The following is a 72,089-nucleotide window of genomic DNA, read 5'->3' on the forward strand; positions in this document are numbered from 1 at the left end:
TCAATATGACAGAATTAAAATCACAAATAAATTAAAAGAAATGTATAAATTAATACCCAATCAAGCCATATCTTTATTATTAAAAGTATATGATATAGCCAATAAAGATTTGAATATACCACCCTCTTGGAAATATTCATTGATATCCCCAATTATCAAACCAGATAAAGATGAAAAACAGTGTTCCTCATATAGGCCAATATCATTACTCAATATAGACTACAAGATGTTTATGATCAAACACTTTCTTCCTTTCTTAATTCACAAAGATCAAACAGGTTTTTTAAAAGGAAGAAATACTTCAGATAATATTAAAGAATACTAACATTAATAGATTATAGCAAACATAAAGTCCTAAATTTAAATGTAATCTCATTAGATATTAATAAAGCTTTTGATTTGGTTAACTGGAACTTTCTTTCACTAGTTTTAAAAGAATATAACTTTCCTTCTAATTTTAATAATCTTATCCAAATACTATATGAAAAATCTACTGCATATGTTAAACTGGGATCATATAGATCAGGCCCTATAACAATAAAAAGGGAACTAAACAAGGTTGCCCTTTATCACCATGCATTACTCATAGAACCCTTTGCAAATCAAATCAGATCAAACAATAACATAAAGGGCATTTGTATTAATAAAATGTTAAACCTTAAAATCCAACTCTTTGCTGATGACATACTATTAACTCTCTCAGATGCAAATGAGTCTTTGAATGCTCTATTTAACTCCATGAATAAATTTCAAAATATTTCAGGCTTAAAATTTAATGAAAACAAAACTAAAATTATGCCCTGTAATTGTAAATAAATAATATAAACAAAAGATTTTCCAAATATATAGTAACAGAAAGTAAATTATTATATCTGGGAATAAATCTACTCAATGAATTAACAGATTCTCTAATATTTAACTATAATAAAATACTAGACAAAATAGAACAAACAATTGGTTACTGGAATAAATATATCTTTTCAACAGCAGGCAGATTATATCTTATTAAAATAAACATATTTCCCAAAATATTATACTTAATACAAAATTTTTCATTGCCACCTCCCAAATATATTATTCAAAGATACAATAAACTAATTTTAAATTTTCTATGGTTTCCAAATAAACCTTAAATAAACATTTGCCAGATTGGGAAGATGGTGGAATTAATTTACGGATATTGATTTATATATTACCTCATCTGTTATTAAAAACATAACACTATGGTTAAATAATTATGAGCAGATTTACATAGAAATCAATTATAATCACATACAAGACAACTTAACAGTAATACCATCACCTTATATGGATGTTAAAAGATTATTTTTAGGAAAAGAAATAATATTAATAAATTGCCATCAAACTATGTAAGCTCTACACTTTCAGTGTTCAGAACATATATAAACAAAATACCAAATATTAATTCTTGGATTTTTCTTTTTTTCCCTATAGCTTTTACACCAAATATTCTAGATACATTCCAAATATCTAAAATAAATATACTTAAAGAAGAAACATTACTCTTTTGGCATCAACTTATAGAGAAAGGAAAAATTCTAACAAAGGAACAGATAATTTATAATTATAATATAAATAAAGACAATTGGCTGTTTTTACAAAATCTAAGGCATTTTCTTATAAATAAAATAGAACAAATGCAACCTTCAGTTAGACATGAAGCTCCAAAACTCATTGAATACCTTATTCTTATCACAAAACAGCCTTATCAGGGTACAGGTTATTTGTCTAATATCATGAAAAATCATACTGGGATTATTATACTTTAATAAACAACCATCCTCCAGTTGAAGAAGAAAAAAGTAATATTCTAAAATCTTCCAAATTTTCTACATTATCAAAATACTGGCAATTATTCACTTGGAGATATCTACATAGAAGTTTCTATACACCACATAGGTTAGCCAAAATGTATTCTATTGAAGATCAATGTTGGAGATGCCATACCAAGATAAAAGCAGATTGGCAGCATGTTTTTATGAATGTATATGTCTTAATATGTACTGGAAATCCATTAATTATTTTTCAGACTGTTTATAATGATAATTTTCAATTAACAAAGTCTTTAATTTTATTCAACTCTCCTATTCCAAACTGTGTACCAAAAAGACACTAAAATGCTATGGTCACTATTGGCAATTTCACGTAAAATCATAACTATACACTGGAAAAATGAATTTGAGACTTTAACAACAACAGTTGCTCACATGGAAATATTAACAGTGAAGAACAGAACTAAAAGATCTACTTCTTACTATTACTCTTGGATGAAAGTACTGGAAATACTTGAAAATATCGAAGAAGATATATCATCTTATGTTTCTAACTTTATATAATATAGAATTTCAATGTTATTTGCATAGACACCAATGTAAATAGTTATATAATGGTTTGAAGTTAGTAATGTTTTAGAATTGTAAATATGTTATTTATCTTTATTTCATGTAATGTTTAAGACATCTTATTTGAAATAATAAAAAAAAATATTTAGTGAAAAGGAACATTCAGGGATGCTTCTAAGTGTGTTATTCTGGACTGATGCTGCTGTATAAGTTCCTTGAGATAATCTGTTTGTTTCTGACAATTTTCCTTGAGATTTTGTAAATTTTCCTTAAAATCATCCATTTTTAGTGAGAGTTCTTGTAGAGCAGATGTCACGAGCTGCATTTCTTTTTTTAAAGCCATGTCAGAATGAGAAGTCTTTGAAGTGCTCACCTCCACAAATTATATATTCTCCTTTATAATTTGGCAGGAAAAAACTTTCCCAAGTTCACCAAAGTTACTAATAATATAGTTTATACTTTCATCTATCAATTCTAAGTATTTTTGCTAAAATAAAATAAGTTATTTCCTGTTTTTTATATTAGTTTCATGGAGCTCTGAAAAACTGCTGCTATCAGTTTGCCATCTCGGCTCCGCCCCCTCCTCAAGATGGTTTCTTGAGGGTTCGAATAACCTCTTTCAAGACTGAAGAAAAATTCCAGTTCTCAGTGAAGCAACCAAGATCTGGCAAATCACTGTATCCATAACTTTAAAGCTGGTCAGTACCAGCCTAAAATACATGAGTCCAGTCTGCACAGTGTAGGTCAGACATTGGAGACTGTAATTATGAACTCATCAAAATCAGGAAAATTAATCACCAAACAAGACAAAAGAGAGAAGGATGTATATACTGCTCTACCGTTGGGGTCTGCCAGGGGAAGAATAGAAGACCCAGAGTGGAACACTCACAGAGACAATGAGGCAGGAAATTCCATAGGTATGATGTTTGGTAAGAAAAAAACATAAAAGTCAGAGGTTTTAATACTGATCCAGGGAACTGCCAGCAGCCCCATTGGAGGCTGAACATAAACACAGAGGCAATTTTGTCAGAAAAAAAAATAAGCAGCAGATTTACAATCACTGCTGGACAAAGCTCTATTGGCACTTAAACAGGCTGGGTTACACAGCCTCTCCACCACCTAAAAGAGGGCAGCTAGTTGATTAGCTACTGAGGTAATTTCTCCTGCATAGAAATTCAAAACTTTTACTGGAAATCTCCACTTAATAGCTGGTATTGTGCTAATAAAGCTCAGTCTTGTCACACCATAGACCTGCACAATGTCAGCCATGCTCCAACCTGCACCCAGTTCTATGTCTGGTACAAAGGGAATGGTCAAACTAGGGTTTGCACCTCTTGGTAGAGGTGGGGCAGAGATGACCCAGGCCAAAACATCTAGAGATTGTGAGAAAGTTGTGTTATACTCTTCTACAAGGGCATCAACAGAATCAGCAACACTCAACAAGGAACTGGTGAGAACATTAGAAAACAGGTCAGTACTGACTCAGCTAAGATTACGTATGACCCCTCAGTTCAAGATCATGGAGACTAAAACATGATAAGGCTAGCCAAAAGTGTACATATCTGTGTGCTGCCTATTGGCTATTTACACTAAGCTGCTATACACTTCTTTAGTTATATTTCTACTGCTTGCATAAGCTGCAGTCTTTGCTATTTTGTTAATAACTCTCATATTGAACCATCATAGTGGTGGACACTGCTGGACATTTACTTGCACTTTGCATCAATTTATTACTTAAATGACACCATATTATGGCACTGACATCACATCTTGCAAGTCTTTTCTGCTTCAGAACATTTATGGTTATCACATGTAATGTATTTCACATCCAGAACTCTTGTTTGCATTTGTCTTGGAGGCTCTGTCATGTGGGCATGTTAGTGTATTGCATACATGGATTTCCTGCATTCATAATGTTGCTAGTTGCTAAAAACTAAAGTAAAATTTTACATGCAAAAACATAAACATTAACATGCTCTAAACCACCCTACTCCACCTAAAACAAACCTTGCTCAAATTTACACACAGCTTAACAAAAAAGTAAAATAAAATTAAAAAAAATAAATTAACTTAAAATGAACCACAGTTTCTCTTTACCGCAATGTAAAAAAAAAGTAAATAACTTTCGCAAACTGCTCATACAAACCTCTCATATAAAACAAACTGCCCATGTAAATCAGCCCTCTAATAATGCTATTTCTTTTTAAGAGAATGAAAAAAGTTAAAATAAAAATTAAAAAGCAAAAGAAAACATGGACCACAAGTAGCCAACTGGAAAATGGTATTACCATCAAAATAAAACCAATTCTATCCAAACTAACATAAAATTAACTAAACTATGCCTAAAGTATAAAGCTAACAAATCTTATTTTACAGTTAGTGTTAGGAAGTAAAGATCCAGGTTAGGGCTAGAGACCAGGTGGGAATTTTAGGGTTAGAGTTAGGGCTCTGGTAGGGCCATGCAGTTCAGTAGGCTCAGGTTATTGGAGGGTAATTATGTAGGATCAGGGAAATGGGAATCAGGGCGCTTGTCTTTTACAGCAAATGGCAGTGAGCTAGCATTGCAAGCTAGTGATATGCATGCAGTTGTAGCCCACCCCAGAAATACACAAGGAACTAAGACCTTTATAAACTAAACTGATGTTAAGTTAGCTTACAGAATCAGCTTCTGAATAACCTGAAAATCAGATGAATCCAAATGTATAACAGCACAACTAGGAATTTCAGCATTTGCTGAGTTGCAGTGATGCACAGGTAGTGTGTGTGTGTGTGTGTGTGTGTGTGTGTGTGTGTGTGTGTGTGTGTGTGTGTGTGTGTGTGTGTGTGTGTGTGTGTGTACATAATCTACAGCAGTCTAAAAGTTGTAATATTCTTTGACATTCACAGTCCATAAAAATATATTTATCTTTTTTTTTCTCAATAATTTTTATTTATTCTTTTCATCTATACAAAATAGTAAACACAGTACAACAAGAATAGGTATCATATATTTACAATAATACAGTTGTTATGGATTGAGGTTAATACAAGAAGAGATAAAACAAACTGACAATAATATTTACACTATATACATGGATGCTTTCAGTATTCAGGAAAGAGAAAAAAAAAAGGGTGTTACAATTCAGTAAGTGTTGTTGTGGGTAGAAATCTAAATTAAAGAAGGGAGAGAAGAGAAATGAATACTTAAATGGATCATGGGTATCAATTAAATTAGGACCTTTTGATCGTAGTCAAGTCTGGTTATTTGTGGTAAGTTAAGCAAGAATAATATTAAAGACTTGTTCCCATAACTTCCTAATCATATTGTTTTTATTCTCCTTATCGAGTAACATTTTTTGGGCTAAAAAATATATTTATCTTTTAAACTTCACAGAAGTATAAAAGCTGAAAAGAACTAACAGGAATAAATCAAAGTATGAAGCCAAAAATATAAGAGATGTGGCTAGTAGAAAAAGCCATCCACAGAAAAAATAAAATAAAACAAAAAATGAAAATAAATGAAACACAACAGCAGTATCCAGATATAAGTATAAAACTACTACAGGTCTTTAAAATAACATATCGTAACAGTATCTAAAAATAACTACAAAACTACTACAGTTCTTTTCTGTGAAAATAACATATGTTATTTAACCCAGATATGGCCTTCTATAAATACATTGAATGTAGAAAGTAAGAATCTGCATAAAGTAAGTAAGCAAACTGTATTTATGGAACAGAAAGTATGTCAGGTAGCTGCAGTTCCACTGACAAGAACAGAACAGGAAGAAATATATTTTTAGCTGTAGCAATAAAAAAGAACTACTTATACAAAAAGCTGCAGGTAGCTGGGAAATGCAGGTGAGTGGTGAAAAAGAAGTGTGATCACTGCTTAGTAACAAGAAACGACCATGGAGTCATGTAAGAAAGTGGATTTAAAGCATGCTGCAATGAAGCTACCAGAAATAAGGCAGCTGGCAATACTAAGATAGTTCAGAAAATGGGAAAAAGCACCCAGAGCCTTATGAAATGTATTTTTTCTTTCTTTCTCTCCTTCATGTATACACCCTCTAGTGACAATTTTGCTCCCTCAACAGATGACAGACATGGGTGTCACAGAAAGACTAGTTTTTCTTCTCCCAACATACATTTTATTTTACCCCATCAGTTACAGACACTGGTATGCAAGGGTCGAAATGCACTAATAGATGTACATGCCCCATACTCATCTTGTCCTGCTAGGACAGTCACCCTAATGTCTACTGAAATACCTTGCATGCAGTTTCTTCACTCTCCACTAGGGTGTGATACTGCAGCACCAAATCCCATATCTTTCTAATTACAAAGCCTAGGCTGTGATCTGACTGCCATTGCTTCTTTATTTTATCTTCTGGAAGGCTGCAGAGCATCCAGGTGTTAGTCCAACATCCAGATGTTAGTCCAAGCAGTCTCACTGGCATTGAAGACAGAAGCGTTGACCAACATCAGTGAATCAGAGGTAGTTTGCAATACTTGAAGATTCAGCTGTACAATGGAAAGACTATCTGACAGTCTGCTTTATACTGCAGGAAAGATTAGGTTGCCAGTAACAAAAGATGACATTGTGGATCAAGTAGGCCACAGCAGGTACATGCACAGCAATTATTATAGTTTGTTTGGCAGCAGTTGTGAAACCAGAAGTAAGCTTGTCAGACAATAAAAAAAAGAAAAAAAAATGACAACAACAGCAACTTCAAACCCTTTTCTAGACAAACATCTCCAACATTAGACTTAGGCCTAGCAGCTGTTATAGAGTTTTCACTACATTGTCAGATATTCTCCTGCTTTCCAATGCGGTCCAACAACTATTAATGATTGTCCCATTCCTTCTAACTGTAGTTGTTGTCTTCAGGTACACTAATTTTAAGTTTAAAAAAATGAAATTCTGTTTTCATGAGATGAAATTTGTGAATTAAACCTGTGATTTTTAAATGTAACTTCCAGTTATTATGGTGATTTCATTATAACTTTTAATAAATAATAAATATGAGCAGAAATCCATCTTGTAGTGAATTGGTTCTCAGGCCTACATTGCCAAATTCTGTGAAAATACCATGATTTTTTCAATTCTAAGATAGTAAAAAAAAAAAAGGAATTTAGCAGTATTTTTCCTGTCCATGATTATCTCCATATTCTTTGACAAACTTGGTCTGGAAGCTTGTCCATATGCTGATGACCTGTGTATTTCCTGATTGTTGTACTTAGTCTGCAGTCCTTGATACCTGCCATTGTTAGAAGTAGCTTAGAATCAACATGTCCCAGGCCAAAGCCATGTTGTCTAATACTCCTGCCCATTTTAGTAAAGGTCCTAGCTTATCCGTGGATATTGAGATGATACCCCATTTTAAATAGCTAGCTCTCAAGTTAGACTCTGCATTATCCTTTCCTCACTGCCTGGGTACTATAGAGACTATACAAGTTCATTAGAACAAGCAGGAAGGAATAAAAAAAAAAAACCCTTCTTATTTTCTCAAAGTTCATTTTCACACTATCTTAGACCCCCACCTCATCTCCAGTCCACACCACACACTTTACAAAGTAAGTCAAACTGTTATGCTTCTCTCTTATTGTTCTGTGTGTGATCACACTGAGAGTAGAAATGAATCAAATCATCACGGTAGGAGGGTAGACTTGATTTATCACAGTTGCTTGACCATTATTCTAAATGCATATTTATACAATCAAGGGCAGACTCTTACTGAACTATTCAGAATCTATTGTTATGTTTCACTGTTATCTCTCATTTACGAACTATGTGTTTTCTGCTAAACTGCACATGGATTTCTTACTTGGCTTAGTGGTTCTAAATAGATAGATATATTTATAACAATGTAGTCCAATGTTGGATAATTAGACTCCTTTATGGTGACATGTATGTCCAGTAAAACCATTTTGGAAGTGCTGATCCATAAGTGGTTGACAGTCTTCCAATGTTTGGATGCATTCCACCTTGTCTGCTAACAAATCCACAGCAGAACACGTGCTGATGTAAGAAGAGTTATAAGTGAGTTTCATCTGCATAGCAGTGGTATTGCAGATCCCTCTACCTCTGTCTCTCCCTCTAATGAGCTCACCTAGTGGAGGCATATACACAGAGAACATAATGGGCCTAAGGAAGAACACTGAGAATTGCAGACATGACAGGGTATACAGATGAAGAATGTACGTTCAAAGCAATCTGGTGGGTACGATCTCTAAGGTAGGAGAGAAGCCAGCCTAAGACAGTACCCATGGTTCTGCAGTAGGTTTGAAGGTGATCAAACAAAATGTTATGATCTACCATGTAAACTGGAACAGCTACAACAAGGATTACCAAGATAAAATAATGCCTTTAATCTCTCGCCACAAAGAAATCATTCAAAATTGGAGAAACAGCAGCCACAGTACTGGACACTGGACTGGAAAAGATCAAGGATGTGGTATTCCTGCTGACCCGATTACAGCTGTAAACAGGCATCCTTCTCAATAACCTTATAAATAGTCATTATGTTAGAGATAAGGCAGTAACTGTGCAGGTTATCTGGATCAAGAGAATGTATTTTTTAAAATAGGAGTTACCAAAACCTCCTCCAACAAGTTGGAAAGATTCTGGAAGTCAGAGATGCAGTGAGAACCTGTAAAATCAGCAGTCCAAGCACATCAAGACTAGTAGTGACAAACCTGGTTTATCTTGAATTTAATGTGGTTTTGAACAGGTAACAGCAGCATTTTAGGGTTCCTATCATGTAGTCGAACTTTTACAAGTTGAAACCTCATATGGTCGAGACCATAAGTTCGAATTTGTAAAAGTTTGAGCGTTTCAATGGAAATCTCCATAAGTGGAGGCTTCCATTTTGTTCAATGGGGTGTGATCTCGGAGTTGGTATATTTAACTAGTGGGGGGAGCAGCCCCCCATGTGGGGGGGTGCAGGGTGGTTTGCCCCCCTGCGTAAAACAGTTTATTTTGTTTTCTGTTTTTTTTTTTTTTTTTTATCCATAGTCAAAGTTTTGTAACTTCGAACATAATGGTTCAAACATTACGTGTTCAAAGTTATAAGACTTTGACTATGTGATATAGACCCGCATTTTACCAGTCCTTACAAGGTTCTTTTTACTCGTTTTCTTCATCTTGTCCATTCTTCTTAAACCTGGCATCTTGGTGTACTGGCCTCAGGTCAAACTGAATATGCTGCTGTTGTCTGTGTTACATAGTTGCTGAGTTCTTGGAGCTTCTTAGTACAGTTGCTGTTGACACCAGATATGATTGTGTTTGCTGGAAAACTATTAATTCCTCCATACACTTGCTCATGTTCTGCAGATTTTGTTATTGGCACTTTGTCCTTTTATGTACTTCTGCCATTCTTGCTTGCTTTTTATTGATTTGTTTTAGCATGGGGAACTATCACAACTATGGACAACCTGTTTCCTGTTGTCTAGTGGTACAGGGTTTGATTCCCTCCAATGCCTAAATGTGTGACTCTGAACAAGTCACTTAATTAGACAGTGCTTCTGGGTTGATTCTGAGATCAGTGTTCTACACTATCAAAATACAAATAAAATAAATAATAAAATAATATTGTGTGTTCTTTGCAGACACAATTAGGAAGCATTTTTGTGCTCCTAACCATGTTGGCCATGAATTCTCTTTTGAGTCACTGCTTATTCTTCCAGCTTAGTTCAATGTGACTTGACACAGACTAAAATTTGAAAACACATCTTTTCCATATTGTCAGAAGTACATTTTTTCTTCTTTGGGGGTTGCTTTTAGGGCATATTCTCTTTTTGATTTGCTTGACTTAGGATAGCTTCCACTATTGTTTACAGTGATTCTTTTCTGCATTTCAAGGGAAGCCTATATGGCAATGTGTGAACTATCTTGGGAAGCAATTTCTTATCAACATTAGAGACTGTCTTCAGATAAGAACCGTTTCTGTAATCTTTGATGTTGAGGCTTATTTTTACTGCAAATGTCACCTTATTCCATCTGCTTTCTGGTGGTTTCTACAGTCATACATGGAGGTGTTTGTGACTGTTTTGATCTGTTCTTGATCTTCGTGTTCTACACAGTTACTGCTGAATTGTTGTTTTTCTTACAGTTAAGGAAGTGGTGTTATCTGATACTGCTAGCTATTTTTTCTGACTCTGTGAGTGTACTCTTTGGTAGGGACCTCCATTTTGTCCCACAATCATACACCTCAAAGATTTCTGTCTCAGCATTTGGTAAATGAAGGATGATATTTATACTTTGGAAGTATAGGATGAGAGCCAATGTAAGAGGACCCCCAATGGTGGGCTGTTTTAAGGGGAGAGACAGTCGGTACCTTTTATGAATACACAGTGTTGTCTTGGGGTGAGATCTCACAGGGCCAAGGGTTTGGTTCTCCTTGTTTCAAGATGTGCCCAAGACGTGTGCTGTATTGAAAGCCCATTGATGAGACTTAAACTCTGCTGACCACATAGAGTGCACTATATACAAATGTGAAATCCATTCATAATAAGGCATGTATAATTTCAACCTGTTGCAAAAGAATGTCCTTGGATTTTTTAATGGGCTTCTGATTATATTCCAAAATTAGTTCTGACTTAATGCTTAAGACTTGAGAAAGATAATTTATTGCTTTAGAGCTGAACTATAAGACACTGAAGTTACTACTAGAACAGCTAGGTAATCTGAATTAGTCATTAGTGTACAAACAAACTTCATATTTCTCCTTGTACAACTGCCATCAGATAATGTGAGGAGTTTTCTGCAGTAGTTCAATGACGTATCCAATGACTGTCTGTTGGATCATCTAAATTAAATAATTCTGAGTGATCTCAACAGATGGACAGACAAGTGAATGATTCTACTAAGGACTTTTTTTGCTATTAACAAATGTTTTACACTTGACATTATAATATATCTAGGTGTGGTCACCTCTGATTTGGTGGTGGAACTATTCTCAGGGTTAGACTCCCACTTGAATCACATTGGAGTTGTCCTCTCCTGATCTTGAGTTGTCCAAATATAGAAAATTGAGTTGTATCACTAGTAGCGACCCCATTCTGTAGCTTGTCCAGCTTCTGCAGGACTGCAGTGCTAATTATCCTGAGTCTCTCATGGGGGCTTCTAGTCAGGCTGTTAAAGCTGCATTCGAGCAGATTGCCACTTGATCTCTTTTATGTATGTGCTGTCCCAAATATAATTCAAGAGTTACGGTTTGACCATGAAATGTGAGAATTAAGAAAAGAAGTATGTCAGCTGGAGCATCATTACAGATGGACTCTTCTATAATAAGACAATTTTAGGCATTATAAACATTATTTTGTTTATCAGGTCAAAATCTTCTATGTTATGCAATTCTTGTAAAACAGAATGTATTTGCATTTAATCAGCCCACTAAGCTGTCTCATGTTGATTGACAAGCTGTGCTGACCAGCTGACCAGCTTCTTTAATCAGCTAAAGGTACGTTCAATCTCAGAATTTGAGGCAGCCATTGATGTCATTGCAGCTAGGTCTGAACTCATCAGGAGGAAAACCCATTAAAGTATTTCCACTGGGCACTAAATGGGTTCATCACATTTGTGTCTGTATTTTGTATTGTGTAACTACATTTATTTTTACTCCTATAAGGTAAGGAGCTTTATCTGAAATATGCATTGCCTGACCAATAGTCTTGATCCTGCTTAGGTCCAGTTGGTCACATCCTACCCATTTTTCAAAGCTTTTCTACAGTTTAGAATATCTTCTATGAGTGGAGGCCTTTCCATCAAATTTAAAAGAGATTTTAATTATTACCTTTCTTAAGAATCCATCTTTGAGTATGTTAAGAATTAAGAATTAACACTGTATTTCTAACATTTCCTTTATTGGAAAGGTAACACAGAAAGTGGTCACATTTTGAAGGTTCATAGTTGCATAGATTCTTACTAGGAAGGTCACTTGAGCAACCATATAGATTCTAGTCATGCAACCCAGAGTAAATTTGTGGGTGCTTATACAATCATCAAGTTAGATCTTGAAGAATGCCAATGTATAACACTATTTGATATGCAACGGTAAGTTGTTTCATAGGTAGGGGACTCTTTGGGTGGGGAAATGCCATTTAAAATCCTTGAAGCAATTATTTTAACATTGCCAGTAATTCTGAGATATGGGACATCTAGTAGGACAGAATCTTTCATAGCGTAGAAGGTAAGTCAGATATCATCACAATGTAACTGGAATGAAACAGAGAAAAGCAAGAGGGCCTTTAGTCTCTTTAGCTAGCTAACAGAACTTAGTTCTGTGATTTATTTTAGTTATAACATTGTGGTATTTCTAGCTGGACAAGGTGTTTGGAGTGGTGCATTCCAAAATAGTTCACATATTCTGTGCTTGGCCTGATGAGGGAAGAATAGAGGGGGATTATGACATCCTCTGACATGAAGAACATACCCTTGGTAATTAGTGGTATATGAAGATTGAAGGATATCAACAAAGATACCTAGATCTCTGAGTCACTCTCAAATTGGAAGACATTTATGTTGCAATCAGTATGATAAACTTGTTTCCCAATGTCAGCTACACTGTATTTTTGACATTAAGCTTAAGGCCATGGTAAGTACACAAAGTGTTGGTTCTGGCAAGCTGATGTTGGAGAATATCAATGTATGTGGAGGAGTCAATATCAGCACCTCATTCACAGTCATCAACAATCTTGTTTACCCAATGCCCTTTGACATTTTATTTTGCATCTCAGAAGTATTTACCAAAGAGGGGATCCACAAGAGAGCCCTTAGAGACACCACTAGTGGTGTGTGTTTCAGATGACATCATCAACACTTACTGCATGCAATCAACGATTGAACCAATTTGAAACTCAGTTGGTGGCAAAGCGGTTAATGTTTAGGCTACTGAGTTTATCAGTAATAGAAGCGTGGGGGATCATATCAAAGACTTTAGCAAGGTCCAGATAGGTAGTATGAGCTGAATGACCTTTGTCAATGATATCTGTTACATTTTCTAAGAAATTAACCAATAAGAAGACAGGATCTACCTTTCATGAAGCCAGAATGATTAGGGTCAAGGGTTATGTCCCTAATTTAGTTTTTATGAAGCTGGCAAAGATATGTTCCATGATTTTACAAATGATGTTGCTCAGGCTAACAGGATGACAGTTGCCAGGGTCTGAGATGGACCCACCCTTGAGGAGTGGCACCATAACAGCCATTCTCCATAGGTTAAGTACATAGCCAATGGACTTAAGATGTCTTTTAAAATGCAGATTATATTCATTTACACCTCTGCTTCCTTCATGAATGAATGTCTTCCCTTCTAATAGAAGAAGGAAGTCTAGATGCTATTTTTCCCCTGGACAGGTAGTGGTCATCTTTTACTCACCTCATGCAAGACTGAAGCAATGAGTACTCCTGCTACTGTGAGACCCTTCACAACTCCATATCTTACCTGAATGCCATCTATGGCGGTAATATTCAGGAGTCTGTATCTTGTTTGCCAAATTTGGGCATTGTACTTCATGATCATACATCACTTTGGAACCAGGTGACCATTGTAATTAAAGCTTTTCTATACCATGGATGGAATATTGCATGTCTCAGTCCATTAGAGGATCTTTCTAAGCCCGTGCATCTTCCATTTGAAGTATTGCAATGTACTTGAGCCTTGAAAGTGGTGACCAAGGCTGCTTACAAAGGTATGAAGAATATAATAGCACATCACATAACACTGGACCCATACTGCCTGCACCTAGCAGTTAGTGGCTTATAGATCACACATGAAGGTTTTTCTTCAAAGCTGTCAGTGCCTGGCAAGAATGCATCTGTCCTACATAAAGGAGTTACTAGTGTCATTCCAGCCATCCTGCTATCATTGTTCTTCCCATGGAAAGATCCTCATGCTTCAACATAAATACTTCTGCCTAAACATTTTCACATTCCATGCTGATTACCTGTGGAATTCCCTACCCCCTTGGTTGAGTTCTAAGCCTGACTTAAAGCTCTTCAAAGTGTCTGTTAACATTCACCTAATTCACAGAACGTTATTTCCAGGGCTATTTCTTATATAATTATTTTAAAGACATATTTATATTTGTAGTATTTTTTCTTAAGTACATGTAATTTCATTGCTATAAATTCTGTTTTAGTTGTAACACATCTATGCTCAGACTTGATATGTATAATGAATAACTAATTATTTACTATTTATCTCCAAAATAAATCTTCATCACAGCTACTCACCGAGTCCTTCCCACAACCAGTGGTTTATCCATTTTTATAGTCACTTACTCCACTCCTTTTCACCTTCTCCAAAAATCTTCAAAGAGGCACAAGATCAAAGATTTTCTGAGGTTCAAAAAGACCACATCCACTGGGATACCTAAATTAACCTGAACTGTAACCTAGTGTAATAAATATTGCTCCCCCCTCCTCAGAGCTTTGCACCTGTGCTGATTCATCACTCAGACCATTAGCTGCCAAGACCCCAATTGCACTTTGTTAAGGCCATGTTCCCTTGACTTTCTCCAAACAATATTTTGAGTGGTTGCTTCATAATTATCAAGGTCTCCTTGAACTCATTATAATTGTACCACTCGTCTTCTGTTCCAGTGCATAAGAGTCTTTTCTAAACCAAAAGATATGATGAACATTTACATCAAAGGCTGTGGCAACTCCCTAGCAAGTCTTTAACTAATTTGTAAAAGGAACTTATCAGGAATATGACTCTTATGAGTTCTCATTCCTTCAAATTCTAACCGTGTATTACTCATGGCTTGGCACCCTTTCTTATTTCTCTTTTGTAAACACCCATCTAAAGAAATCATTTAGCAAAACTACTTGCTCATCTGTTTCCTCTTACTTGTTGCCAGCTTTCTACAAGGAGAATGCTGACTCTCCAGTTTGGGTATTTCAAATAATCCATTACTGGATGTTTTTACTAAGTTTGTTTTGCTCTTGTTTGCTGAAAAACACATAGTTGAAGTATTTACTATCATCTTTCTAGTAAGAAGTTTGGAAGCAGAAAAGAAGTTTGACTGTGAGCTGCAAGTTATGATTGATGTCTGGCTCCATTGTTGACATTTGACAACATGTAAGGAAGTTACCAGGTGTCCAGGGAGAAGGAAGTAAGCAACAAAGAAACCTGATGTCTGAGCTGCTGGTTGTGGTCGGTATGTGCTTCTACCTCTGACATTTTGTTAAAGCTAAATACTCACACAGTGTCTGAGCCTGTAAAACAAATTATGATATCACACAAGTTACAGAAGACCTTAGACATCTTGAAATTTGACTCACTGTGACACTGAGTCTGGTGTAATACCTGAAGGACTATTGGCTGTGCATTTAGAGAAAACACTCATTAATGATATTGAGCTCAGATTACTAAAGGACTGTTCTAGTTCTCTGGACCATCAGTGGAGTCATGGATGGGAAGTCTGCTCATGCTATAACATTGGGATACCACTGACAGCAGTACCAGTCCTCCCTTCCCATTAATGAAGACTTGGAACGTCAGCAGAGCTCAATATGTTTGGATAACATTAGCTTTATGTTGTTTTAAAGTGAATAATATCTGAGCAGCGTTTACCTGGCCTACAGAATGTATCATTTATACATAAGCTGCATAAGACATTTAGGATTCTGTTATTGAAAATTTTATAATGTATTTAGTCACCTCCTTTTTCTTTTGGTTAATGTGCCATTAAAGGTCAACTTATGAGATGATAGTATATGGTGCTACGTAATCTGTTGGTTCAACATTACATTACATTCCAACTTTAGTTATTTTTTTGCAACCCTTTCCTGGTTACACCGGACCAGACCCATCAGTACTGGACTGTGTTAACTCCAGAAATACTTTATTTAATATTTTTTATTGCATTAGGGAAAAAAGCTTTGTCATGAAATATAATGCCTTTTTTAACAACACATTTTGATGATATCCTAAAAGCATTGTTAGTAGAAGTTGTTAGTAGAAGCTAGTTTATTTATTTATTTATTTATATTTGTTGACCGGGAGTGTCCGACTGGACGTAGGACCATTTTCAGCGGAGGCTTGGGGAGAAAAGCTCCACAGTTAAAATAAACAGACAGTAGTTACATTGGATTACATAGCGATTAACAATTTACATAGCAATTACTTACAACATATTTACAGATGAAGAACATAGTACATCAGTAGACAACTAGAATCTTTATCTGTGAAGTACATAACAGACATTAACAAATGTTAAAATAAGAAGTTCCTGCTGCATAAGTACTAGGCTTATGAGCATCTGAGCTTGCTATAATCAAGGTAGTTAGTTTACTAAATCAAAAGAGACTGAAACAGCTAATGCTGAAATAAAAATGAAACATTAAATCAAGGCCCCTCTGCCTGAGCTGGTGGCAGCTTGGGTGGATGTAAAAGATCACACGGCACTTATCGAAAAGAGTAGAGAAAGTTCCCCAATGCCCTAGCCAAATTTCCCCCACTAGTATAAATACCACCTTGGGTCTCCCCTGAAAAGGGGCTACTAGCCTAGTGGGACTAACCCAGTCAACAAAGGATAAATAAATAAAAATAAAATAAAAGTAGTTTATTATGATAGGATCATTCATATTGTAGTGATATAGTAAGGAACAAAAAAATGAAATACAAGGAATAACTTAAAATACTCTAATTACCCTGAGTTAGCCTTTGCTAAAACAAATAATACTAATATGCAACATCAACACATCAACAGGGACCATTGCCTAATCTTTTTTTTTTTTTTTTTTGAAAACCTAGTAAGTCGATTTTACTGGAAATAACAGTGGCTAGAAACAGAGGCAACCCACTAGGAAAACACATGCATTGAAATCCCAAACTCTGCTAACATGGCATGTTATATAACAACAGTGAATTATTTGGTTTCAGCAGACAGAACATGGCATTCTTATATATATATATATATATATATATATATATATATATATATATATATATATATATGCACTCACACACACACACACACACACACACACACACACACACACACACACACACACACACACACACACACACACAAACGTAAAAGCATTTTCAAGGTAATAGCATATACAGGTCAAGAAAGGAAGTAATTATTTAAAAAATAGAAAAAGAATCAGATAAAAGAATAATAAGCTGAAGAACTCCTTTACCATTATATTTCTCTTTAATGTTCCCACAGTTTCAGAAAAACAGAGCATGTGCTTAAAAAGACATTGAAGTTCCTGTCTGAATTAGTGCTAAGAGGAAAATCAACTTTAGAGTTAGGCTGGGTGAATTATTACTATTGTACCTATTTAACTAATCTCTGATATTATGAAGAATTAGGAAAAGATGTCAAGGTAAATACTGAGTTATATGGAATCAGAATTTACATGATGTATTGGAACAGACATTGTAGGGGAGTAAGTCTGGACTGACTAATGAAAATATGAAAATTCTTTCATAAAATGTCATTTGGTTTATCAGTCAAATTAGATGATCGTTTTTCTTTTAGTCAGATATTTGATATTAATATCCACTTGACTTAGCTCACTGAATTACATAATGCAACTGTGTAGGAACCAATGGCTTTTAATTACCTAACCAACAGTTAACAGGTGATTTGTCCCAAAGCCGTCTTTAATAGTGATGTATTCTAGTTGTAGAATTTAGACTTGGAACTAACAAATATATATGGTTGATATCTACATTACATTATAGACAGCACTCCCCTAAGAACAGACCCAGTGGTACGTGATCTGGGTACTCAGCTTGATAGCACTCTACCTTTGACCATCACATATCAACAGTAGTAAGAAAATCCTTGTATGTGGCAAATCTTATAAGAAAAGGCGTCACATCTAGATCTGAGGATGTTATAATTCCATTACACTTGCCCCTCATCAGACCAATAATTGAGTACAATGCTCCATTTTGCATGTATCTCACCAGACACTTGCAACAACTGGAGAGACCACAGCGGTTTCTCATCAAGAAATTACAGGGTACACAAAACAAGTCTTACACGGAAAGACTGAAAGCCCTGTCACTGTATTCTGTCACCTACAGGTTGCTTAGGGGTGACCCACCTCTGATGGAAAAGCTACCATTCATAAATCAAACTGCACAAGGGTCACTCACTCCAGGGATCTTAACCTAGCCTCTGACATGAACAGGTCATGCTGGAGAGATAGCTATATCTCCCAAAGACTACCACTTCTCTAGAACAAGCTTCCAGTTAATGTGAAACAAGGCCCCTTCCTGGCTCTCTTCAAATGCAACCTAGATCAATTCAATCCCATGTCCTTCCTGGACAGAGGAAGTCAGTATCAACTACCATAGAATCTCTGCAAATATCACTCACCTAACCACCAACAATTGGGGCAGCTTACGATAAATATGACTAGGCTTGAAAAGGCTCTAGGGCCATTAGCCTAGAAACCTTCTATGACCCTATGAACAGTCCTTCATCAGAAATGAATATTCGTTAGTTAAGAAATATGAAGAACGAGAAAAAATCTAGAAACTGATGGAAGGATGACTGACCTTCTTAGTTATATTATATGTGAGGCTTAAATGTGAGAAGATGTAACAATTATAAGAGTTTAAGAACAGACTTATCAAGTGTAACTGTCAATATTCATCAGATAATAAAATGAAAGCAATGTGGAAGAAGCTAATTAAGATGGTAAAAAATTAAGTTCTGACTATCTTAAAGGGGAATACCAGTGAACCCAAAATTAATTTAAATATATTTTTGAACATGAAAGAAGAATCACTGACAGATTATTTGTAGTTAGCAGACTGACATCATGAAGTGAAGGCGGCCATTTCCCTGTAATATTAACTTTACAGGTAAACATATAGAGAGGAATCTAAAGAGAAATATCAGAATGGCTTAAACCGAGGAAATGTAATAAGAAGATTAACAATACAGGAACTCTTAAACCACAAGGTGGTATAAAAGCAAGGTTGCAGAGTTTCTTATAATGTGTAAATATGTTATTAAATCAGGTCTCTATAAACATTTCTTTCAGAGACTGGCAGATAATATGTACAAACACATTTAAAAAGAAGCAATGATGGAAAAAGGCAAGATAAAGAAAACACACCACTTTGATAGTAAATGTTAAAAGCTAAATAAAAGCACAGAGCATATATTAGGAAATGGTTAACAACCAAAGTGGAGTCAAATTATAAATAAGTATGTGCTATTTGAAGAATGTATGGAACTGTGGTGTCAAACTGCAGGCCCACAGCCAGAAGTGGCCTTCAGACACATCTTATGTAGCTACTTACAAGGCCCCATGGATGCAACCTCCAAGATGGTGGGTAGGCACCTCACCTTGAGTGACTGCTCCAATTTGGAGATCATTCCAATTTCCACCTTGTAATCCCTTCAGCTTCAGTGCAACAGTGAACCATGGAGAGATCAACTTCCTTGTAAGTGTCATCAGTCAACAGTCTAGTCACTGGCAACATAGGAGTACATGACTGCATGCCCATAATTTAGAACTTGAAATAAGAAAAGGATGTGGCTAGTCGCTTATTCATGCCTACATTAAAATCAACTTTTGCACCTTCAGATTAGGTAAAATAAATATTTTCCTGGTAATTTACCTGGGACCAGAAGAATGCCTCAGTAGTACTTAGAAAATGGGGACCGAATGATATTCATTGGTTGAAGAAAGCCTGTGACCACTGAGGGGTCATCTAATCCATTGCTGCATACATTGACAGATATTTACATACCCAGATGGACAATAAGACATCTACAGTATTTATAGTAGCTACTCTTTGGGTAAGATGGAGAGAGTCCCCAGATTCCTGCTACAGTTTCCATTTAAAAGTTATATATGTAAATTTATTAGAGTAGAGAAAATACAGTAGATGTTTAAGTGATCATTGCTGCAGTAGCTTAGCTATATGGATTATATTCTGCTAAAGATATAACAGCCAGGAAGTCTCCAAAGCTTCAGGGCACCTTCCACATGCACAAACCATTAGACAGCTCAAGCTGGGCTGACTTAAAGTCAGGTTTGTGCACCAAGCCCGTCATAGCATTTATGCCAATGGAGAAAGAGGGAGGCTTAAGCCATGAGAAGGACAAAACTAAGAAAATAAAAATAAATATCCACACCTTTGCATAAAAAAAACATAAAATAAGGGGGTGGAGGGAGGGAGCAGCTACTGCAGCAGTAATCCTTTGAACATGTTATGGAAAGTTTATTTACACAGCTATACTATGTTCTTCTTCTTAAGTGTCACTGCGGCAGTAGCCTAAGTTATATGGGTTGACTTACATAGCTTATATAGATGGAGAGGAAGAAGGATGGGGGTCCAGAAGCTCCTGGAGAATGGTCCTAGCAAAATCTATCTTAGACCTGGGGAAGGGATCTAGTTTACAGTGCTTTGTAAAAGTATGCACAGAGGACCAAGTTGTGGCTTCTAGAATATATCTGTAGTCCAACCCATTCCAAAAAGCCATTTCAAAATGCCACAGATGAAGCCAAGACCCTGGCAAAATGAGCCTTGGCTCTGCCTGGAATAGTTTTGTTATGGTGGGTATAACAAAAAGTTATAGCATGAGGCAACCATTTGGAAACAGTCTGTTTTGGCACAGGTCATCCTTTATTATTATCTTCACAAGAAATAAACAACTGATAAGAAGTTCTGAAATTATTTGTCCTGTCAAGATAGTACTTGAGTCATCTGTGAACATGTAAGATACAGAATATCTTTTCTGCTATATGTTTAGGTTGTGGAAAGCAGACAGGGAGATAAATAGCTTGGCTTATGGTAAATTTGGATACCACTTTATGCATAAATAGGTTCATAGATTCATAGGTGTGTACTAGGCTAATGGTCCTGGGGCCTTTACAAGCCTAGCCATAGGATTACCCTGGCATAGTGCCACCCAACCTTAGTTCCCAGTGCCTCTGTTGAGTAGAGCCACTAGAGTTATCCCCGGGGTGAATTTTCTGTTTCCTATCCACTCATCAAGATTTCTCTTGAAGAGGGTCAGCGAGGTACTCTGTCTGACATGTATGGGAAGTCTGTTCCATTGCAAGAGCAGTCTCTGGGTTATGAACCTGTCCATCCAGCATGTTCTGTTAATTGTGGTAATGAAGTTGAAGTCTCTGGAGCATGTGGTGTGGAGGGATTGGGATTTCTTTAGATGTAGTATTTCTAACAGAGCTGGGTCAGACATGGCTTTGTAAGTCAAGCAGAGATCACCTCTAAGTAGGCGATATGATGCAGAAAATAGTTGGAGTGTTTTGAGTCTGTCCATATAGGACAAGTGTTTAAGGTCTAGGATCCTCTTTGTGAGGTACTTTTGTGGCCTCTCCAGTTGTTGCAGTGTCTAGTGAGGTAAATGCCAAATGGGGCATTGTACTCAATAATTGACCTAATGAGGGAAGAGTACAGGGAGACAATGACCTATTTCTTCCTGGATGCAAAACCCTTAGTAATGAAATGTACCACATAGAAGGACTTTCTGACCACATTGGCAATGTGGTGATCAAAAGAGAGGTTGCTGTCAACCTGTGTTCCCAGATCTCTTATAACGCTTCTGTGTTCAGTGGACTACCATCAATATGGTAATTTGTGGGAACCAGGTTTTTCCCAAAGGGTATGACAACACATTTTTTGGCATTGAGCTTAAGGCCATGGTTCTGACACCAATCGTTGGTTTCAGCTAGGCCATTCTGTAAGACGTCAACATCACTTGGGGAGTTAATAATAGTTCCCAACTTGGCAATCATCTGCAAACTTTGTCAGCCAGAGTCCCTTCGTGTTGGCCTGGACTTCAGAGAAGTAGATACCAAACAGGAGAAGACCCATAACCGAACCCTGTGGGACTCCACTCATGACTAGTCGGCAGTCTGACTTGGAATCAGTTACTTTCACACTGTGGGTTCTATCTGTGAGCCAGTTTGCAACCCACCTAGTGATACAGGGGTTGATGCCAAGCTTAGTGAGTTTTTCCATGATTCCTGAGTGGGAAATGGTATCAAAAGCCTTGGCCAGATCAAGGTAGGCTGTATGAACCACCTTGCCTTCATCCACAGCTCTGGTGACTGACTCAAAGAAGTCGACCAGCTTGAGCAGGCATGATATGCCCTTCACAAAACCAAACTGTGTGGGATCCAGAGTTTGGAGATTCCCTATATCCTTGTTTATTAGGTCCATGATGATGCGTGCCATAGCTTTGCATATCAAACTCATCAGGCTAATGGGGCGATAGTTCCCAGGGTCTGTAGCCACTTCTCCTTTGTGGAGAGGGATGACTGTAGCAGTGCACCATTCAGTATGGACAAAGCCTGAGGTGAGGCTGTGATTGAAGAGGGCACACAGGTGAGGTGTCAGTTCACTCTGTAGTTCATATAGAACACAACCAGGGATATTGTCAGGGCCCATAGAAGCTGTATTCTTGGCCTTGGACAGTGCTGTTTTAACCTCTGCAGCAGTAATACTGGGTGCCTGGCAATCTGCTGGTATTGTGATTGGTCCTTTGGGGGGGCAGAGGGGTAAAGTTGGCACTGAATCTGTCGGCCAGTATACTGGCAATATATGTTGGCTTGGTATAAGAGGTACCATTGTGCAGTAGCTCAGAGCAAATCTGGGTATTGCCGTGAAGATTCTTTACATAACTATAGAAAGCCTTGTTGTCTTCACTATCTGCTGCAATTATGAAGAATTAGTTCTTAAAGAAACCATATCTTTGTGGAAAATGAGATAAGAACTTGTAACTGATACTCTACTTGTAGAAGTCATGGCAGTTAGTAAGGCTGTTTTCCAGTAACCATTAGAAATGTCAGTGAAACATTGAGACTAAAGAACCCAAAGAATGGACTTAAATATACTAAGTTTGAGATGGCCATTTCTTGGGATATTTCCTTTTCTATGAGGTATATATAAGTTCAGGGGATGGAAAAGAAATGTTAAGGAGAAGAGCAATCTTTAATATTTGCTCTTCTCCTATATTTTCAGCCTTTTTTTTTTGGCTTGTCGAGACTCAGCATTTCAAGTGTGGACATTTTGATAGGGAGCCCTGTTTTCCCTGTCAAGAACCTTACAAATGGAACAAGTGATAGTTTTTCTAACTCAAAATTAAGATCCCAAGGAAGAGGCATCTGTTTTCTGTGAGCTTTGTATGTAATATCCCTATCAAAAATTATTTTTACATGGGACTGCATCGAAAGAGGGGGATCCATATGCAGACACACTGAAATGGCTGAATAATGAACCTTGATAAAGGAGTAAAACAGGCCATAGGATAGTAGTTTACACAAATATTGTAAAACCAGAGAAACACTAGCTCTGAACAGGTGCTGGTTCTTTTGTTGGCACCAACTAAAAATCCTTTTCTGTTTGCTAATATATGGTTTTCTAGTAGCAGGTTTTCTTTCCTTCATTAATACCTGCTGTACATCTTCAGAATAAAAGATGCCTAAAAGGAATCCAAATTCTATCATACAGCAGTCAGTTGTAGTTGTTTTGAGATTGGGATGCATCAAACATCCCTGGTTCTCTGTGAGGAAATCCAGTATATGAGGAAGTTTACAGTAATTGACCCTGGCCATTTCCAGAAGATGACAGAACCACTGTTGCCTGGGCCAGAAGAGAGTCACCAAAATGATCTTTGGGGAGTCCTCCTGAACTTTAGAATTACCCCGGATATTAGTGGAAAGGGTTGTAAAGCATACAGGAACATCTGTGTCCAAGGAAAAGAAAAGGCATATGTTTTCCTGGCCTTTTTGTATGGAGTGCTGGAGCAGAATTTTACCAACTGATTCTTTATAGTGCAGACAAAAAGATCTATTTTGAGGTGTTCCTCACAGATGGATCAAATCTTGAAAAACCCTCTGATTTCAGTTTCCATTCATGAGGGTCCGTCCTGAACCTGCTTAGATTGTCTGCCACTCAGTTTTTCTCTAACACTACATAAAATCCCTGTGGAGTGAGATGGTGCTGAAAAGGTATACCACAGGCTACCATAGCTAGTCTGCACAGATGGTAAGATCTGGTTCCCACTTGTTTGGTTATGTATCACTTTACTTTGGTGTTGTTTGTAAACACTTTAAAAAATCCCAGGTACCACAGATGACTGAAAGAGTAGAGAGCATTTATAAGAGCTAATATCTGTTTTATGTTTATGATATGTTTATATGTATGTTTAGCAGCCTGCTTTGGTGGCAAAGGCTGTTTAACAATTTCTGTTTTTCTGTGACTGGAATAAGGAAAAACAGAGGTGCCTGATTTCTGGGGTTGCCTAGCAGAAATAGTTGGTAAAACAGTTTTAATAACTTTTTACCACAAAAGTAAAAAAAACAAGTAACTCTCCTGTTTAAAAGTATATACAAGTCATGAGACAGTCAATAAGGGCACTTTGACTTAGCTTAAATAAATAATTTTAACAGAGAAACTAAATCGTCCCTCATAAAAATTAAAGTAGAAGGTTTTCTCTGCCAAAGAAAACTTATCTGACAATCAGTGGAACAACATTCGCCAACCATCAATCCTCGAAAGGCCACAGAGGAGCACTCTCTTTAGTGGCATTAATGCTCTGAAGGGTTTGGTGGCCAAACCTGACTTTTGCCTGACTAATGGTTTGGGAGCAGGGTTGCCACCTTTTCAAATGGCCAAAGTGGGACATTTTTGGTACAAACATCAGATTTTACAGGCCGACACATACCCACAGCCAGTACAAAGGATAGAACTTAACTTTTTTGCCTAAATAAAAGCTTATTCTTGTAGCATTTTAGTTGTTTATTATGTTTCTTATAACATTTAGGTATTTCAGATACAGAGTAACTGTTTTATGCAACTATTACATAAAATATAGGAAATTATTTTGTCCTAAAATCTTAGGACATTTGCAATTTTTACATTTTTTGTCAGGAAACAACTGCCCAAAGAAGGACTGTCTCTCGCAAAGTGGGACAGGTGGTAACCCTAGTTGGTAGAGGTAAGTTTATAGACTGCAATATGCGGGACATCCACTGCATGCAGTATCCCTGGCAGGAGGCAAACTATGTGGAATCCATGCATCACTGTTGTCTACTAACACTGTGTATGTGAGATCTAAATGTACATACTGCATAAAGTAGTAGACACTCAAGAAACTGCTGTAAGAGTCAGAAGATGCAAGCAATATATTAGAAATATCTCCATCTGGTCAGTAGAAGATTCCAATGGCCAGTATTGTCACTGTCATAATTACTCAAGCTTGAAGGAGTATAAGCTGGCCACTTGTACTATATACCTTCTTCTACAGAAGTTACACAAAATAAACATAATTATGCATCCATTTGGAAAGGGTCCATCTGCTCCTGCCAGAAGATCATTATGTACAGCATTCTCTGTCTAATATGCCCCATCATGATAATGATGTACATCCGGACATGTGACAGATATTGCTGTTCTTGCTGTCATATTGGATGTAATGCATGGTGTACTATCCATATGTTGTGTAACGGTCTGTGGTTTAATATGTGTATGGGTTAGTCTAAGCGACATGATCTCAGCCATTTTAGTATGTAAATGGCATGCTTTAAGAATAATCTTCTAAGACATAGACCATGTAACAGGTTCATTTTCATATAAGTACTACATGCATTTTTTTGATTGTGCACTACCTTTCAGAGTATGGATATTTATTCATTTGTGAACTGCATTTTGTTTTGGTATGCACTTAATAGAGATTATTGTATGTAACTGTGGCCAACATAAAGATGAATTTTAAATTTGCTCAGCTAAGATGAAAATATTAAAGGAATGTTTCAGTTTTTATACCAAGCTAACCACTTGCAGCTTTATAGGATTTTGCTAAAACATATAAAATGAGGACAGTGTGAGTACCGTTTAGGAAGAAAAGGAAATATTAGTTGCTAAGGAACTAAATAACTTAGCAATGACAGGGTTATTTTATTTTATAGGAAGCTACAATTATCCAGGGGCAAGTGCATCAGGATTCTGTAACTTGTGAATGAGGAATATTTTAGTAATTCATATATTCTGTATTTTTACATTTGTATTCTAAATGAATATGCAAGATAACAGTGAAGGAATTATTAAGAACAAAATTAGAGGAAATGCTAGGCTGTTAAATTATTTATGGAGTGCATTAGCAGCAGCAAATTGTTTACTGCAGCTAATGTTATGATCATGTATATCCTGAGGCAGTGCATTTTCCTGACCTAAAAGCTGCCCTTAACTTATTGACATTGAAGCTAGAAGAATCTGTTCGTGGTCAACTGAAGAGCTACCAATTATATGAATTCATTTTTTAAACATATCACAAAAGTTACAGAAACACATATCTTTGTACATAGTTACCACCAAAATACTCTATCAATCATCCTAACCTATCATAAATTCTTAAGAAGACAGGCATGATCTGATTTTATTACACATTATAGCTATTAATTATTTCTTAAGAAAGAATGGGCAGTCTATTTACATTACCTATTATGATTTAGCCTATTTTTAAGATGTTGAACTCAACTAGATTAAACCACTAGTTGAAGAAGGAATTCTGTTAAAGAGTGCTGATGGAATAACACAATCAGCAATGCAAGGTGTTGTTTATTTGCATTATACATATTTTCAAAATCAAATATTAATATGTATGTGGAATCTGGAGCTGCCTTTCAGCAAATCTTTGTTCACAGACTTCAGGTCTACAAATGGTACAAGCAGCCAGTACTATGCAAACTTACTATGTATGCAAAAATGTATTACATTTTTACTTATGACGATGAGTGGCAAAAGGCTGTCTCAACATACCCACATTTTCACAATCATTTTGAAAAAACTGGCCTACATTAATCCTGGGCAGGTCTCTCTACTAATGTGGTTCCACGACATGTATTTTCAAAACATTTAACTTCATTTATTACTCCATTTCAATATTTTTTCTAGTAATATTCCTTGATTCCTGAAAAAATCTGGTGTACCGAATAGTTTTCTTCCTTTAATAAATTATCTATAATATATTAGTTTAACTGGATGAGTGCAGGTGGGTGTAACAGAAATGTTTTATAAAATAGCAGTCTTATGATAATTTGTTAAGTTAATCTATTTTGTCCCTACAATTTCGATGTAAAGGCAAAATAATTAACTGCATCCTATTGTGAGTATTTCAGTTCCTAACAGTATCAGTGGTTCAAAACTAATCACATTATCCTTTGGTCTCTGTTCCAACTCCAGGTGCTCGAATTAATTTACTAGCACTGATAATGTGCATCATGAAGGAGTCGTGCACCACTGCGGAGCCATCATTTGCACGAGACATTAAACTGAGGTCCAATTTGTCAGTCAGTGGATAGCTCAAGTGGATGTGAAAAAAAGTAATAGCACTTATCAAAAAGTAGGGGCTCTTGAACTTTTATTCTACATATCATATGTTGTTTACAATATAAACAATTTCTTCAGTACTTTGTAAACAGACTTCACATAAAACAAATGCATTTTGTTTTCCTTTCACTCCCCCACACTTATTCCACAACCAGTGCTTTAACTTATTCATTACATCTATGTTACAATATTTTTTATATCCCACAACACAAACTTGATGGCTTCACTATCTTTACTCGAATAGCCCATTTGTTCCATTAGGGATGGAAGCCAGGTATCCCTAAGTTAAGCAAGAGTCCTATGGCCCATTTCTTCCTTCTCAGAGTGCCTCATGTTATGTTTTTTTATCAAACAAAATTTCTCCACATCTTATGTTCCATAATACCCACAAGCAGTTTATTATTAGTTAAATTTTCAACTTCCTCCTCTGTCTTTACCCCATAATAACCAGACTGTATCAGATTCATATTCAAATCTCTTTCTTTCCCTCACAGTAATTCTTTTTGTACCATTCTCCAAAAATCTTCTAACATTTCACATTCTAAAAACACACGTATCAGCATTTCTTCCCCAACAACCTTGGACTGAAAAGACTCTTGCTTTTGCTTTTACCTCAGACTGCTCTTTACTAGTAATTTTGCTAACATAAGTCTTCATAAAAATCCTTGCACTCATATATAATTTTAAATCTATTTTGCCTTTTATAAATCCACCTCTTCTTTTTTCAGCTGTTAATTTTCCAACTCAATGTAATAACAGTTCTCCATAACATCAGTATACCACTCACCACTCTGCTGTATCATCTAATTTACTAACACTGGAATTTAGACAGGCTTAGCACAATCCAGAAGCCTTAGCTCTGAAGGTTTTTTCATCATGTTAAGCCATTCTGATTTAGAGACCACTCTTCAACTGAAGATTTCCCTTTGTGGGGGGTTTCAGCACAGAGTGGCCTCACAGGCGAAGTCATGTGCTAATGCAGTGGAATGGCTAATGCTAATTAGCAATTTTATATCACACAGAAACATCTGTGGTTTCCATTTCACTTGACAAAGCAATTCAGAGAATCATTCATTTTACTCTATGAGGAAAAAGTGACCACAGTAAAAACACAGCAGTCACTCATTCTCTTTAATGGGAGGGCTCACAGTGCAGGTATGTTCAGTGACGGGGGTATGCATGTGTGTGGGCATGTTTATGTGTGTCTGTAGGGGCATGAATGAGGCTGAGCATCTGTGTGTGTGTGTGTGTGTGTGTGTGTGTGTGTGTGTGTGTGTGTGTGTGTGTGTGTGTGTGTGTGTGTGTGTGTGATGGAGAGTATGTGCAGGTGAATAAATGAGTGTTTCTGTGAGTGTGGCTGATTGTGGAGGGAACTTGATTATAGGTGAGTGTGTGTATGTGTGTGCATGTGAATGTAGGGGTGTGTCATTGTTAACTCAATGCATGGGCCTCTAGGAGAACACTATCACAGTTAGGTTGGACAGGGCAATGTTCAACTCAGAGACATGGTAATAAGCTAATAATGAGATCTTTCTCTTTCAGCTATATCTGTCACTCGGTCATGTATAAACCAACTGATTATCCCATGTTGGGCAGTTAGCATTCGTGGTGATCATTTTTATTGAATCCTAGTCTGAGATCTAGTTTCCAAATTTTTTTTACTTTTCTTACATATTCATAATGGTAATTTTTATATTTAAAATCTTTCTTTCCCTTTGTAAACATATTATTTTTTGTTGTAACTTGCTTAATACTGTATTAAATTCCCTTTTGACTTCTCCTGACACATAAAACAAATGTAACAAAACAAAACATACTACTGTGCTAAACAACTTAAATTTTTCCTTTTTACATCCATTATAAACTACCCGTCTTTTTACTGATTTAGTCTGGATTCCCAGATAAAAGAAAAGGGCAGTGCCAGCATACTTTTTCTAAATCTAACAATAAACTAAACATTTTCGGTCAAAAAATTAACTGACCTAGAATTACAGTATTAAGTAGATATACTTTTTATATAAAATGACACTTTAAATGCTTTCCACATGTTCATAATCTTTTTAGTGTTTTCTGTCTCATTTCTTTGTATACATAGACCTTGTGAACCAAAGAATATTCCTAAAATCTTGACCAAATCTCTAAGTCTTTTATTTTCTCTTTACTTAATCTTAAACCAATATTAATTCTTCATGTAACATGATCCCTTATTTCATCAATTTCTGAGAGACTTGGTTGGCTACAATCACCCGCATTAGAAGCTGAAGTTAAGTGCAAACTTGCAGTATTGTATTTTAGTCTTCTGTTAAGTGCAAACTTGCAGTTTTAAAAGTACTGTATTTTATTTTTTCTGTTAACTAATTGTTTTACTGAATAGTGTGCTGTGTGTCTCTCTGCTGTAAGAGGTGGTCTTCTCACGTCTTTGTTATCTGATATTTAACTGTTAGCCTAGAGAGTTTCCTCTGTATTTTAAGTGCTAGCCACAAAGTTTGAGAATTCATTTTATGCTCAATTTCTGAGAGACTTGGTTGGCTACAATCACCTCCATTAGAAGCTAAAGTTAAGTGCAAACTTGCAGTACTGTATTTTAGTCTTCTGTTAAGTGCAAACTTGCAGTTTTAAAAGTACTGTATTTTATCTTTTCTGTTAACTGTTTCATTGAATAGTGTGCTGTGTGTCCCCACCCACCCTGCCTGTTCTTGTCTTGGTGTTAGTGTTGTTGGCTCTGGAATTGCCCACCCCTCCTGTAAGTCTGGATTTGAACACTCCTCCTGGGTCCATCTCATTTGTTCACTTAACTGAGTACAGTGAGCTCATATTCTGAGTCTAGTGTTCACTCTACTTAGTACAGAGAGAAGATTTGAGAAGGCCAACCCACTTAGGTTCTTCCTTCCTCTCTCCTTGCACTTTACTAACAGAAAAATTGCACTTTATTCATCTGCTTTTACTGTATTTTTGTTTCCTCCTACTTTAGTTTTCTTTTGCCTCTTCTTAAAAGTACTCAATTTTATTTATTCTGCTGCATTTATTACTGCTTTGTAGCAGCCTGATTAAATTGTAACTGTTATTCTAAGTCTTTTGGTTTAAGCACTTGGGCTTCATACCAGTTGTTTTACATTAAGAAGGTTTGTGGTCTGCACTGCTGTGGCAGGACATGTAGCTTACATCCTTCTAAGCTGGGAATTACTGATTGAATGCTCAGTGTCTACAATTCTAAAAGTGTATTAGTTCTTATTTAAGCACTTGGGCTTCAGGCCAGTTATTCTTCATTTAGAAGGTTTGTGGTCTGCACTCTTGTGGGAGGAGAGGCTGGATTCTGCCCTTCTGAGCTGGGAACTTCTGGTCACAGGCTTATTGTGCCTGCTTATTTTAACTGTTTCTTTCTGGAATTGGTGCGCCTTGTTGCTGTAGCATAGACCAGATTCAGGCCTGCTGAATCTAGCTTTGTTTGTATAACATGAGCACTGATCCAGGCCATCTTTTTTTGGAGAAGGTTCCCCTGCACCCTAATGGCAGGAGTGTGCAGTTAGAACTTGTCTGATTGAAGACTGCTGGAACATGGCTCCATTTTGGGCTTTTTTCTGGTTAATTGGGTAACTTGTTTAAATCAGTCTGTTCATTTTCTGTTGTTTTATATATGTATAAAAATTGCACTTTATTCATCTGATTTTACTGTAGTTGTGTTTCTTCCTACTTTATTACTATGGACATTGACTACAACTCTGATCTGAGATATATAACAATAAGTATCCTTTTCTATGCATTTAAAGTGTTTTTTTTATTGTATCTGCTTTATTTTCTGAAAAAAAAATAGACTGTGTTACAAATCTCTGTGTTTGCCCATACCTTACTTAGATAGAAGGAAGTTTCTCTGTTCACCTGTGAGAGAGGGGAGCTTTGAGCAGCCTATCTGTCCCTGGAGGAGTGGTTTCAGCCCACAAATTAGTAGTTTATTGACCATTTTGGGCTAATTTCTATCTCTTTCATTTCCCTGCTATAAAAACTGCATTTGCTCAGTTTTGTGCGCCGGGCAGCACTGGTTAGCTAGGGTATAACTATTCCTGGCTCCACAAAGTCTCCTGTTCAATTTTTCCCTTGGAATGAGAGAAACCTTCAACTTAAGTACTCAAGCCATTCATTTCTCAGCCTGGCACTTGCTCAAAACTCATAGCAAACACTTATAAACCCTAGCACTAGACCCCCCCTATACTGTACAGAAGGACAAGGCTCTCTATTCGACCTTAGCCAATCAGAAAAACAGTTCACTGTACCTATCCAGGCATGTCCAAAGGGCAGTTTCAGGTGTACTCTCCAGTCCAACTGGTGAATCTGAGCATTTTGAGGCAATGTTACAACTGCCTCATATACACAGACAACCCTCTCCTCCTACCACCAAACACTAATACATGCGAGAGATGCAATTATACAGCCAAACTGGCGGCTAAGCTCTCTCAACCCAAGATTGGATCATGCAGTCAAGAGGAGAAGGGAAATACTTGCATCACATTACCAGTCTCACATAGACCCATTAAACCAGCACCGGCAAAAAACACACACAAATACACGAAAACATACTCGGAGGCTCTAAATAAAAATCTGCAAAAGCAACGGAGAACTCCAAAGCAGACATCCAAGCAACCTCCACCCCCCAACACAAACCATGAAACACATATTTCACAAAACCAGTGTGCCATGCAATCATAGCCCTTAAGGCAAAATAACATACCCAACACACTAGTAATAGGTGACTCTATAGTCAGGCATACTGATGTCCCACTCACTAGGCTGAATAAGTAGAAGGTTACTGTTAGCTACCTGTCGGGTGCCAGGATCTGCCACATAACACAAGCACTCAGGTCACTCCAGAACAAGTACAAATACGACTCTGTCATTGTCCATGTTGGTGTGAATGACCTGAGCCATACTTCCCTGGACTACACGAAAAGAGACATGGAAGAGCTCTCTAATCACGTAGCCCAGGCCAGTATGACCCTGAGTAGCATCCAGCCCTCACCAAGAACGATACCATGGTGTAAAGAAAAAATTATCAATTTCAACAATTGGCTAAATTTCTGGTGTCATTCAAAGGGGATCCGGTGTCTGTCCACCTGGGATGACATGCTCGACAAGCCACATTGTTTTGCTAGAGACGGCTTGCACCTGTCACCCTTAGGCTTTTGAATACTGGACAAGGCTCTTGCCACCCCTATAGTGCCTTTTTTGGGCAAGGCTCAAAAGACAAACTCACCGCCATAAATAGCACAAGTAACAAAAAACTGAGGGTAATGCTACTCAATGCCAGAAGTCCAAACCTCAAAATGCACACACTCGAGGCACTCCTCAGTATGGAGAAAATCGATATATGTGCAGTAACAGAAACCTGGTTTAAGGCTCCAGAGAGCACCCCAGGACTACCAGGCTACAACTTATACCATACATTTCGGCCACAGAGCCCGGACCGAAATACAAAAGGCGGGGGCATATCCATATTCATGAAGGATGCCCACACCTCCAGGTTAGTGGCACAGCACACTGCTTCAGAGAACATCCATGTGCAACTGACAATAGCAAAACTGCAATTCAAATTGTAGCTTGCTACAGATCACCCACAATGTCCCACAACCCCCATTCCACATTTCTGGAAACACTGGGAAACATAAAAGTCCTACCAAACACCTTAATATTGGGTGATTTCCATTACCCAAACATTAACTGGGAGAACTACTCAAGTACTAACTCCCTTGCCCAACATTTCCTAGAATTTATAAACTCAAATGCCCTGGATCAACTGGTTAACACTCCCACCAGAGGTGACAACATATTAGACGTGGTCATCACCAACATGGGCAACTAGTGTTCCACACCAGAGGTCAACCCCTTGCTGGTTAGATCTGACCATAAACAAATCACGGTGGATACCCACATTCTGCCCCCACCCCCCGGACAAGAAAAACACAGTGAAAAACTTTTCAAAAAGCAAACTTCACATTACTTAAGACCTAGGTGAAAAGTTTCAAAGCCCCCACGCTAAAGGATAATGCTGTCCAAGCTGCAAAATCCTTTACTAATGCATTCTATGGGCACCTACAAGAATGCATGGATTGTGCTATCCCAAGAAAAACCAAGACTCACTCCTCCAAGAAAAGGAAACCAGTCTGGTGGACCCCTGCCATAAACAAGCTATACAATAGAAGGAGGAAACTAGTACAGAAAAGAGTAAAATTCCAAGATATCCCTCATAAAATAATCCAAGGCGAGCTTCGAAAGAGAAATTGCCAAGGACTCCAAATATAACCGCAATGTATTCTTTAGCTATGTCAAGAATCTAAGTGGCAATGCTCAGATCTGCTCGGAGTTAGTGCAGAATGGCACAAAATACACTAAACTGACCAATATCGTCAACATCCTGGCAGACAGGTTCAGTGCAAACTTCACCTCCCCTCACCCCCAAAAGGGCCCATAACCATACCAGAAGAATGTAGAGCCCCTGAAATCACAGACACTCAGGTTAAAACAGCCCTCTCCAAAGCCAAAAACACTGCATCAATGGGACAGGCTAAGTACCCATAAAGTGGTGAACAGCAACTGTTATTCTGCTCCACAAAGGTGGAGTCACAATAGACCCCGGGAACTATCGCCCTATAAGCCTGACTAGCTTGGTCTGCAAGGCTATGGAGTGCATCATCATGGAACTCATTAACTGAGACATTGGGAACCTCCAAACACTGGACCCTACCCAGTTCAGCTTTGTTAAGGGCAGATCATGCCTCCTACACCTGGTGGACTTATTTGAGACAGTTACCAAGGCTATAGATGAGGGAAAGCTGCTACACACAGCCTACCTAGACTTTGCAAAGGCCTTTGACACCATTCCTCATTCTGGTATTATAGACAAGCTCACCAGCCAGAACATAAACCCCTACGTCACAAGATGGGTTGCCAATTGGCTCACAGACTGAACCCACATGGTGAGAGTTGTGGGAGCTAGGTCCAACTCTAAACCTGTTACAAGTGGCATTCCCCAGGGCTCAGTCCTAGGACCCACCCTGTTTGGCATATACTCCTCAGAGGTACAGGCAAGCACAGGAGGACTATGGCTGACCAAGTCCGCAGACGACTGCAAACTAGGGGCTATAATTGACTCTCCGGCTGGCACAGACATCTTCCAAAAGGATCTCACTGAGATGGATACCTGGTGTCAAAATCATGGCCTTAAGCTAAATGCCAAAAAGTGCATAGTCCTCCCCTTTGGAAAAAGCAAAGTATCCACAAACTACCACATAGGTGGTAGTCCCCTAAATACGGAAGACGTAATAAGGGATCTGGGGACCCAAGTAGATAGTAATCTCTCCTTTGATAATCACATTGCCAAAGTGGTTAGAAAATCCTTCTGTGTGGCCCACCTAATTACAAAAGGGTTTGCATCCAAATCAAAAGAGGTCATTGTGCCCCTCTGCTCATCACTCATCAGACCCATCATAGAATACAACACCCCATTTGGGATGTACCTTACAAGACACCTGCAACATCTGCAAAGACCACAGAAGTACCTCATCAAGAGGATCACTGGCCTCAAAAAGATGTCCTATGCAGCTCGACTGAAGAAACTCCAGCTGTATTCGGTTGCATACTGCCTACTCAGAGGTGATCTCTGCCTGACATACAAGGCCATGTCCAACCCAGAATTGATGGACATGCTCCACCTAAAGAAAACCATAGCCCCTTGAGCCACATGCTCTAGGGATCTAAACCTCACCACAACAATAAATAGGATGTGCTGGAGGGATAAATTCCTGTCCCAGAGACTTCCCATGCTTTGGAACTAGATTCCAGTCTACATTAGGCAGAGTTCCTCACTAACACTCAACGGAAACCTTGACGAGTGGATGGGAAACAGAAAGGTTACCCTGGGGATCACTTCAATGGCTCTGCTGGACAGAGGCACAGGAAACTAATCTAAGGGGGCGGTGAAAGTCAACACATTCTGGCTAGGCTTATAAATGCCTTCAGGCAGATAGCCTAGTACCTACCTATGAACCTATAACTTACTTCTTGTTATTAAAATAATATCATCTACATTCAGTGAATATAAAAAGTTTACACACCCTTCTTAAAATGCCAGGTTTCTGAGATATAAACAAATGAGACCACAATAAATAATTTAAAAACTTTTCCCATCTTTAATGTGACCTATAACCTGTACAATTCAATTGAAAAGCAAACAAATCTGTTAGGGAAAAAAATATAAAAATTAAAAAACATACAATATGCTGGTTGCATAAGTGCATGCCCTTAAACTAATACTTTGCTGTATGTGCACACCCTTAAACTAATACTTTGTTGATGCACATTTTGATTTAATTACAGCATTCAGTCTTCTTGGGTACATGCCTGTTATCAATTAAAGAGACTCTGATTAACCCCAAATAAAGTTCAGCTGTCCTAGTAGGAATTTCCTGACATTTACTCAGTTGCCTGCTACAGCAAAAGCCATGGTTCACAGAGAGCTTACAAGGCTTCAAAGGGATCTCATTGTTGAAAGGTATCAGTCAGGAGAAGGGTACAAAAAAATTTCCACAGCATTGAATATACCATAGAACACAGTGAAGACAGTCATCAAAAAGTGGAGAAAATATGGGACAACAGTGACGTTGCAAAGAACTGGATGTCCCTCCAAAATTGATGAAAAGACAAGATGAAAAGTGGTCAGGGAGTCTGCCAAGAGACCTACAGCAACACTGAAGGAGCTGCAGGAATTTCTGGCAAGTACCGGTTGTGTACTACATGTGACAACAATCTCCTGTATTCTCCATATGTCTGGACAATGGAGAAAGGTTGCAAGCCAGAAGCCTTTTCTTATACAGAAAAACATCCAGGCCCGGCTAAAATTTGCAAAGCAATATATCAAGTCTCCCAAAAGAATGTGGGAAAATGTGTTATAGTCTGATGACACCAAGGTTGAACATTTTGGCCACAATTCCAAAAGGTATGTTTGGTGGAAAACATCACTTTGCATCACCAAAAGAACACCATCCCCAAGGTAAAGCATGGTGGTGGCAGTATCATGCTTTAGACTTGCTTTTCTTCAGCTGGAACTGGGGCTTTAGTCAAGGTGGAGGGAATTATGAACAGTTCCAAATACCAGTCATGTTTGACCCAAAACTTTCAGGAGTCTGCTAGAAAGCTGAAGATGAAAAGGGATTTCACCTTTCAACACAACGATGACCCCCAAGCATACATCCAAATCAACAAAAGAATGGCTTCACAGAAGAAAATTAAAGTTTTGGAATGGCCCAGTCAGAGCCCAGACCTAAATCCAATAGAAAATCTGTGGGGGTGACCTGAAGAGGGCTGTGCACAAGAGATGCCCTCGCAATCTGACAGATTTGGAGTGCTTTTGCAAGGAAGCGTGGACAAATATTGCCAAGTAAAGATGTGCCATGCTGATAGACATCTACCCAAGAGGACTGAATGCTGTAATTAAATCAAAAGGTGCTTCAACAAAGTATTAGTTTAAGGATGTGCACACATAACAAAGTATTAGTTTAAGGGTGTGCACACTTATGCAACCAGTGTATTGTACATTTTTTATTTTTTATATTTTTTCCCCTAACAGATTTGTTTGTTTTTCAATTGAATTGTACAAGTTATAGGTCACATTAAAGGTGGGAAAAGTTTTGAAATGATTTATTGTGGTCTAATTTTTTTTATATCACAAAACCTGGCATTTTAATAGGGGTGCGTAACCTTTTTTTATACCCACAGTATGTATATATATCAAATGAATACACACGTTATGTATCATTCCCATCCTTCTTACTTTATTTTTTCTTTAACTTAAATTACAACTCAAAGTTTCATAGTTATGTACTGGGGAGATGGCCTACAGACCATTTAAAGGCTAACCAGTAAACTATATTCAGAAATTCCCTGCAGCCTCAAAGAGGGTTACCACAAGTTAGACTTGGAGAGAAAAAGAAAAAAAAATTAAGGGTGCCCTTTCACTTATCTAGGTTTACCTTGAAAGTGTCAAAGATGCTACTCTGCTTGATGTAATAGAAGCATGTTCATGAGGTGGAATCATGTGATCATATCACTGTGATATCGCCCTACCATGCCAGTGTGCCTTATTTGTCTGCTGAGGAAGTTTTAGGTTCTTTTGACTGAGTATTTGAGGGACCATTTGTTCTGCAAAGCAGTAGGGGGTCACAGAGGCTCAGGTCTTTCATGGATCTAAAAGACAGATAGAGATCAGAACAAGGAAGTTTGTAAGAGATCAAGTAGATGGAGAGGACTGCCAGTCCCTCTGCATAACTGAGGGTTTGAGGCCATTGATCTCTTTAGTTAGAAATGTCTGAGATCTCTCAAGTTGAGAATGTTTCAACAAATATATACCTAAAGGAGCATTCAGTTCAATAACATGTTTGATTAGAAATGGGTAAAGAGAATTAAGACTTTTTTGGATCTAAAAGAAATGCCTTTGGAATTTTTTTTTGCCAGAAAGAAAGATTTCTGAACTACTATGGAGACCTGGCAAAAACCACCAAAACGAAAAAGTTGTATTACCACGTCCGAAAAACCAATGACTTCAGTTCCAAATAAATAACCTTTTAATTCCACAGCAAGTAAAATAGTGGAAAAGCACAATGAAAATAGCAGCAATAAATTTCAAATAATCCAGAAAAAACGATGTTCTCCTAGCGCCTTGGCCAAAACAGCCTTTACAGAGTAAAGTGCCTATACACAGCATACCAATTTATAACTTCCTCTAAACACATTCAATCAATTAATTAATTAAAATCTTAAAGCAACATTGACATCATTTAAAATAACATAACAAAAGTTAAATAAAACTTTGCCAATGGCATTCCTTATTTAGCCCAAAGGGCTGTAAAGTATTATACTTCATTATAAAAATATACTCTTTTTTTCTTAGTAAATACTTCAAAAATTCACCATTAGATAAATATACAGAAACATGTTCCAAAATAGTAACTGCTAAACTATCAATTACCCCATTATGTACTGAATTAAAATGTTCTGCCACAGGGCTAACTGATTTTTTATTTTTTATATCCCTGACATGCTCTTTAATGCTTTCACTTAAACTTCTCTTACTTTCACCTATATAAAAATAATTACAGGAACATTTTATTGCATAAATAATGCCCTTTGTAGTACAAGTAAAAACATCTTGTGTTTGAAATTTCTTTCCAGTAATTAAATGGAACATGGGCACTATATATGGACATATGGAGCACTTGCCACAAGCACTAGTACCTAAACTTCTCATACTATTAATTATTAATTTTGTAGGTCTCTTAAATTTACTATGAACTAAAAAGTCCTGAATATTACGTTCCCTCTGATAGGAGAACCTGAGTGTCATTGCTGATAAACTAGACACTTGTTTGGTAATTATTTTCCAATATTCTTTTCATAATTTATTAAACTTCTCTGAAAAAACTGTATACCTAGTAACAAAAAACATACTATCATTCTCTAGCATTTGATTATTACCTGTAACATTTCTTATATTATTAACCTCTCTATGAATATTATAATTTTTATAAATTTTCAAATAATTTTCCACTATATTATACTTATCATAACCTCTATTAAAAACATATTCATAGTTTTCATCACTTCTTTTGTAGCTTCATTTTCATCATTACATAACCTTTTGATTCTTAATAATTCTCCATATGGAATAGCATTCAAGGTACTTGGTGGATGACAACTAGTATTACTCCCTGTAACATTAAATTTTGTTGATTAAATTTTCTATAAATACTAGTTTTAACTTTTTCACCACTAATCCCTTCCAAAGTCATATCAAGAAAAACAACTTTAACACCAACTTGAGCCTGATCATATCTAATTCCAAACTGATTACTATTCAAAAAACTCAAAGATTGATTAACTTTTTCTTTACCTTTATAACAAATAAAAATAAGATCATCTATAAATCTAAAATAATATTTAACATATTTTTGAAAAAATGAATCTCTATATATATGGGTATTTTCCATATAACCCATAAACAAATTGGCATACATGGGGGCAAAAGCTGCCCCCATTGCCGTTCCCTGTTTTTGTTGATAGAGACTTCCATCGAATTCAAAAATATTAGTGTTTAAACAAAAATGAACTAACTCAATAATATAATGTGTTCTTGGACTGTCTCCTAGAAAAAATTGTATTGCTTCCAATCCATATATATGTTTAATATTAGTATATAAACTAGTTACATCAACAACTATAAAATACATATCTTCCAACCATCTGATATTTTTTATTTTATCCAAAAAATCAAATGAATCTTTAATATATGAAGGAAGCTTAATCACCTCCTTAAGCAATATTTCATGCAAAAGACATCCCAAATTGTGTGTAAAATACCCTACAGCAGACACAATAGGGCATCCTGGGGGTTGTTGTAAATTCTTATGAATTTTTGGTAAACAAAAAAATTTTGCAATGATATTTTCCTTATTAATAAATTTCTTATATGCTTCAGCAGCTAAAAAGTAATGTAACCTAACCCCTTTATCAATTAACTTACAATATTCTTGTTGAGCTACTTGCAAAATATCATAATTAACTTTCATATACACTTCCGTGTTATCCAAATGTAACATGCACATCTCATGATACATAGAAGAATTCATGACAACTAGCTTACCCCCTTTGTCTGAGGATTTAAAAACAATGTTATCATTTTCCCAAGCTTTTTTAATTTAAGCCATTCATTCTTAGTCAAGTTATAATACTTTTCCATATCAAAAAATTCTTGCAATTCTTTTTCAATCATTAAATTCATAGCATTATAAAATTTTTGAATATTCACATTTTTAAATGGTGGCATAAATGTACTCTTGGTAGGAATCTTACTAATATCTAATAAAGTATATGCATTACTTTCTATATCTGATTCACATGAATAAAAACTTTAATCACTAATAGAATCATGAATTTCATCTGATGACCTTATACACAATTCATTATTATAAAAATATTCGTTCAAATGCATTTTCCGAATCAGTTTAAAAAGTTCAGCCTTAATTTCATGCATTCTAGGAAAGACAGCAGGACTATATTTAAGCCCTTTTTGTAAGACACACATTTCATCACTATCAAATTCATAATTAGACTAATTAATTACATAGGAATTAGATAAATCATGTTCTGTCCATAAAGTCTGTACTTGAGGTAATACCTGATCAATTAATCCATCTGCTTCATTTGTACAGGCCATGGCCCTGGTCCCTGAAATTGCCATGTCCCTGCCATCCTCTCTTTCTGGTGTTATTTTCCGTATTACCTTGTTCACGAAAATTGGAGCGAAAGAATTCCGTGTTACCAGGCCTTGGCAAAGCTGGATAATCACTATCGACACCTTCTTCTTCCATAGAAGAAGCTCCACTTTCAGCAGAATAAACACTATGGTTATTATGATAGCCTTGATTTCCTTGCTTCTGAAAGCTTACTCTCCGCTGTTTAGTTTGTAAATTAGATGACAAAATAAAAGCTTTCTTTTTTTCATAATCACGCAAAGTCTCTCTGCAATTTGTTTTTCTTCCTCTGTATTAAATCCTTTTCAAAGGAAGAAAGACGATCATTAATGCTCACCAAAAAAGTTTTTAGTGTCGAATCGGATGATACCTTAGCCACTTTCTCACACACTTTTTTTAGTCTCCTCTAATATTTTATTTCTTTTGTAATTATCTCTATCTATAAGAATGGCAACCCATATCATGCTACATCGATGGGCCGCAGCAATCCATCTATCATGGAATTTTTGTTCTTGCTCCACTGATAATTCAAATGGAGCCGAAGGACTTTTAACAGTTCTAAGCCGTTAGGCGTTATTTGTAGTTCTTGGTACCTTTGTAGACTGTTCAAATTATAAAAAGTAGCAGTCTCTTTAAACAGCAACTTTTCTAATTGATTACACAGTTCCTGAGCTGCAGGATAAGTAACAATTCTGTACGCTTACCTACAGCTGCAAAGGGATAAGCGGCAACACGTAACCTTGATTCTTCCCATTTTTTAAAAACATTAACTTGTCTATTAGAAAGCTGTTCATTCAAACCAACATTGTGTAAATGAACCATCTCTTCTCCATTACTAGTCACAGTTCTTGACCCAGAAGGAATATTAACAGATTCATTATTCTGTGAAAGTTCCAAACCCGCTTCACGAAAAATGCGGGGTAAAGTAGGAAAAGAGTCACTGGCCATATCAAGCAAAAACCACCAAAATGAAAAAGTTGTATTACCATGTCCGAAAAACCAATGACTTCAGTTCCAAATAAATAACCTTTTAATTCCACAGCAAGTAAAATAGTGGAAAAGCACAATGAAAATAGCAGCAATAAATTTCAAATAATCCAGAAAAAACGATGTTCTCCTAGCGCCTCGGCCAAAACAGCCTTTACAGAGTAAAGTGCCTACACACACCATACCAATTTATAACTTCCTCTAAACACATTCAATCAATTAATTAAAATCTTAAAGTAACATTGACATCATTTAAAATAACATAACAAAAGTTAAATAAAACTTTGCCAATGGCATTCCTGATTTAGCCCAAAGGGCTGTAAAGTATTATATTTCATTATAAAAATAGACTCTTTTTTTCTTAGTAAATACTTCAAAAATTCATCATTAGAAAAATATACAGAAACGTTCCAAAATAGTAACTGCTAAACTATCAATTGTTGTTTACCAAAAATTCATAAGAATTTACAACAACCCCCAGGACGCCCTATTGGGTCTGCTGTAGGGTATTTTACACACAATTTGGGATGTCTTTTGTATGAAATATTGCTTAAGGAGGTGATTAAGCTTCCTTCATATATTAAAAATTCATTTGATTTTTTTGGATAAAATAAAAAATATCAGATGGTTGGAAGATATGTATTCTATAGTTGTTGATACAACTAGTTTATATACTAATATTAAACATATATATGGATTGGAAGCAATACAATTTTTTCTAGAAGACAGTCCAAGAACACATTATATTATTGAGTTAGTTCATTTTTGTTTAAACAATAATATTTTTGAATTTGATGGAAGTCTCTATCAACAAAAACAGGGTACGGCAATGGGGGCAGCTTTTGCCCCCATGTATGCCAATTTGTTTATGGGTTATATGGAAAATACCCATATATATAGAGATTCATTTTTTCAAAAATATGCTAAATATTATTTTAGATTTATAGATGATCTTATTTTTATTTGTTATAAAGGTAAAGAAAAAGTTAATCAATTTTTGAGTTTTTTGAATAGTAATCAGTTTGGAATTAGATATGATCAGGCTCAGGTTGGTGTTAAAGTTGTTTTTCTTGATATGACTTTGGAAGGGATTAGTGGTGAAAAAGTTAAAACTAGTATTTATAGAAAATTTAATCAACAAAATTTAATGTTACAGGGTACTAGTTGTCATCCACCAAGTACCTTGAATGCTATTCCATATGGAGAATTATTAAGAATCAAAAGGTTATGTAATGATGAAAATGAAGCTACAAAAGAAGTGATGAAAACTATGAATATGTTTTTAATAGAGGTTATGATAAGTATAATATAGTGGGAAATTATTTGAAAATTTATAAAAATTATAATATTCATAGAGAGGTTAATAATATAAGAAATGTTACAGGTAATAATCAAATGCTAGAGAATGATAGTATGTTTTTTGTTACTAGGTATACAGTTTTTTCAGAGAAGTTTAATAAATTATTAAAAGAATATTGGAAAATAATTACCAAACAAGTATCTAGTTTATCAGCAATGACACTCAGGTTCTCCTATCAGAGAGGACGTAATATTCAGGACTTTTTAGTTCATAGTAAATTTAAGAGACCTACAAAATTCATAATTAATAGTATGAGAAGTTTAGGTACTAGTGCTTGTGGCAAGTGCTCCATATGTCCATATATAGTGCCCACGTTCCATTTAATTAATGGAAAGAAATTTCAAACACAAGATGTTTTTACTTGTACTACAAAGGGCATTATTTATGCAATAAAATGTTCCTGTAATTATTTTTATATAGGTGAAAGTAAGAGAAGTTTAAGTGAAAGATTAAAGAGCATGTCAGGGATATAAAAAATAAAAAATCAGTTAGCCCTGTGGCAGAACATTTTAATTCAGTACATAATGGGGTAATTGATAGTTTAGCAGTTACTATTTTGGAACATGTTTCTGTATATTTTTCTAATGATGAATTTTTGAAGTATTTACTAAGAAAAAAAGAGTCTATTTTTATAATGAAGTATAATACTTTACAGCCTTTTGGGCTAAATAAGGAATGCCATTGGCAAAGTTTTATTTATCTTTTGTTATGTTATTTTAAATGATGTCAATGTTGCTTTAAGATTTTAATTAATTAATTGATTGAATGTGTTTAGAGGAAGTTATAAATTGGTATGCTGTGTGTAGGCACTTTACTCTGTAAAGGCGGTTTTGGCCGAGGCGCTAGGAGAACATAGTTTTTTCTGGATTATTTGAAATTTATTGCTACTATGGAGACCTGTTGGTCAAAAGATAATGAATTATCAACAAGAGTGCCTATAGTTCCTACAATGGTGCCTGATTGGAGAGGTGTGTCAAATAAATGGTATGATGTGGAAACATTTTATTTACCAAAATGAGCTACACAGCATTTGTCCATATTTAGTCTGAGACTATAGTTCTTGTGCCAGTTGTGGGCATTGTCTAGCACATTCTGGAGCAATTGTGAATCAGTGGAGAAATAAATAACACCCAATTTACTGTCTTCTGCAAAATGTCTATAAACACAGATAACCATGGGATAACCACTGGTCAGGAGTGATATCGTAAAGGTCTGGAAATCAGATGCCAAACAGCAGAAGACCCAATATTGAGCCTTGTAAGTCACTATTTATTTTTTCTTTTTTTGCTTTCAAGAGCGCCACCATCGCCTTTAACAACATGGGCTCTGTCAGACAACCACTTAGCTATCCACTATGTAGGATATGGATTAATATTCAGATTTACTAGTCTATCAATAGCAATTGCATGGGGAATAGGGTTAAAGGTCTTGGCCAAGTCCATATATACTGCCATTTGCTGCTTTGAAATTTTTTTTGGAAGAAATGTTTTGAGGTTAAAGAAGCAAGACTTGTTTTTTTGTAGCTGAACTGATCTGAGTACAGGGTTAAGAAATGTTCAATGTCCATATTGCTAAGATCTGAGGTAGTGCATTCCAAAGCTTTAATGGGCCAATCTCTAACTAACTGGGATAGAATAATTAGAGCACAAAAAAGAGAAACTGTCTAGGCTTAAAATGGCCCACAAGGGCAGCTAGCCCAGTACTTATCTATGAACCTATATGGGACTAGTGAGTCTAATGGGTCTATAGTTACTAGGGCCATTGGTTGGGCCAGCCCATTCATCATAAGGGCAAATAATTGCCTACTTAAGGGGCATCCTTGTTTCAACCCAAACTCAGTTTGAATCTCTTTTCCTAAATACCCATTTACTATTGGTAATATAATCATATATTCATAAACTCATTTAAGAAATCTAATAATGGTTTACCAAAACATATTTCACCAATACTTCCCATAGACTTTCAAGACTAAGATTTTCAAAAGATTTTGTAATTCACAACTAACATTGTTTCTGTATCTCCTCTCTGTAAATCTACTTGTTTTTCTAAGAATTAACAGTGATTCTTTTAACATCTTTATGTTTTATGCCATAAATATAGTTTTATATCAAGCTTTTTATTCCCAATGTTAATATCAACTGTAATACCACCATTAATATCTTGTAATTACTTTGGCACTGTGTGATTGGATTCCAGTTTTCCGAACAGATTCTGTCACCCTTATACACACATATTTAATCACTGTGCTCAGCACTTGTTTTTCTTTGATTTCACTGTGTTATCACTCATTCAGCAGTTGTGTTAATAATTTATTTTTTGTTCTGTCAGTCCTTTAAAATAATCATAATCAATTTAATTTCATCATGTGGCTTAATCTGTTCATAAGTTTAGAGCACTTAAACAAAGTGCTGACAGTTAATTACTTTTTTCAGTCAATACCGCAACATTCCAAAGATCAAGTCTTTCATTTGTCTCATGTAGTCGTTCACTTATTTTCTTATATGTGTCTCACATCTTCCCTTGCACATTCTTTTAAGTACAAATAATTGTTTCTTCCTTTATTTTCTGACTCAACATTGAATTTATATCTTCTTGCCTTCTTCTTACTGGAAGTTTCTGTCTCCATATGAAATCTTCTATTTTACTTATAGTTTTTTATTACCTGTACTTTATCTGTCACATTATTCAGTGTGTATACCAACCTGTTTTATCTCCCTTTTTCTTCCACTCATGACCATAAGCTCCACTGAAGATACAATATTTTTAATTTTTCCAATTGACCCATTTTCTCTGTGCTTTACACTGTTTTTCTAATTTCTTCATATTCTTTCTACATCTGTCTCATGCCAAAACCATGTGCTTTTAATATTTTACTACATATTCCCTTATACCTTTTGCTACTGCTATTACAGATCTGTCTTCTCCAAAGTCACAAAAACAGCAACAAAATATGAAAAATCCAATATCATGGATATGGATATTTCACACCTTCAGAAAACACAGAATAATCTTATATCATTCATATTTAAGTACCCAGTAGTCATATTATCCATCTTCTGTTTCCATTTTTTTTAAATATTCTTTTATTTTTCCTAATAGGTACTCTATTTGCTATTGGTAGTTTTTGTTCATACTCAAACTGTAGCTTCTTCTCAGTAGGAAGGATGCTTCCTACATTTTCCCTTGAATCAGTTTGCTCCCCTTGAGTATTCAGAATTACTATAGCATTAGCACTTACTATATCTTTTACATTCAACTTTTAGTCATTCTTTATTTCTTTTGTACTCGCAATATTTTTTCCACTAGCCTTTCCCCCCCTCTGTGGGCATTACAGCCACAATCACACTAAAAGTGTATCTGACATTCACATTTTGTACAGTATGCAATGTAGTTTTAATTTGTGTCCCCTTTTACCACCTTGTTCATAAAAAACTTTTATCAAATTACTGTACTAAATAGACATGGGCCCCGGTGGTGCAGCGATTAGCTTTGTCGCCTCACAGCAAGAGGTACTCCTGTTCGATTCTTGGCTGGAGCACCTTCTGTGTGGAGTCTGCATTTCCTCCCTGCGGTCGAGTGATGTTCAAGACATGTAGGTGCGTGCGTGAATGGGTGTGCCTACTTTGAAGGTTGGGCATCGGGCTGGCAACTCGGCACTGTAAAAATCCACTGCCAATAATTAGCAGACCAGAGTTCTGCTGTGGCGACCCCTAACCGGGAAAAGCCGAAAGACATTACTTACTGTAATAAATAGACATAATTAGCACAATAGTACTAGGCTGCATAACATATCTTAGTGTTTCACTTTCAGCTGTAAATGTTCAACACATTCTCTAAATGCATAATCTAATTATTTTCAGTTTTCTTAAATCTGCCAGAATTTTCCAGCTATCTGTCCATATGCCATGAAGCTCATGCATTTAATGGTTTCCACTACTCTTCTTGCAAACAGAGAATAGGTGTCATTAACAAACAATGCATCTGTTCTAAATAGCATAAACATACATATGCATTTTTTAAGTCCTATCTGCTCTATTATTATCACACCATGGATTTATATGTTGCTTTTTTTATCAAATGCAGTCACGAACTTGGCCCCCAAGTCAAGAGACATAAAAACAACATCATCCCTCAGACTCCAAATGAGTTCAAGATTAGACCCTACAAAAAAAAAATGGATTTATCGCATAATCCTAAATATTTAGTCTATCAACAGAAGCACCACATCTTTGAGACTCTAAATAGTACTTTAACCTGATGTAGTACCACATCTTGTCTTCCTCTGTCTTTCACCACATCTGTTCTCGTAACAGTGCATTAGTGTACCTCTCCCACAGCACCAGGACTCATGCCATTCCCATTCTGTATACTGTGACATCATTCTGACATGATTCTTATCACTGTGCTCATAATCAAGGCCCAATCAAAAATCAAACGTGTAGAAATAAATACAGTTTCTAGTACCAGTGTTTTTAAACCATTGTTCTTCACCTCCCCAACTCCATGATTTTTTTTCAGTAATTTATGCATCAAGTTAATTTATCAATCACAACAGAACATCATCAGTTAAGTCCTTTTATCAACCTGTGCTATAAGCACGTTCTTTTATTTTATGTCCTGATTCCACAGCTTTACTATCTTCATCAATGCTCTGTTCCTCCAGTCTTGGTGGATTTCCATATCTAGAATGCAAAAAGCAGGGGTATTTCTCTGGTCTCCTGGCCAAATGTCCTGAGTCAGTATGACTAAAACCTCTGGTCTCCCATGAAAATATGCTATACCAAGTTGGATTAACCTGGATAGCAACAAATAAATACCATTCAAAATCTCTAATATCTGCATTGCATATGAATTATAAGTCATCAGTAAAACAGACATATAAAGCAACATGCTCCAGAAAGAAAATCACAGTCTGTCTACTTCTCCCTCTCTGTATATCTATATCTGTATCTATCTATATCTATATCTATATAGATAGGTAGATGTCTGCCTGCTTCTGTGTCAGTCTATCTATCTGTCTATCTTTTCTAGTATTCTACAGTTTAAAAAATTATTTAACAATGCTTGAAATTTAAACAGGTTTATTTACAAGGGAAAACCCAAAAAGTTCAGCTTTTTGCAAAAATGTGGGAAAGAACAGAAACAGATAAAGATCTGCACTCCATTCAGTTTTTCCATCTCATACTAGTTCATAACACAGCAGTACTTAAAAAAGTTCAGTCTTTTTCTCCAGTTAAGGAGATATTCAACATAATTCTACAAGACCATCTTTAATTGCAGTAATCCAGGACAAAGAGTACAGACAATATTTCTGTGTCTTTCATGAGCAGGTACTTTTAACCCTTAACAAGACTTTCTGCAGCGTGCAGAGCAACAGCTTTCACCCCTTCTGATTTTGAGGATATACTCCAAATGTATCCTTATAGGGATACCTTACAATATTCTTGTTGTTCTCTGAAGATTCCACTTGTCTTCTTGTCTTAACTCAGGTATCTGACCTCAGTAAGTTTACTAGCCCTCATGTTTCCTTTAACTCCCTGTTTTTTTTCTGATTCCCATATACTCTTTGTTGAAAATCAACCCTACCCTGCTACAGAGCTGAAATGTTTTTCCCCTGGCTTTAGCACACATGCTGTCATATGAACCCCCCGCACACACACACACACACACACACACACACACACACACACACACACACAACAAATTGGTCCAGTCACACTGGATGGGCTGTATGGTCACAAAAGCCCATTCACTTTTAAGTGCATGCAGACAAGCTGGTGGTGGACCTTAACATTAAAGGGATGGAGAGTCAATGAACAATTTTGGTTTACAGTCTTTTAGGTAGTAGAGCAACTGTAATGGAGAATGATCCATATTAGCACAATTTCTTGTTGCAGAAAAATGTCTTATGTTTATTTTTCACTAACTACATAACTTAAAATTTATTTACAAATGAGTTGAATGAAATGTTTATGATATTTTTATGTCAGAGGAAAGTTGAAAAAAAAACAGAAGCATAATTATGCAAGGTATATATGATTTAAGTAGTAGTCTTATATTTTGAGTGCCTTACAATTATATTCTTTCTATCAAATTATAGTTACTTACAAATAATTGAAGGCAACGTAAGTACAAAAGGAGTTAAGGGATATTGAAAAGTCTAGTTTCAGAAAGCTAATGAATTGTGGCAGATATCTAGTGGAAACCGGATTAATCAAATAAGAAACAGATACATTCTGGCCTACTCAGGTTGGGGATGCCGTCTTTGAGATAGTGTAGACTGATACTAAATGTTACAAGGTTAAAGGCCAATGAATTTGTAAAACTGGTGGCTCATGTTTAAAATGCATATTTGTAAAGTGTTCATACGATGCTCTAAGTGAGAAGCACAAGGGCTGAGGACATTCCTTCATTCCATCATAAGGCCGAGCACACAGTGCTCAAACCGTATATGTGTGAATTTTGTTAGTGAATCTTGGCATGCCAAATGGTTGGAATGTCACAAAAACACAGAAATCGACATTTTCGACTGCTCTACACCCCAAAAATGAGTGCTAACATGGGTCGAAAAGGGGACGGGACAACAACATAGCAATATCTGCATTTGCAATTGTGGGATGTTGCCGCACTCCTTTCGGATATACACACTCAACCATCCACCGGTTGACCTTATGATGGTAAACCTCTCTCTCTCTCTCTATATATATATATATATATATATATATATATATATATATATAGAGTGTTTCCTTTTCATTCTTTAAGGCTGATTCTGAAGATTTTAGCAGGCAGTCTCCCAGCACTGTTTATTGCATAAACAAGTACTTTGCACATCCTAAAGTGTCATTATTGACTGAGTCAAAAGGTAAAATTCTTATTTAGTTTGTTTATTTAATTAGTACTTTAACAATTGGTGCTGTGACTCAGGTTCTGAACTTTGATATTGCTGCGGGGTGTGGAGCGAACTACAAGGGCCCAACACTGAAAGTTATTCTGTGAATTCCACACTGCTTTATATGAAATAATCAGAGACTCAGTTACCTAACTATTCAGTCTGTGTAACTATAACAAGACTAGGTAGGGAAACATTGTAGAAAAATTTTGTAGATAATTGTCATTAAAAGAGTGGAATGAGTGAATAAATGTTTCTGTTGAATGATTTAGTTTGCTTGACAGGTTTATGTAGTGTAATGGTGGGAGCACCCTACAGAAAATAAAAAAGAAGGTTATTAATGTATATGCGCATACAAAAAAGAAGAAATTAACAAAAGAAAGTGCCTTGTGTTGAGGGCGGTACCCTCAAGAGAAAACTAAAAGGTAGGAGATATGAGAGGTATTGTGTGCTGTTAAATTGTATGGGTGAGGAAAAGTTAAATCAAATTCATGAGCCCATAGCATGCTAGAACATAGATGTGTGCTGGTAAATCAAATTTATGAGCCCGTAGCACATTGGGACATAGGTCTAAATATGTGAAAGTACCCTTAGAGGGTCCAGAAGAGTGGTCAGTTCTGGACAGAGTACCCAGCTGCCCTGTTATACTGATCACAATGCTGGAGCTGTAATTCTGAGCTCACGATGGGACAAAAGCAAGGGGGTGCTGTGGGAAAATGCTGATTGAAACCCTTCCACTGTCACTGCACAACAGAATCTATACCCCTCCTTCCCTGAGTGGTGTGTGAATTGGTATAGTTGTCTTGCTGAATCACCAGAATCCAGGAGGTAAGCTGTAATAGAGAAAATGGGAACAACATAAAGTAGGCAGGATCAAATCCCTGCATAGGGAACATCTGCATATTTTATGTATCATAATTATGGGAAGGAAAGTTGTAAGTATTTGAATGATTGGCTTCAGCTCACAAAAAATTGCCCTGGTGAATTCCATTAACTGGAACTTATGATAAGGGAATTTGAAGGGTGTTTTGAAGAAAACAATGCAAGTGGGGAACAATGGGCAGTATTTTATTCTTGGTATACTGAAGCCTTTAAAAGGGAAAAAGGATCAGCATTAAGGATATTAGAAGATGCTATAATAAGAAGTTGCTACAACAGGTGAAAGAAGTTAAAAAAGCAGTATAGACCAGTAAAAAGGGATCCCTTTATCCTGTCTTGGCAGGTTTGGAAAAAAAAAACTGGGGATAGCCAAAAAGCAGAGACTTCAGACGAAGATGATAATCCCCCAGTAGTTACTGGACCCCACCCTCATATGTACTGGTACAGTCAGCTCCTTTGCAAGAATCCACTGTTTCTCAGATCCCAGCATTTCAGTCAACTGTCCATTGGACTCCAGGTTAGCTTGGTATTGTTACATCTCATCCTAGTTCTCCTATTCAATCCTTATTCTTCCTCTCATTTTCAACAAGTTTCTTCCTCTCCATCAGGAGCAGTATTTGATACACCAATAGCTCACCACATGAGTGCACATGACAGAGTAGGATGAGAGGCCATTGCCTCTGGAGAGAATCTTTTGGAACCACTCAGAGAAATATTGAGGGCCAATAACAGACAGCTTTTTCATCGCCCTTGAAACCCTGCTGATTTGAATACTATGTCCAAAAGTTTTTCAAATATTACAAAAGTTCCATTAAGTTTTAAGGAGGAATTCAAAACTATAATAAAATGTTACAACCCTACTTTAACAGATTTGAAACAGCTGCTTCAGAGAAGTCACTTCAGATGAAAGAAGAAAATTACTTGAAAAGGCTAGACTAACAGATTTTACCATCACAGAAAATGCACTCACAGATAAAGGGATGGGGGTGTCAAATAAAAATTATGAAAGTGTGTCAAGTTAAAGCAGATTGGTCTAAGATACATGCATATAAGCAAAATAAGGAGGAAGCCCTTGTGGATTATTTGAGCTGCTTCAAATCAGTGTTTGCTTAATATTTAGGAATACCAGATCCAGAAGAACAAGCTAAGCCAGCAATTGCAGCTGCTTTTGTGCAGGGTCTGCAAGCCCCATAAAAAAATCAAATAAAGCAAGTGCTTATACATTGGCAGGAAAAGGACTTGGAGTCCTTGTTAAGTGCTGCAAAATCACTGTATTGGGTATCAGGAAAAATGGGGAAAGGGTACTGAGGACAAGCTGTTAACTTTGAAAATAAGGCAATTAGAAGCCCCAAGGAGATGAAGCAGAAGCAGGGGTAGGGGAGAGGAGCTGCTAGGGGGTTTAGTAAGAGTACTGGTCGAGGGGGAAAAGGTGCAGCTAGTTGGCAACAAGCTGGCAGTGCCCCTCTTGCCTCATCTGATGGATCCTGCTTCAATTGTGGTTCAACAGGACAATGGAGAGGAGAATGTCCACACAACAAATGCAGAGTGTCCAAGATACCTGGACTGAATGGCAGCCGAATTATAGCAAGACTGCATTTCCCCCACCTCCTTTTCAAATTGGAAGGAGCCAGAAATCACCGTACTGTATATGCCAGGGTAATGAAACTAAATTACTTCCTGATCCTGTGTTACCAATAGACCAAAAAGGACCTTTATGTTAAGGTAAAAATAAATTCAAGGAAAATTCCTTTTCTGGTGGACACTGAGCCACTAGGTCTGTATTAAAGGTTGCTTCAGATAGTTAGAAATGCAATCAAAACATAAAGTAAAAGCAGGTGAGGTAACAAATGCTACTGTTACATATCCTGTTTCAGAGCCTCTACCCTTTTCTTTAGGACCTACTGAGGAAAGGCATTCTTTCCTTCTGAGTACTATTGTACCGGTAAACTTGCTAGGGAAAGAGGCCTGTTATTCAAATTGGGCTGCACTATTTACTCTACACTAGAAGGGGTGTATTTAGATGTCCCAATAAAATCAGAGGGGAAGTGTTAGCAGCTTTAGCACAAGCTGTGGAACAGCCTGTTCAAGGTATATAGATGGCTATAGAACTGCTGCAGCAGGTAGCTGCCAAGCTATGAGCTAAACATGCTAATGAAGTAGGTATTAAAATCTGCAGCACCAGAAAAATAAAATTAGATCTATCTAAACCTCTCCTTAGAGTTCTGCAATATCCACCAAAACCAGAGGTACAGCAGGGAATTAAACCTGTAATTCAGTCTTTAATGCAACAAAAAATAACAGTGCCAGATAAAAGCCCTTGTAATACCCCTTTTCTCCCTGTAAAAAGCCAGGAAAGGATACTTATGTTTATTTGCAAGATTTGAGGGCTGTAAACAGTACAGTATTACTGGGTCTATATTATGTGATTGAAGAATCTCTTCTTCAAACACATAACAATTGACACGTATGCAGTGAACACTGTAAATCACGAATGGCCACGTCCTCTAATTTTTTTCCTCGAGAAAAATTCACGTGGCCGTAAAATAAAAAACAAACTTTAAAACACTAATTAAGTGGGGGTTTGCCCCCCACCCCCTCGATGTAGGGAGATGTGCCCCCCTAACTAAATATACCAACTCCGAGATCGCTCTACATTGAAGAAAATGGCAATTCCCAGTAACGGCCAACTGAATTTTTTTCCTGAGGAACAAATTTGAAGGTGTGGCCTTTTGCGGTTTACAGCATTCGCTGCATACGTGTCGATTATTATGTGTTCGAAGAAAAGATTCTTCAACCACATAATATAGACTTGTATTACCAACTTTTCCTGTGGTTCCAAATCCAGCAACAATACTGAGTAGCATACCACCTACAGCCAAATATTTTTCTATGATAGATCTGTGTTCAATATTCTTTTCTATGCCCATTCACTCTGAAAGTCAGTTTCTGTTTTCCTTTACTTATAAGGGACAACCTTATACATAGACATGGTTACCACAGGGATACACTGAATTTCTTTCATTATTTTCTCCAATTCTAAAAAAACATTTGGAAGATGTGACATTTCCAGGTAGGTCCATGTTCGTGTCATACGTAGATGACTTACTAATATTTGACAGCAGGATACAATACACCTTTTAACTATTCTTGCAAGAAAGGACATAAAGTTTTGAGAAAAAAGTTGCAGCTATGGTCATCTCAGGTACATTTTCTTGGTCATCTAATATCTCAGGGTAGTAGGCAGATACTACCATCTTGTATTGAAGCAATAGCTAAAGCCCCATATCCAACTACTCAGCATCAGCTTAGATCCTTTTTAGGTATGACAGGATATGGCAGACAATGGATTTCTAACCATGCTGAAATTGCTAAACCCTTGACAAATCTCTTAAAACAGGACATACCAGAGCCCCTCCGTTAGGACAGTGAGGAAGACAATTCATTTCAGAATTTAAAGCAAGTTTTGGCTACCTCCTCACTTTAGGGTTGCCAGATTATGAAAAGACTTTCATTCTGTTTTGTCACAAAAGAAATGGATTTGCTCAGGGAGTGCTTGCACAGAAAGATGGGGACAATTATTGTCCATTAGCTTATTATAGTTCAGCACCTGACTCTGTTGTAAAGGGATTTCCACCATGTTTAAGGGCGGTGGCCACTGCCACCATTCTAATTAATCTTGCATAATCATTGGTGCTCAGGCATATGCTTATGGTTGCAGCTCCTCATTCTGTATCAGCTCTGTTGCTTAAAATGAAAACTCAGCCTGTCTTGACTGCACATATAATTATGAACTTACTCTTCTTTCTGATCCATCTATTTATCAGTGGCAGCTGGTGACTTCAAATTAAAGGGGGGCTGCAGGGGACAGCTGAATGGGTGGGGCCAACTAAAAAGGAGTAGATCTATGCTCAAAACCACAACAACTGGAACTTTAATTAAATACACTGCCCTGTGTGCCAAACCGTCAGTACGAAAGTCCAATCAAGATAAAATGAAGTGTAGAAGAAAAAAATATTTCAATGCATTGGCTACATGACAACTTACTTAATATCTAGATGGAAACATGAACGTTGTGAGGCATGAAAAAAATTACTTTTTAAAAACATTACTGGAATGCCAGTCAAAAGCAGTTCTAATTATAATTTATATTCAGCGTTATAAAATTACTAAGTAACATGCTGAACATAGCAATCTCTGTGATACCCCCACTTGTAAAAATGTTTCTTATCCAAAAAGGACCTGCTGCCTGATAACAACTATCTACTTGTTTCATGGGGAAGACATGATCAAAGTAAAAAATGAACAGTAAACAAGAAATAAGCTCAAGATAAATTGCTTAAAGGATTACTGCACATGTTATGGACCACACATGATAGATTGGCATTCTGTTTAACTTAAGGGTAAAGCCTGCAAAGATGACTACAAGTCTCCAGAAAATGTAATGAGCTTCTGAAAATACTGTAATCCTGTCCTTTATTACAAATACTGTCATATGCATTTCAATACCCAAGGCTTATACATTATCTAGTTATGTAAATATTCTCTGCATGGCAAAAACAAAAAGGCTTTCAATGTTGGTAATTATTTAACATTATGCTTATTAAAGGTTGCTTGCATCTTACAATCTCCAACAAGATTACCTGATGGTCATTAAAGCATTGCTACTTAAACATAGAGCAACAGGGCACTGCAACAGCATGCATTTTCTGAATAATAAGAAGCATAAATCAACAGTACAAAAATATGACAGAAAACCAGAACATTCTGCAAAATCAAGAACAGATGAAAAGCCACAGTCTTACTTGTGGTCTACTTTGGATGGTGGAATACTCTGCACACTTACAATGCATAACTGCTCCTTGCCTTGCTTGGACATCCAAAGCCACTACAGTGGGGAGTAGGGTGCAACAAGTATGTCACAATTTGAAATGTCTCTGGCTGATGGGGATGGCTCATACCTCTCAACCTCAGAGCAAGAAATCTGGACAAAGCCATACATAGAAGTGGGACACAGGTGCAAAAATAAGAACAATTTTTAAATATTGCTCTTATAAACTTAGAAAGATAATAGACTAGTAGTAGGTCTTGCGTTAGTATGAATTTTCTGAAGGGTATGAAATCTGAAACTCAAATGTCTGCCATTATTTTCTGACTTCAATATTTAATGATTTGCCACTAATTTGTCAGAAAAACTACACTTTTATGAAAAACAGACCAACAATGTGATGCAAACATATAAAATTGCCACACAATACAGCTGGGAACCTGTCAAAGAAGGGACACGTTTTTAATATTAGTACTGTTAACTTGAGCAGCTGACAAAATAAGAGCATCTACATGCATTTCTGAAATAAAAGTAATCTATAACTCTGATCATTGCAGTTAGTTATAATTGTAAACCCTCCACGTTTTCTTCCAATATTGATATTTTGCAGAGAGATTATTAGGGGGAAAGCAAAATTTTGAGCCAAAATTGGGGACAGTTGAGAGGTTTGGATATTCCTAATTCTATAAAGCGATTTATTTGCATGTACCTCTCAATCTCTTAATGCAGGAAATCTGGACAAAGCCAAATATATTGGGGGAACATACAAACAGTACTAAAAATTGCTCTTGTATAAACTCAAGACAGTTGATAGAATAAGAGGTCTTGCTTTAGCATGCAATTTTCTGAAGGTTATGACATCTGAAATTCAATGTCTGTCATTATTTAGTAACTTTATTCCTAAATGATTTGCCAGAAAACCACAAATTTTATGAGGAACAAACCAAAAATAAGAAGCAAAAATCTGGACAGTTGAGAGGTATAGTTCGGTCAGGGCTGTCTGAGTTTGCTGCCCTTCCCCACCTCACAAAATCATGGTCGAATGGAGCCTCCCCCCTGCAGCCATTTCAATGTCCCACTCCTTGGTTATTTTGTCTCATTTACTATAAACACTGTAATGTGCATACTGCTTTACTTCTGTGATGATTTGGATTTCATTTGAAAGTTTTATTTTGCATTTTACAACACAAACACTATCTGCTACAAAGCAATGCAGTCTCACAATGAAAATAGACTTAGCATTAAAAGTTCTCTGCCCTTGAAACTTACATTCATTGAAACAGCATTGAAACCAACATTCAAAGAAAATACATTTTGCCAGTGGCAGATAAAGATTAACTTTGGGCTGTTTTCAAATCATAGGCCCCTTGAACACGAAGCATACACGTGCTCTTTGATACACCTTCCTGACTGCATTAAATTATATTCCTTGTACAATACAATACAGTTGTTAGACGGCATTTTAAATTTATTGTTTTGAACATTTTTCCAGTAAACAATGAAACAAAATGCATGCACCAATAATGACAAAACTGCCCAGTTCAGAACATTTCCATCATAAACGTCTACTCAAACTTCTATAGTCCACCAGTATCAGTAAATATGCACAATCTCTGATGAAGTGAAAGTCATCTAAATTCCACGTTAAAGAAATCTGTAACTAATGAAGAGGTTGCTGCTAGCAAACAACTTTATATGTCATTGTTTCATCTGCAAATAAAGTGCCTGTTGCCCTTGAGGAATAAATTGCCTATGTTGCATTAAAAAATGATAAGATAGTAATATTGCAGTAGGGAATGGATGGCAAACTGATAAGAGTTTCATAGTTACTAGGTATCTTCACCAAAAAGGACTGCAGCATCCACCCTCTTTACAACACAGTACAGTATCAGCAATGCATCTACTTACTGTGGGAGTAGAACCCACAGCCTTCTCCATCAAAAGCAAGTACACTACCTGTTGTGCTATTAACAATGCAAGCTGCCTCAGCATAAGCAGCACTAAACTTTTGTTCCCCTGCAGCTCTCAGCTCCTTGTAAAATCTACTCGACACTCAGCTGTATCTCTAAACTTTGAGCACAAGAAATCTGGAAAAAGCCAAAAATTATTGGGGGGGGGGGGACCAGGGACAGATTTTAAACATTGCTTGTATAATGTTAGAAAGTTGCTAGAATAAAATGCTGTGTTACCACCATACATTTCACTGCTAAGTCTCAAACCCAGGACCCTGTGCAAAACAGTCAGAGCAACATACCACTATGCCAAATTAGCCATTTTGTGAAAGAGAGGAAGACAAACTTAAATGGCTACCATTTAGTGAATTCAGTTCTCACCATAGCTGTCAACTTCTTAGCACAAAACACCTGAACAAAGCCAATAATGGGTGAATACAGCCCCCAAACATATTCAGCAAATTCAGTTCTCACCATAGCTCTCAACCTTAGCACAAAAAAACCTGGATGAAGCCAATAATGAGGGGATACAGTCCCAAAAATCGGGCCGAATTTCAAATACCCATGTTATAAACTCAGAAAATTGCTAGAATAAAAGGTTTTGTGTTACCATGTACCTTCTGAAGAATATGAAGTCTGAAATTCAAATGCCTGTTATTTTTATTTATTTGACATTTGTTAACCAGGAAAGTCTGACTTGGAACAAAAGCCAATTTTCAGCAGAGGCCCAGGGAGAAACACTGCAGACACATGTCTTTGTAAGATGGGAAGACATGCAGACTTCACACACAAGGCACCCAAACTAAGAATCAAACCAGAGAACCTGTAGCTGTCAGGCAACAATGCTACTTGTGCACCACTGCACTACTGACTGTGCAAGGATAAACAAACCTACAGAAACCACAGATTTTATGAGGAACAGAACAATTGGAGGACATGCAGACTCCACACAGGCACCTCAGCCAAGAATCAAACCAGAGAACCTGTAGCTGTCAGGCAATAATGTTACCAGTGTACCACTGCACTACTGACTGTGAATGGAAAAAGAAACATACAGAAACCACAGATTTTATGAGGAACAGAACAAATATGAGGCAAAGATCTGCAAACTTTTTTTTACAAATGGTGGTGGGTAGGGAATTCAGGCCCTTGCCACCTTGCATCCAAGGTACAGGCCTCAAGCCTGAGATATTCTCTACCCACCACCATGTGTTCTCTTTCTCTCTAGCCACCTGTATATAGCAACTAGGGCATTACACACACACACACACACACACACACACACACACACACACACACACACACACACACACACACACTCCATAAATCTTTCAATTAGTTCAGCATCTCCGTACCTCAGCCTAAATCCACTTTCAGTAGTGTACTCCTCAGCCCGCCGGCCCTTCTGGTAGGTTTCTCAGCCTGCCGATGATGCTGTTTTCCCATGAGTAGGCTGGAAGCACCAGACTGCTGACGATGCAGTCCGGTGTTGTTCTGTTCTGCGGTTGTCATCACCGCACAGACTTCTGGGCTGCAGAGCAGAGATTCTGTTCTCCCTTATCCAGACTGCCTGGCAGAGCAGTCAGGAGTTCTCAGAGAGTACCAGGAACTCCAAGCACGCATGAGTTCCGGGACTCATTCATTTTATTGTTTTCCCTTTTCTTCTTCATTTCAAGGTGGGGGGGGTGCAGTCCTATGAGCTGCCCCTGCTATTTATTCATAGGCTGTTCTGCTCTGAATTCTGCATCTTTGTTACCTACTGCTGAGAATGGTGAATTGCATGATTATGTGTGTGACTGATTATCTGCTTTCTTCTAGGGATGATTTATATGACACTCCTATAACTAACACTGAACTAGATCTATTTGTGGATACTTCCTGTGGGAGAGATCAAAATGAAAGTTTGGTTGCAGAAATATCTGTCTGCACCAGTAATGAGGTCTTGCTCCAACAAAGACTAGAAGGTGTATATTCTGCCTAGGTAAATAAGTCAGTGGCTCTACAAAGAGCTTGTGAGTTAGCAAAAGGAAAAGTTGTAAATGTTTACATAGACAGTTGCTATGATTTTGGTGTTGTACATGACTTTGGGCAACTTTGGAAACAGAAGGTGTTCTTATCCTTAGCAGGGACTCAGATTAAAAATTCTTTGTAAGTCAATGCTCCTTTAGATACTTTTTTGTTACCGAAAGAATTAGTGGCAGTCAGGGGGGCCCTCAAAAAAAAAAAAAGAAAGAAAGAAAAAAAAAAGAGAAAAAAAAAAAATAAAAAAATAGAAAATGACTTTTTTATCGCGCATAGCGGGCATGTCGGAGTCCCGGTCTATCGCTATGGCAGGCATCGGCCGGCCCCGTCCATAGGGGACAGGAAAGCGCTCTGTGCACTTTACAGTGCAGACACCGATAGATATGGGGCAGTCCGGGACTGCAAGAGGAGCAGGACCTCGGGACAGTGCCTTAGGGATCTCTCGTCGGTAGGGAAGGGGATGGATCTCGCGGGTCTTCAGTATTTTGCGGCGGGATGGGTATGGCGGACGTTAACTCTGGATGTATTCAGGTAAGGTGATCCCCTCTGCTGAAAAAAATTTTTTTTTCTGTCTCCGCAGTAAATTTGACAGGCATTTATCTGTCCTGATTTTGCAGAATGGTCTGTTTCTTGTCATATTTTTGTACTGTTGATTTATGCTTATTACTCAAAGTGCCTGTTGCTCTGTGTTTAAGGTGGCAGTCAAATGTAGTGCCCATCAAAATGGTGTAGATACTGTTTCAAAGGGAAATAATTTGGCAAATCAAGCTGCTAAGCAAGTTGTAAAACAACTTTTTACAAAACTAAATGTGATGTTATTAAATAAATCTAAAAGTAATGATGTATTTAATTAAAAAAATATATATCTGGTTTTCGAGCCAAAGTATTACAAGGAAAAATTCAGAAGTAGCTTAAGGATGGATGCAAGAAATCTATCAAGGGGCTATGGCAACATCCAGATGGCCAACTGGTGGTGCCTGCCTCCTTGCTACCTTACCTGGTAAGAACATACCATTTACCAGCCCATGATGAATCCTGTAGCAGCAGGTATCTCTATCTTGTTTTTGTTGCTGCTTCCTCATATAAACTGGTCAAGTGAAAATAGTTTCCTGTTGGTTCTTTGACAATATACCATAGACTTAAATGTGACAAACTGTTGCGTGTGTTTACGTATATCTCATTAGTCCAAGGCAGGGATTCCTATGATTCTGATCCTACCATCCCAAGTAAAATTTAAAAAGAACCCTAGTGATTCTAACTTAACTTGACGTAATGTGACTGACTTTTCAAAGTTTGTGTCTCTCTCTAGCTCACAACAACAAACCATGGAAGACATGTTACTCCAGAAATAGGACTGTACCAGTGGAAACCAGCAGATGTGATGACAAAAGACATCAATGTGTTGGACTCTTTACAATTTAAAAGCTATGATGGCAGTATGGGCATGATAGAAGATTGGTATTATATTTGTGGTAATTGTACCTACCCCTAGTTGCCTATGAAATGGTCTGGGTTTTGCTTTGTGGGCTTTATCACCCCTACTATTAACATTTTGAAAAAGCTCCAGCAGGCAGACTGAGAAATAAATGGGCAATTCACTGGGCAGAACAATTATTGTCAGCCTTTGTTCCTCAGTATTGAGTGCAAAGCACAATATTTAAAAGCACCATACTTGCTCAAGTTTTCCAGGAGATAGCAAACCACACTTCACATCACATCAAGATGACAAATTGAAAAATGACTGAAATTCAAACTATGGTACTACAGAATCAGCTAGCACTTGACATACTGCTAGCTGCTAAGGGGGAGCTGTGTGACCTCATAGCAGGTCTTTGTTGCTCCTACATCAGGGACAATCATGATGAACAAAACATTTGACCAATTTTATGAAGGAAAGGTCCAAAGACCTGAATAATACAGCTAAACAATGAAAACTTTTTAGATGGTTGGGGAGGGTATTTGGTAACTTAGGAACCATTATATTACAAGGTATCATTACAATAATCTGTACATTCTTTTAACTGTTTTAATACTTTCTATTTTAATGGCTGTAATTACAAAATGCTTGACCTCACCCACACACACAATGCCACTCATAAATTATCTGATAATGAACTTAAAGTAAATTAGAGTCAAATCACTATAAATGATAAATTTGATGATGCTGAGGCATAAATTTTCAAATTAAGAAAAATTAAAACATAATTGTGTGTTATTAGACACTTTTAGTATCAAAGAAGGAAAACTGTTGCAGAAAATTATCTCTCATGTTTATTTTTCGCTAAATATATAACAACTTAACTTGTAATATCTTCACAAATGACTCAAATAGGAAAGCTGAAAAACGATGCATAATTATGCAAGGTACATTTTCATTTGATTTAAGTAGTACCCCTTATATTTTTAAATGCTTTACAATTATATTCTCTCTGTTAGCAAACTATAGTGTACCGACAAATAATTGTAGGCAAAGTAAATGCAAAAGGAGTTAAGCGATGTTCAAAAGTTTAGTTTCAAAAAGTTAATGAACTGTTGCAGATATCTGATGGAAACTGGATTAATCAAATAAGGAATGGTTACATTCTGGCCTTCTCACATTGGGGGGGGTGAGTTTTTGCAAGGCTCTCTTTGAGATAGTGCCGGCTGGCACTCAATGTTACAAGGTTAAAGGCCAATGAATTTGTAACACACGTGGCTCATGTTTAAAAGTGTTCATGTGAAGCTTTAAATGAAAAGCACAGGGGTTGAGAACATTCCTAAATACACTTATTTATTAAAAATAATGCAATGTCAAATTCAGCATTCATGCAACTGATAAAAATGTATATATATCAAGTGTCTTTTTTTCATTCTTTAAGACTGATTCTAAAGATTTTAACAGTCTCCCAGAGCTGTTTATTAAATAAACAAGTAATTTGCACATCCTAAAATGTCATTATTGACTGAGTCAAAATGTAAAATTTGTATTTAGTTTGTTTATTTAATTAGTATTTTAACACTATCTATAAGTAGTACTTAAAAGAGTGCTAAGCACTCATTTAATTGCAAAACATTCTCTTTTGATTGGCATACACTGTTTATCAACATTGCTGAGCTTCCTGCTAATGTAGCAAATGGGATATTCATCCCCCTGTGTAATTTGTGACAAAACTGCACATTTGCCAACTTCTGAGGTATTGGTATGGACCAGGAATTGTTTGAGAAGTCTAGAGCTATGTTAAATGTATCTAAATACAACATGTCCTTTAATTTTCTAAAGACTTGTTCTGCCTTATTTGTGCAGATAATTCTGAAAGGAACCTTACATTTGGTTAGGTCAGTCAAGGGACATGAAATTTAAGCAACATTTGAAACAGTTTTCCAATAATAACTTTCCAGGCCTAAAAGTCTTCTTTTATTTCATAGTCACTGGCATGAGACCAATCTTCTCATGCTGTGTTTTTTATTATTTCTTGGCCGATTATAGAACCTAAATACTGAGCTTTTTGTGGGTTAGCAGTTCAGCTGGATGTAAGAAATCCAATGTGGCTTGAACTCTAGGAAGATGGCGTGTTGATCCTTAAAAACATTGCCACATTTTCTAGGCAGGCTGCTGCATATGTAGTAGGAGGATCTTTGAATGTTGTCCATCAGCCACTAAAATGTTGCAAATGCTCCATGGAGACTAAAAAGTGGGACTCCATAATTAAACCATTCATCTGATGTAGAATTGTTTTCCTTATATTTTGGAGATAGTGGAATTAATTAATATCATATGCTTAGGTCAGAGTAGACAGAAACCTTGCCTTATCCATATTTAAATCAGTTCATCCACTTGGGGTATAGGATTTCAATCACATTTAGATATGCTATTCAACTTGTTGAATTTGTTGTAAAACCTTATAGACCCAACAGTCTTGGGGACCCATACAATATAACTATTTCTTTCACTTTGAGATTTTTCTCTGATTCAAAGATTAAGTATTTTCTTCTCTAACTGCTTGGTGTTTTAATTCTGGTTTTTGGTATGGTTCCAAATTTACCATCACACCAGGCAAAATGTCTAGCTTATGCTGGATAAAACTTGTTCTTCTGGGCAACTTTGAGGATATGCCCTTATCTCTGAGTACAAATTCTTTTACTTCTTGTCTCTGAGACATTCATAAAGTCACCCCATATTTTAACTTAGGTTATGCTGTGGGAACTTTTCTTCTGCAAGCATGTTTACTACAGAAATTTCAGTTTCTCAAAAAGGATTCAAAATGTGTCCTTGGTTGGTTCAACCTACAATTTACTTCACATTTTTCCACAGCTTCATATGGTCCTTGCCAACTCTGTAAGGAATTTATTTTCATCATTGGGTACTAACAAGTACTTTATCCCCTTGTTCGAATTTTGAGATGAGCATTTTTGTTAGATGCTGTCTATTGTATTTCCTGTGCTCGCGCCATGCTTTCTTGGTACAGCATTACAGTTTTTAATCTGTGTAGTGGGTCTGAAAGATACTCTACCATGCTTTTAAAGGGGGTATGTTCCTACTCCTATTGGTCCTTTGCTCTATATAGCAAACCTTGGGGAAGTCCGACACACTACCCCACCTGCTTGAGGGTGGTACACATATATCCTTAGCTACTTCACTTTAAAAAAAATGCAAGGTTCATGCATTACTCTGGATATTAAGTGGGTGCTTTGCTCAGTAAGAATTTCTCAGGGAATTTCTAAAGCAGTAGTAGGTTGTTTTTCTATACACTTTGCATTCTCTTATTGAAGGGATAATGTCTTAGAAAATTATGTTGCATATCAATTACCAATATATACCGATGAGCCTTACTACATTTTACAAGGGTACCCACAACTTTCATTGCTATTTGTTCAAAATATACCTTCATGATGGATAAAGGTATTAATGTATTCTCCATCCCTAGGCTATGCTGTTCTTTGACATTTTGGGAAGCTGTATAGCAATTCTCTTTGTCATTCATAATACCAGGCAAGCAAAACCCCTAGCTTTTGTTGTATTTATTCCTAAATGACTACCCTGTCTGTGTGCTGACTGCATTACATGTACTTTAAAAAACCTTGGAGCTAATAACTGGCTATATTTCTCTTCTTTATTTTCAACTAACCTGAAGAGCAGGTAAGTGGGTAGTATGAAGTTGGGGTGTACTGTTGCCTTGTTTTCCCCTATCTCTTCTATCTACATCTTTTCTAGATCAACTTGCTGTATTATCTTCTCAATGGGCATTCTAATTGACATGGAATATCTGAAAGTGAGCCTGGTCACTATTACATTCCTCAGTAATCTTTTTTTTATTCCATTTACTTCATCTGGACAGTCATCCCAGTACCCCATGTCCATTGCTGGGTCTACCATCTACTCAATTTCACCCTGATTGATTTTTGCTGGGACTTGTGCAAATCTTAAGGGCATCTTGGAGGTTGGTGTTGTCATTACATCAGCCAGGTTTTTTTTTCATATGGCCTACCCACATCCTACTGCATTTGGGCATCTGTGGTTGCATCTAAAGAGTGGACATGCAATAGAGACATTGAGGCATGACACCTCCCACTGCAGAGAATGAGGATGTTGCAATGTATCACCCCACCTTCATGCAGCTCAGCCATGTTCACCCCGTCTCTTCATTGGACAATGCTCCCCCCCACTATATGATGTCCGCAGTCTCCACCAGGGGTCATCATACAAGATGCCCACAAAACTGACCTTCCCTCCAGGATGGGAACATCCATCCTTCCTGCTGCTCTGTCAGTTGGATGGGATGCTAATCAAAGCCAGGTTGACTGGGCTGTAGTTAGAGCTTTATCCCCTCTAAGCCACTGGGGTGGCTACTTTCTTTAGCATTCTGATGTTAAGTGGAGGCCATATCCTCTTCTCTTTTAAGTGCAGTTATAGGGCTCTCACCTTCATCTATTTTATCCTTTTAAAAAAGGTAACTTTTGAAAATAACTTTTTCGGGGTACTGGTACTTTTTCCTTTTCTACTTCATTAGATTTCTTACATTCATTACCCTTTTAATACTGTTTCTATTTCTAACTAGTTATGTGTTTTAGTATAGCTGGGAGAAGCTTATGACTCTCTTCAAGTTCTTCTTCCCCTTTCTCTTCAAGAGTCATCTATTTCTTCCTCAGTTTCCATACTTACTTCCTATAACATATTCTTAATAATGGGTTCTTAATAATCAGCTTTGAAGCTGACTTTTTTATTACGTTAGCTATTAAAGGCTTTTAGTAAGACTGACCTTCCCAGTCAATCTCCATATTGACTTATTTTATAATTTTAACAACTGGAGTCTTTTGGCAATGCTCATTATCAGAGTTACCCAATTTTTCCACCCAGAGCCAGATCTTAGCTCCATTTAATTTGTTTTATTCTACACCCTTTCCTTTACTGGAGCTAAATATTTCTGGCAACAAATCTGGTTGAATCTTTCCCCCAAAACTTCTTATTCTAATTAAACTAAAGATGATCTTGACCAATTATCATATAGCAAGTTAGGTATTACAGCTACAGAATTTAATACTTTTCTAAAAGAGTTTATATTCTACCTGTGTTATAGAGTGGTCCTGTTTGTCCTCATATAAACATAGTACTTTAATTTTCTGCTTGCTAGTTGCTGCGGTTTACATATTGTTATTTAACTAGTGTAATCATTCTTCATGAGTCCATCAATAATTACATTTCTTGTTTGTATACCAAAATATTACATTTAATACATTTAACACATTTAAGAGTACAGTGCCAAAAACAGATTCGACATATCCAGCAGAAAAACTTTCAGCATTATTCATCATATTTTCTAAGTATGCTTTTATGTAAAATTGTTGGCTAGCACTGACAGTTTTTACAGGCAGCTTATTACTGTCACTATCAGTATAGTACCTGGTTATATATTTTCTGTCTATTAAGGGCATCCTGGAGCAATTTTTCTTGTCTTTGGGTAAAAAGCATACTTAAGTGAAGAAACGATTAGCCCTGGCTGCATACAAATCTGACTTAAAATGTATAGTTTCAATTTGCAACTGCAAATAATTATCTGTTTAGTAGACTGAGGTACCCATTTTCCTAAGTTATCAGTAAATGCCCTTTTAAGTTTATCTACAGCCAAGATTTCTAAAATGTTTCCTAGATTATTTGCATGAGGTTATAACCACAAAATTGAAATATACATTATATTTGAAATTTGTGACCTTACCAGTCTGTCTGTACTAACAATTCAGTGGTAAAATTTGAAGCACTGAACTTCAGCTGAAGCTCAACCTCTTGATAAAATTTCTCATTTTTAATTTTGGTAGTCATGTGCATCATAATGTTTGCATCATTAAATTGTTATCTGACAGATTACCATGATCTCAGCTTGAATTATAGTATATTATATAATGTATAATATTACATATGCAGATTATGTCCATTGATGCTCTTACACCTAATTTTGCCATAATGTTGGGAAACTCCATTATTAACCCAGTACATACCATCAGTTACTTGGAAATACTACTGAATTTGAGTTTCAAAGACAGCACTCATATAGTTAAAAACAAAACCTTGAAAACTGTGGTCTAATTTACGAAAGTATGCCCAGCAGACCACCTGAACTTTGAATAATAATGTGCATGTCTTATATCAGGCCAGTAGTAGAGTGTAACTTCATGTTCTGTGTATATACAAAGTGCAACTTGATGTCCTTAGAATACATTCAGTGAATATTTAGGAAGATTCCATCATGCAGTAGTATAACACAAATAGAATGCATTAGGTTTCTGTGTAATTTTTCCATTACATATCACTTTATTAGGGGAAGGTTATGCCTAGTTTTCAAAGCTTTAGCAGATGAAGAACTAAGGGCACTACTGGGGTTTAAGTACATAATTTATCACAGCCACATCTTGATAGTAACCTCTTACATAAACCTGAAAATGTACAAAAACAAAAATAAGTAGACATAGTGGCAAGGGTTTAGAATAAACTCACCTTTATCCATTAGGCACTGCAAATCATTGACTTCATTTAAAAAAGCTTTAGATTTAAGGGTAGAAACCTCTGTTTTTCCACCAATATACTAGAATCTATGTTTCAATATGTCTCTTACGCCGAAACACAGGTATTATGAAACTATAATGTCCATTTATGTTTTCAAAGAGTTCACAACTGAGTAGGATGAGAGAATTCTGCCCCACTAAGTTTGGGGCCAGTCCTCTCTGGCCAACAATCTTTCAAATGCTATCAGCTAAGTTTCCACATCATCTTACCTCCTTATTTTTAGGTTTCTACATCATCTTACCTCCCTATTTTTTTCAAAGGTCCACACTAGTGTTTGGGGTGCCCTTTTACGGTTGGGTAATTACAGCTGACAGCTGCTGTTCTTTACTTGGTCAGTGGTGGGTATTTGTTGCTGGAGACTCAGCAAGTGTTGATGCATTTTTTTCAGCTTGAGCAATTCAAGACAAACAGTATTTAAAATGTTTCTGTATCTAAGGTACTTGCAACTCTTCAAACCCTTCACTATACTTTCTGCAGCAGGCACTGTAACAGCTTTCACCTTTTCTGGTTTCAGAGATACACTCATAGACTTTCAGCTACACTTGTCACTCCCTTGAGACTTCACTTGTTTTCCCTCCTTTAACTCAGAAATCCAGAATTTGACCTCAGCAGGTTTACAGGACATGATATAGTTCCAAAGTCATTTGATTTTCATTAATTTCTTATTTTTCTCTGCTTCCCACCTACTCCCTGTTAAAGGACAACCTTGCCTGTATTACATCAGCAGGAGGTGTATTTTTTTCACTGGCTTATTAGTTATGTCACAATATATAAAATCAGTATGAATATGTTCACACAGGGAGGGGCAAAACTTGGGTCCTAACTCTACATTTCTTCTTAACAGCAAAATAATTATGCCTCAAATAAAAAATCCAGTGACTCAGTACATATTTTCTCTCAGGACCATGAAGAACAACCCTTGCAAATTAATCATGTGGCTGTATAATACTTATGTCAATAATTTTACATCAAATACCAATCTCTGATTTTTATTCTAAATTATCTCATTTAGTCTTTTTTAATACAATTCTCAAATTGCTGATGTATGATGACATTTTTTCTGCTGCATGGCTTTAAGCACCTATTACGTTTCCCACTTTCTCATATAAACTGCCCTAGGGTGAAACTGTGAAGTGACATGGAGAATGTGACAATGACATAAGTAACACTGGAAGGCAGTAATATCGGGTCTATATTAGAACATCGAAATTTTACAATTTCGAATGTTCTAACATCGACCCCTATTCAGCAAATGCTGACAACATCGAACATGCAGAACAGCAAATTTATTCCTAGGGAAACAATTTGCTGTTCCGAAACACATACACACAACGCAAGCACACCAAACAAACAGCAATCCACACACATACACCTAAAATCTTACAGCTAACCCTATACTAAACTGTACAAACACCACTAACTATCCACTTACCTTAACCCAAAACCTAACCTAAAGGTCCATCACTATCGCACACTCATCTCACCCATGCCCTAACCCTAACTCACCTAACCCGCCCTAACCCTCATGTCCACGCAATCGCACACATACCTAACCTACACCCTAACCCTAACTCACCTAACTCGTGCCCAATCGCACACTTACCTGAACCCGACCCGTAACTTTCCACCACAGCACTGAAAATAGCGAAACAATAGAAATGGACAACCAAATTCTTTCCCTAGGAAAAATTTTGATTTTCTGTTGTTTCGCTATTTTCAGCATTCGCTGAATAAAGGTCGATATTAGAACATTTGAAATTGTGAAATTTCAATGTTCTAATATAGACCTGTAATATCATGGTGACACTATGGATTTGAAATTCTTTGGAGCCATAGGTCTCAGTCTTTTAAGAGGCCAGTGTGGAACACAAACTCTAGCAATGTGTGACAAACAGTCAAAATGTGGAACACCCTATTTTTGCACTGTGCGAAACACACCAATGTCATGTGGCCTGGTAGAATATTTGTAAAATTCAATAAGACACATTTGAGTCAGATCCAAAACTTATAATCTGAAATACCATAACCACACCGTAAGTACATGAAACAGCACTTTTGTACAAAAATCAAAACTAAAATCACATGGTCATTAATACCACTTGCTACATTTACTACATTTGCTAAACAGACCTGTTACAAGTCACACAACCGATTCCACATATACACTAAGTGCAAGAACAGCATCCTATCACAAGTTAGATACATCAGATGTATACTTATTGTATGATGCTGCGGCTTTCTTAGCGGCATCTAAGACATGTTTTGGCAGCTTAAAAGATCACAGCAGTCAAGTTCTTCATTTATTTTAACTGCTGATAAAGAGTTCAATGTGTTTACACTGACAGACTGATGCACTTCCATTAAATCTTACACTTCACATTGCTAAAATCTCAATAAAAATAATGATCTTCTTTATAATAGCCTGCTCTTTAAAATGGAGCACATTATAGATGGAAATAGTATGTCAATTCATTTGGTATAGAGAGATAAAATCCTATGACCCAGATGACCTGAGACTGGCTGGTGGCTCAGTCACTTACTAGATCTGGCACAGCGAGGAGAGGAATGGCAAGGCTTATGCTTGCTTGTCTTTCTCTAAGGGAAATAGAGAGTGTGTGCCTGGCTACATTGTCCACAGCAGATTTCTCAATGGATGCTGGGGAGCATGCAGATATTTTATCTGGAAGGAGAGGGGTAGTACTATGGTCACAACTCTTAAAGAAACATGGATGTACATTGCTAGGCACTCTGTGTACCACATCTTTCTTTAATGTTACAAGTATGTGGAACAGAATAAGAGAGATACAATGTGACAAGCCTCCTCCATTAGCAACAGTGGAGGCTCTCAGGCTCTCTGTACTTTAGCAGTATCTGTCTATCACCAGCCCAAGACCATGGAGGCTAGTGACCCTAGCTTGGAGAGAATAAACACCCAGGTGAAGCTATACTGGAATAGTCTGTGGCGCTAAGGAAAAATAGAGGTCAAGGGAATTGTGCTGACACAGGGAAGAAGAGATATAAAAAAAATGTAAAGGATATCCTTGTAGCCAACTTCAAAGATGTTCTCTGACTGGTTATCTGTGTGTCATTCACTAGTGCACAAAATATTCAAACCTTCCTGAATAAAATGTACAAAACATCCCCAGGATAGAACATATAACTGCTTGTTCACTAAGCAGAATAATGCATTTCCCTGTATGCACCTCCCTGTTCTGTGCAGCCTGTTATATAAACTCCTGAGGTTTGGTCACTTCCAATCCCTTGCATGCATCCTATGCTGTTATGAATTACAGTAGACATAGCAATCCTGTACCTGCTACTAGGTCTTCACCTTCCTTTCACAGGTCCAGTCTCTACAGTAGCTCCAAAGCATTCTAGGTGAACAGTCCGAACGTTTGGAATAAGATTCTCTGCAATAAAAGACCACAGCCCTTGCTGGAATCTTCCAATCCAGTGGATGACCATTTCAAAAAGAAAAGCAGGTGCCTTTGCTTGAAGACTAACAAGTTAGGCAACATCTAGTTCTTTGACCTTCCTATCTTATACAGGACATTTCTTTTTAACAGCAGCTGACGACATTATTACTTACCCTATCTGCTTTGCTGTTAGTATTTGCCACCCAAGTACTGATAAACAGCTTCCACTGTAAATTCTTGTCTGAAGTTATTTTAAATTCATTGCCTCTATTTCCTTTGCAGTCTTCTCATTTTGTACTTTTTATGCACCATAATCCAGGTAATTGAAAATGGATCATCTCACGTTATTTATTTATTTATTTATTTATTTGTGCTAAGGGAATTCTACTGGTGTGAAAACCATTCCTGGGATAAGCATTGGTCACATATTTGGGAGATCTCATTGGCTCCCGTCCTCAGAAACAGTTACTTGATTGGTTCATATACCGCCATGGCAATTGGTTGTAATTGTGGTATACAAGCAAATCAAAAAATATGTAGCACAGCCGACGCTGTTCAATGTGAAACAGCAGAGCATCTATATGATCAGTTTGTATACCGCAATGGTTATTGGCAGTAATTGCGGTATATGAACCAATCAAAACCGTGTAGTGAAGCCAAAGCTGTTCAATGCAGAACAATGGAACAGTGGTTTATCTATGGTCAAATGCAGTGCTTTCCATATAATATGGAGAACCT

This window comes from Protopterus annectens, chromosome 5.part0 (genome assembly GCF_019279795.1).
Source record: "Protopterus annectens isolate FY-2018-M chromosome 5.part0, PAN1.0, whole genome shotgun sequence".
NCBI lineage: Eukaryota > Metazoa > Chordata > Ceratodontiformes > Protopteridae > Protopterus > Protopterus annectens.